Source organism: Anomalospiza imberbis, chromosome 17 (genome assembly GCF_031753505.1).
Source record: "Anomalospiza imberbis isolate Cuckoo-Finch-1a 21T00152 chromosome 17, ASM3175350v1, whole genome shotgun sequence".
NCBI lineage: Eukaryota > Metazoa > Chordata > Aves > Passeriformes > Viduidae > Anomalospiza > Anomalospiza imberbis.
This window is the reverse complement of record NC_089697.1, coordinates 2,176,879-2,237,826: the sequence shown is the minus strand read 5'-3', so window position 1 is coordinate 2,237,826 and position 60,948 is coordinate 2,176,879. Positions and strand designations below refer to the sequence as shown.

Here is a 60,948-nt window from a genome sequence, read left to right as displayed (position 1 = left end):
ACCAAAATAAAAGTGCTTGGGAAATGTTGCTCCCTTGGACACACCAAGTCCCCAGCATGAGATCTGAGGCCTGGTCATAGAGGAGCTCAAGTTGTGTAACTGTTTTTGGTATTTAGTTCAAGCAGCTTTTAAAAGCTTTACAAACAAGTTTAAAATAATTACAGGGTATTCATTAGTGCACTTTGCAGAGGCTCAGATTCAGACCAAGAGCAGGAAAGAAACCAAGCAAAAATAGTCTTTCCAAGCCTGATTTACCAGGCTCGTACAAGAAAATCCTAACAGTTCTATTCTCACACATTTTATTGTCTCCCTGAGGGAAAACTGCAGAGGAACTCTCTCAAGGAGCATACAACTGTCTCTGTAATAGTTTAAACAGGATTCCCAGCCCTCCACAGCAATGGAGAAATGCTGGCCCTGCTTTCAGAGCTCAGCAGGTCCCCCACTCCCTTCACCCTCGATCACACCACAAGGGAGCACAGCAGCACAGAAAAAAAACTACTTGTAAACATTCAGGTGAGCCCTAGAACATGCTTTCATACTCTCCACTTAGTGTCAGGCTGTCACTTTATAAATATATTTAGTTTTTAAAGAACAAACCCCAATGCCACACTTGCAGGGAAAATAAGGCCTCTTAAAAAAGACTGCAACAAGTTTCTCTGGGGTGTGTGCTTCCTCTAAAAGGAGCCAAAAGCCTGATCAGAACATTCTGGCCTGGAGACAAGAGCCAACTCTGCTTGACAGATATTAATTTTAAAAAATCACAGGTCAAGAGCAACAGAATAACCTTTTCCCTCAGCTGCTGGGAGGCCCCATTCCATTCCAAGGTGTTTTAGAGTGAAGCACCTACTTGCTGTCTGTCCTTCTGTTGTAAATGAGGAAGTCAGACATGTCGTGCCACACCTCACTGTCCTCGTACAGGTAGGTCATGGAGGACTGCAGGGAGGGCTGCAGAGTCTCCCTGTGGTATTCAAAGAGCCACAGGACTGTGCCCCACACCAGGGCAGCCAGGAGAGGGAAGGGATCCTGCTTGGGCTGTGGGACGTAGCCCTTTTCCACAGCCAGGCGGGACAAACCGAACAGGATCCGGGACAGCAGGTACATGATGATCTGCAGGAGGAGAAACCAGAGAGCAGGCTGAGAACTGAGCCCAGCCAGCTCCGGGGGCTCACGAGCGACCGGGAACAAGTCCCCCACCTGAAAGCAAACAGGCTGCCATTTCCCTTATCAGCACTCTGCCAAACCACGGGTATTTGTGTCTCCTCCCAGGCCTGCTGCTCTGATTTGGCAATCACCAGGCTGCATTTCATGCAACACTGCTGTGCACTTGCACAACTTGTGTCTTTGGCCAGCTCACGACACCTCAGATGGTGCTGATGGAGCAGACCCAGAGCAGTCCTGCCACGCAGGTGTGAGCTCAGGAGGCTGGACTCAGCCTAACACCAGGCCTGGCTTAAGGGGAGCACTTTGGATTAACCTGAATCTCTGTGTTTTACTCCTTGGCTTGTGACTGTGTGTTAACAACCAGCTTTAAATCAAACACCCCCTGGGCACCTTTCATCAGTTTAGCCAGTTTAGTTCAGTGCAGCTCTGACTGATCAAGATCTACACTCACCACACTTCAGGGGAAGAGTTTAACCCTGCGATGGCCAGGCCAGGAACACACAGGTAGTGACCACAGCTCAGGTGACACGTGGGACAACCCCACAGCTTTGGGTTACCTGGCTGCCTTCCTACAAACTCAGTGCAGCCCTGGAGGCAAAGCAGGGCTCTGCCTTCCTACAAACTCAGTGCAGCCCTGGAGGCAAAGCAGGGCTCTGCCTTCCTACAAACTCAGTGCAGCCCTGGAGGCAAACCTGGCCTTGCAGCACTCCACCTGCCCACAATGCTCATGGAGACACACAGCCACGCCTGGGACTTGAGTGCAGGGCAGTCAAAACTGCAACTTGTGCAGAGAACATGATACAAGAGCAATGCTCTGTGGTCAGAACCACCAGAAACAGGCGCCACCAACCAGTTCCTGGCACACCTGTTTTGCTTCCTGGCCAGAGAAACTTTCAGCAAGTGCCTTTACCTGGCTGTTGACAGGATTGTTGTCACCAAACACCAGCCAGCCCCCAATGCAGGCTGCAAGGAAAGAATGAAATGGGATTTTTCCCCCCTGCAGCCAGGACTGTGCTGCCTGGAGTCCCTTGTAGGTGAACACAAAATAGGCCAGGTTCCGGGAGTGAGTGTACGTGGCCTGGGCAATGGATTTCAGCTTCTCCCTTAAACTGAGGGAAAGAAACAGACAATTACCAGAGTGAAAAGGCAAGATCCTGCACTCACTCAGCCTGGGCACTGCACCCCCGACCTCCACCATGGCTTGGGCATCCCAGGAGTGTCTTGGGAGTGAGGAGAAATTCCCTCGGCTCTGGCTCACTCATCAGAGCACAGCCCTACCCAGACTGTGGACCGTGTTTAATTTTCTCACTACTCAAACAGCCCTTTTACAACTTTTTTATTGCTAAATGCAAACCTCTGGCACTCAGGGAAAGGCACAATGTGCACTGCTATAGCCTGGGTTCCTGTATTTCAACACGGGACAGATCAGCGCCGTTGGCATCTGCAAATTCCCCCTCTGTCCTCATCAACCATTCCATCAGTGATTAAACCCCTCAATTACATATATTTGTGTGTGTTTCACTATCAGGACAAGGCCCACACATCTTTCTGCTCTTTAAACTCCCTCAAAACACAGAAAACGGGCAGCTGTGATGAAAACATTCTAAGCAGCAGCACAAAACCACAGATTTAGCGTTTGTACCTTCCACTCCTGAACAGGAAAGTCATCACCAGGGCATGCGGGGCACGGATTTTGGCTCCATAACTGTAAAGGCGGACAGATATTTAACAGAGATCGTTTTACACCATGAAATGATTGTACTTCTATTCTACTAACAGCCGGAAAAGACCATTTAGCCAAATATCTATTTCTTTTAAGCCAGCCCAGCAGCAGCACACCAAACCGGCTGGAGCCCAGCTGGAGAAGGAAGAGCACACGCACCTCAGCGAGCCAGACACGAAGGGGACCCTAAACCCAGCTCAGACCACCCCAACTGCAGGTGAGGGAGCGGAATCGCCTCCCCCGCACCCCGGCCACAGCACCCCAGGCCTCCCCAGCGGCCAGGAGCGATCGAGACCCCGCCGCCCGCGGCCGGCACTCACACGGCGCCGTTGCGGAAGCCCTTGATGACGGCGAGCACGGCGTGGTAGCGGCGCTGCTGCAGGAGCGCGTTGGCGGCGCGGAGCAGAGCGCGAAGCGAGCCCGCGCCGCCCGCCATGGCTGCCCGCCGGCCATGGCACCCGCCGCACGCCGCTTCCGGGGGCGCGCCCCGCCCGCCGCTCCCATAGGCCCTCGCTGCTGTCAATCACGGCTCTCGGCCAATAAGCGGCAGCACCTCACCGTCTCATTGGTGCGGAGAGTCTGTCCTGCAGCCAATGGGCGCCGAGCGAGGCGTCCCGCCCACTCGCTCCGTGAGGGCGGCGGGCGCCGCGGAGAGCCCGGCCCGGCACAGCCCGGTCATGGGCCGGGGGTCGGGGCCGCCGCGGCCGCGCCGGAAACCCGAACAGGGCAGGGGCGGCCAGCGGGCGGTCCCTGCCCGGCTTGCGCGGGCTGTCGCAGTGCCGCTCCGCCGCGCCCCGAGTTGAACACGACCCCCCCGCCCCCGGGGCTTCCCCCACCTCTCCCGCGCTGTGGGCCCGTAGCGGGCGGCGGGCGCCCCCTGGCGGCGCCGCTGCCGCCGCCGCTCCAAGATGGCGCAGGCGATCTTCGAGGCGCTGGAAGGTAACGGGGCCAGACCGGGGCCGCGCCGGGACCTCCCGGGCCGCGGCGACAGCCGGGGTGCGCGACCCTCGCTCCTCCGAGCTCCCCCTGTCCAGCGCCGCCGCCGCGCGGGTCGAGGGCTCGCCGCGGGGCCGTCCCGGGAGGCCCGGCCCGGCGCGGCGTGTGGCGCTCCCGGTAGCCCCGGGCTGTCTCCCGCGCTGCTCCTCCGGTGCTCGCACCGCAGGCGCAGCTGCCGTCCCCGCCGCAGCCCGCGGCTCGCCACGCCGTCCGCGGCTCCCTGCGGCGCCACTGTCACCGCCGGTCCCCCGGCCCTGTGCCACCTCCTGCCTGTGCGCCGCGGCATCCCCGCACCGCCCGGCGCAGTGCCCTGTGCACCGGGCAGCCCTCGGTAACCACGGGCCCTGCGCTCGGTGCACTGCATCCCTACCCTGCGCCAGTGCCTGACGGCCCAAGGCATCCTATGCCTTCCCTGCCCGGTGCCTGCTGTTCTGGGGCACCTCATCCCTTCCCTGCCCCTGTTGCCTGCTGCTCTGGACACTCCATCCCTATCCTGCCCCTGCTGCTCTGGACACTCCATCCCCATCCTGCCCCTGCTGCTCTGGACACTCCATCCCCATCCTGCCCCTGCTGCTCTGGACACTGCATCCCCATCCTGCCCCTGCTGCTCTGGACACTGCATCCCCATCCTGCCCCTGCTGCTCTGGACACTCCATCCCCATCCTGCCCCTGCTGCTCTGGACACTCCATCCCCATCCTGCCCCTGCTGCTCCTGGACACTGCATCCCCATCCTGCCCCTGCTGCTCTGGACACTCCATCCCCATCCTGCCCCTGCTGCTCTGGACACTGCATCCCCATCCTGCTCCTGCTGCTCTGGACACTGCATCCCCATCCTGCCCCTGCTGCTCTGGACACTCCATCCCCATCCTGCCCCTGCTGCTCTGGACACTCCATCCCCATCCTGCCCCTGCTGCTCTGGACACTGCATCCCCATCCTGCCCCTGCTGCTCTGGACACTGCATCCCCATCCTGCTCCTGCTGCTCCTGGACACTCCATCCCCATCCTGCCCCTGCTGCTCCTGGACACTGCATCCCCATCCTGCCCTTCTGCTCCTGGACACTGCATCCCCATCCTGCCCCTGCTGCTCCTGGACACTGCATCCCCATCCTGCCCCTGCTGCTCTGGACACTCCATCCCCATCCTGCCCCTGCTGCTCCTGGACACTGCATCCCCATCCTGCCCCTGCTGCTCTGGACACTGCATCCCCATCCTGCCCCTGCTGCTCTGGACACTGCATCCCCATCCTGCCCTTCTGCTCCTGGACACTGCATCCCCATCCTGCCCCTGCTGCTCTGGACACTGCATCCCCATCCTGCCCCTGCTGCTCTGGACACTGCATCCCCATCCTGCCCCTGCTGCTCCAGGCCCTCTCATCCCCTCCCTGCTCCTGTGCCCTGCCCATCGGGGCATTCCCATCACCTCTGTCTCTGTGCCCAGGAAGCACCACCAATGGCCAGGGCACTCTCAGCACTCCTGCACCTCCCGTGTCCCTGCATGGTGGGGTTCCCCCTTCTCTCCATGTCCAGGGCTCACACTGCCTGTCCCACGGCTGTGCCATGCTCTGTGCCAGCCCCAGGGATGGTGCCTGGGTGGGTGCTGGCCCCTGCATGTGTATTCTGAAGGGTGACTGTGCTCTTTGGCACAGCCCGGGCAGTGCTTGTTGTGTGGGTGAACAGGTTGTGCTCAAACACGTCTCACTTTAGTGTTGGGGCACTGTTACAGCCAGGTGCCATCCGAGGATGATGTGCCAATCTGTGGCAGTCTGACATTGGGCTAGGGGTCAGCTTCTTTGGAGAGAAATTACTTCATGGGCATTGATTTCCTAAATTGGATTACAGATGTGTTTTCGTTTACATGACACCACTGCCTGGAAGGTGTGACATTGGGATTGCTACCTGTGCTTTTGAGTATCACCTGTGACCACAGCAGCAGAGAGAGGAGCAGAGAATAAATACTTTTCTCTATTTTGTCAGGTGTCTTGGTGTATTTGCCAACACCCTGTGTAGAATCAGGTGCCTGTTTCCTCTCTGCAATCAGCTCCTCATTGTGTTAGTTTCCCCCTGCAGCATTCAGGACAGCAAAGCTTTTTAGCAAATTGAAAAGGTGTGTGGGGGGGTGGGGGGTTAAGCCCGCAGCAATTGGCAGCTTTTAGTGCCTGAGCTTGTTTGTTTTGTCTTGTTGATTGGATTACAAGTCGATGGTGACTTGGCATTCTTAGAGCAGCCTGGTCTCAGGGTGCTGCAGGGCACAGGTGCATCTTCACCTGTCACTAAAGCACCTGGTGCTCCTGTCAGAAAAAAAGGCTTTATCACGAGGGCAAATTAGCACCTGGGTGACGTGGGCAGTCTTGCTTCATCTCCAGCTGAGAGAAATTTGAAAGGGAAGGAAAAAAGCACAGATCAGTAGTCCTGTGCTTTTATCTTGGCTTCCCCAAATCACTTTGGTTTTGTCAGGCTCTGGGCACCTCAGCTGCTGCCGCTGCTGCCAGGAGAGAGGGAGCTGGGTTTTTTAAGTTCCGTGGCTGAAGAGCATCCTGCAGGCTGGTGCTGGCTGTAGGCAGGGCAGGATTGATCCAGAGCTTTCTCCTGGAGTCTGTGGATGGCTGTGACTGGCATCCATGTAACCAAGTACCTGCCAGCTTGCCTTCATGGTTTGCTAGCCATGTCCTCAGGGGTTTCCCTCTGGGAAGTGTGGTAGTGTGCAGTTACTCAGTGAAGTGCAGGGGCTCTGAATTGCAAATACATATTTCTGTTGTCCTGGGCCATTTTTCTCCATCAAGGGGCTGAGTGCAACACTGACAATGTTGCTGCATCATTGTGTTCATATCTTGGCCTCTCCTGAAGCTTCTTCCTCCTCGTGGGATCAAGGCAATTGTTTGGCTTTTTTCCTTGGAAGATCTGACTGTGTGCCAGAAGGAAACCCATTTGTCCAGTGCCAGGCATATCACGAGTGTCACAGTTTGTGCAGTTGCAATAATCCCCATACCAGACTTCACCTGAATTTTTGATCCTTCTTTTCCTCCTAGCTTGTTTTTGCTGGAGAAGCGCTGCTCCATGGCACTCTGTGCTTTGGCTGCGCCATCAGAAGCCTGCAGTGCTCCCCTTGCAGTTGACCAGAGGTTCTTTGTGCAGGGGGAGGTGTATTTTAGAGCAGGGCTTTGGCTGGAGTGAGGAGATCCTCCCAGCACTGTTCCAGCTGTGTTCTGCCCGTGGGGCTGAGCTGCAGGGCTGGCTCCAGCTCTCCCTGCAAGCCAAGGCTTGCTGAACTGGACCTGCAGCTTTGCTGTGCCTCTGTGATCTGTGTGAAAGGCTTCCTGTAGGCATGGTGGGAATTTGATGGGAGTGTGTGATGTAGTGGGATCTGCTGCCTTCCAGCAGCTGCTTGTGCCCTTGGAGGAGGATGCTCTGCTCTCTCCCAAGGACACAAGCAGGGGTTGCAGCATCTCCTCAGTGAAAGGATGAAAAAGGTAAAAAGGTGTTCACAGAGTCTTAATATGACATAATTCACACTGGGAATGTATGAGAAATGAGTATTTAGGGTATCTTTAAAAGGCTGTAGATTATATGGGTATTCCCCATCAAGAAGGTAACATTCTAGTTGTTCAGGAGAATTTTTGAGAGGAACTTGGGGTGATCTACTGTGGTGCTTCACTATCTTTCCTGATGCTGTCTGCTGAGCAACCTCCCCTCACCTCAGCACAGTCCTCACCTCACTGCTTAGGAGTGATCAGACCGATTGATTTTCCTTTCCTGTGGCACATAATTCTGAGTTCAGAGCTTTGCAGTTTTGTTTTGCAAGGATCTGGAAGTGAAAAACCACCTTAGAACCCCCCAGCTTTCTTTTCTCCCTTAATCCACAAGATATAATATACAACCTTGCTGTGCCATTTGCTTCCTTTGTGAGTTCTGTGTCATAAAAAGTGATAGGAAGGAGTGGTAAAAATCACCCCTTTTTGCTCTTTTTCTTCCAAAATCAGATTGTCCTTTGTGTCTTTACATTCAGTTTCTAAATAAAGTGTGTCATGCTTAATCCATAGTCCTGTGCTGCTGGCCAGGTTGTCTCCCTAGATGAGCAGTCCCAATCTTCTGTATTTATCTGGAATATTTTAAAACATTTTAGCTGTATTGTAAAATGTTTGTGCCAAAGCAAGTAAGCTGATTCTAAAACAAATCTGACTGGGTGTTTGTGCCCTGTGTCTGATCAGATCTGGGAATGCTGGCCTTGGAACAGGGAGGCATTTGTGACACTGCTGCTGGGAGGGCTGCTGCACACAAGGATTTTGTCTGCCTCGAGCTCAGTGTCTGTGCTGCATCCCTGGGCAGTTCCACCCAGGCTTCTGCCCCATACTCCCTGTGACATTCTCAGCTCTTTTCATACCCAGTGTTATAAGCATCCTTCCTCTCTGCAGCAAGTGCCTGAAACCAAACCCTCTTTTGGCTTTCCTTGCCCTCCTTCTCTTCTCTTTTTGCACCAAAGGAGTTCTGAAGACAGGTGGGAGTGTTGCTGTTGTGTGGTAGTTGGTGCTGTGGAGTAGAGGGTGAGAAGGTGAGAGTGGCTCAGGGAGGAGAGAGCAGCAGCTGGAGAGTGTTTCAGGAATGAGCTCCCAGTGCCCAAACACCCCTGTCTGGCTGGGTTCAGTTCACCATCCATGCTTGTGTCTCCTTTCAGGGATGGATAACCAGACAGTGCTGGCTGTGCAGTCCTTACTGGATGGGCAAGGAGGTGTCACGGATCCGTCTGCTCCCAATGTCAACTCCTCCGCCGCCATCCAGCCCATGGGTGAGTCCTGGTGGCACTGGGACAGAGGACAGGGCAGGAGGGCTGCACATCTCCCCTGCAGCATGCACAGCTGGCAGAACAGCTGGGTGTGTGGGGTACTGCTGTGAGTGTTGTGAGCCCTCAGCAGGACCAGACAGAGCAGGAGGAAGGGACAAGTGCCCAAGCGAGCAGTGATGTTTTTGGAGACAGTCATGACAACAGACTTGACCATGAGCTTCCAATAAATACACAGAGGGAGAGAGAAGCCACTGTCCCCACATCTAGTGCCTATTACTGTTCACGTTTTTTATTTAATATCAATTCCTTCTCCTCTAGAGATGCTCAAGTGCTCCAGTCCTGGAACATCTTTGTGTGAATGAATATGGGAACTGGTCATTTATGTGCGTGTGGACCCTCACGGTGCTGGAGTAGAATTTGCCGGGTGGATGAGGAGTTATCCCCCAAGGAGTTACAGTCTGTGTCCCCAAAAATGGTCAACTTCAGGCTGTGACTCAGACAGGGGAACAGCCTTGTGAGTCTGCCTGGATGGAGTGCAAATGGTGTGTGGTTTGCTAACGCTGCAGATTTCAGCTGAGACACGTAACTGGGCTGTCTTCTTTCTGCTTCTAACGTCAGGCATAGGTGCCAAAAACCAGCAGTGTTGTGGTGGGGTGTTAGGACACAAGCTGACAGTGACTCTGTGTCCTTGTCCAAGGTACTTCTTGTGCTTTGTGCAACCTAAGTAATAAAATCTGCCTCAGCCAGCATCATGCTGATGCTTTGGAAGGAGCTGCTTTGACTAAAAGCAGAGGGTGCTACAGGAGCAAGATTGGTTGTTCCTGTATTTGAGATGAGAAGACAGACAATGGGATTAGCGTGTCCCAGGGAGACAGTGGGGTTTGTGTATGGGAACAGGGCTAAGATGGGCTCTGTCACATCACTTGCTTTTAGAAGGAGCTTGGGCTTGGGGAGGAGGGACAGCTTGGCCCTTGCAGCTGCTCTCTCCTGACAAGGATGTCCTGGAGGTGCTGAGATCCAAAGGTGCCTGTTACCCTACACTGTGGTTGCTGGGTAGAGCACTGTAGAATTCAGGACAAGGCCTGAAGCTCTGCTCTTCTTCATTGCAGATGACGAAGACGTGTTCCTGTGTGGGAAGTGTAAGAAGCAGTTCAACTCCCTGCCTGCCTTCATGACCCACAAGAGAGAGCAGTGCCAGGGCAGTGCCCCGTCCCTCTCCTCAGTATCTCTGGCCACCAACAGCGTGTACACCCCGTCCATCACCTCGGTGCAGCAGGCTCCCAGTGCTGGCCGGCAGGTACCGTGCTGCTGGCACAGGCTCTGCTGCTGCGATGTGGGGCTGGGGGGCATCGGGGTGATGCTTTTAGATCCGGTGGTGTCTCATGACTGAGCTCTTTTCTAGGAAGCTCAGCTGTTGTCCCTTTGTTGGCTTTTCACCTCGTGGTTGAAGTGGGGCCCTCTGCAGTGAGGTATCCTCCAGCAGGAGTGTCTGACAGCCTTTTTTCAGGACAGGACAGAAGGGGTTTCATGTTCTGTCTGTGCTGCAGCCAGACTTTGGCTCTACTGAACAGCCCCAGTGTCAGAGCCTGGCCACAAGCCTGGGTGCACTCTCACAGTGCTCAGGGGGCTGTGGCTCTTGGTGTCCCCTGGGCAGAAGTGGAGCAGCTTCATCCCTGCATCCCTTTTCTCTCACTCTTGCAAATAAGCCCACATAATGTGATGTGATGACTGTTGGGGGAATATCCCCTCTGGAGTAATCTCATTCCCTAGAGAATCCTCCAGTGGGAGTCCCTGGTGCATGACATGTAATGTGCCTGCAGTTGTGGCTTCCAAAGTACTTTCAAACCAACTGCTTTTTGCAAGTTAATGTAGTCCCAGTGGATGGTGCTTCTTCCCAGGGCTGCAAACATGGGTTATTTACTGCCAAAACATTCAACAGCCTCCCTCCCCTGCTATAACCTGAGTCCAGTCTGAAGAGATGAGCCTGACATTCACTGTCTGAGCCAGAGCAGCCTCTGTGAGTTTTCCACCTTCCCTTGCCGGGGCAAGCACCCCGGAGAGGCCTGAACTTGTCCGTGACCAGTTTGTCCTGCAGATCTTGTTTAATAACCCCTGATTTGACTTGCAGCCAATGGCCACTTTCTGACCCACTGTGATATTTTTTTCCTCCTTTCTGAAGAATGTTTGTAGAGCTAAGAACCCCCATGAACTCAGCAGGAAGCTGCAGATAATACTGTGGCTCACTGCTGACCAGAGGCTGTGAAAGCAGAGACCCTGAGGCTCAGGAAAAAGCAGAGTCATTGTTTTTTGGGTATTGTTTTGTCCTGTTGCTGGTTAACAGTGTATCTCTTATCTTTCAGCAAATCTCTACGTACATCACAGTTCCCCCATCACCTTTGATCCAGACCCTGGTGCAGGGGAACATCTTGGTCAGTGATGAGGTGCTGATGTCAGCCATGTCTGCTTTCACCTCCTTGGACCAGCCCATGCCAGCGGTGCAGCCCCCGGTGCAGGTAAGGGGCACATGTGGATCCAGGGAGTCATGGGTAAAGCTCACCCAATTCCAGCCCCTTGGCCATGGGAGTAACACCTTCCTCTAGACCAGATTGCTCCAAGCCCTGTCCAGCCTGGCCTTGAACACTTCCAGGGATACTGCCCACACTGCTGAGGATGTCTCCCAGGACATGCTTGGCTTTCAGGGCTGCCAATGCCCACAGCTGGGTCATGTTGGGCTTCTCATGCACCAGCACTCCCAAGTCCTTCCCCTCAGGGCTGCCCTCAATCCATCCACTGCCCTGTCTGTGCTTGGGATCATCCTAACCCAGCTGCAGCACTTTGCATTTGGTCTTGTTGGACTCCTAAGGTTCCCACAGACACACCTCTCAAGCCTGGCCAGATCCTCTGGATGCTCATTCCTTCCCTCCAGTGTTTTGACTGCACCACACATCTTGGTGTTGCTCACAAACCTTTTTGTTGCTGGATGCTCAGATATTTGTAAAGTGGTCTCTCCAGCTTTTTTTTTTGAGCTCCCATATCATGATTGGCTTCCAGGGCCCTTGTCAGCTTACTCCATGGATTCCTCTCCTCCTGGGAGCATCTTTGGGTTCTCCCTGGGCTGGCTGGGCTGTACATGCTCTCCATGCTCTGAAAATATTCCTTGTAACCAGAGGGATTAAAACTTTAAAAACAAAGCAATAAAAGCAGTGGGGCTTGAGGGCTTGGGTTTTGGAGGAGGCAGTGTGTACCCACAGGTCATGCCAGGCCTCCAGCACAGTGTGCTCCAACCTGCCAGTTGGAGGTGGTGTGTTGTGCCAAGGCATCCCTGCTGTTCCTGCAGGCGAATTGGGATGGGGAACGTGTGTGAGGGAGCAGCCCCTCCAGCTCCTGGCTGCTGCATTTCCAACGTGTCGTGTCTCTCTGGTTGCAGAGCAGCATGAGTATGCACGCTGGGGCTGGCTACCTGTCCCAGCCCCCTCCCCCGCCGCCGCCCCCGCCGCCGCCCCCGCCGCAGCCTCCGCCTCCCCCGCCGAGCCTGGCGGCTCCCGGGCAGCCCGGCAGCGGCAGCGGGGTGGTGGAGGTGTACAGTGCCCCTGCTCCCATGGCAGCATCCAGCACCGTGGAGATCCAGGCCCTGGGCATGCAGCCCTACCCGCCCATGGAGGTAAGGCCAGGGCTGCTCCTAAGGATGTGTTCTCAGAGAATCACAGAATGGGTTGGGTTGGAAGGGACTTCAAAACTCATCCCCTGCCTTTGGGATGGACACCTCCCACTGGACCAGATTGCTCCAAGCCCCATCCAATCTGGCCTCGAGGAAGGTGGAATTACAGTGTGGGAAGATGGGCTAGGTTATTTGACAACAATTAATTTCTCTGGGAGAAGGCAGCAAACAGAAGGAGATCAGTAAGATGATGAGGATTCTGAGAACAGGAGAAACAGCTAAGAGAGACAGAGGACTGACACAGGCTTAGGAGACCTGAACATTTGTTTCTGGCTGAGGGATACCTCCCAGCATATGCTGGGAGTGAGAGGGAGTAGAGGTGAGTGGCTCACCTTCTGTAGAAGCACAGAGCATCACACTGCACACTTCAGGCTTATGTGGAGAGAAGAATCCAGTCTAAATCTCAATGAGCTTGTCAGGGTGGCTTTTGCTAAAGAATAGCACAGGCAAGGTGTGGATTTACTGGTGGATCAGCTGTTTGCAGTCTCTATATTTGCACTGCCCTTCATAACAGGAGCTGCTGGGTGTGGCTGAGGTTTGGCATCCTTACCTGTGTAACTGGAATCTGATCTGGAAGTGCCAGTGGACAGGATTGGATGGGGATGTTGGATAAATAGTGCTCTGTGTTAATTTATCAGAGTGGGCAGCAAAAATGCCTTTAAACTATCACCCCAGACTGATCACTCTATCTCTTAGGGGTTCTTTCCTAATCTTGATGCTGACATAAACAGCTGTGCTTTGGCATCTGGAGTTTCCTTCTGCCTTCCTTCCCTTCTGCAGTCCTGCCAGGACAGGCAGCAAGACTTGGAGATCCCTGCTTCAGGACTGGTGTGAACCCACAGGATCAGCAGTGATCCTTTTGGTAACCTGCCCCAGTGGGATAAGAAACTTTTCCAGGCATGAGACATAGATGGGGGACAAGACAGCTCCCTCAGAGTGTTTCTTTGCTGCCTTGTTCCTGCTGTAATAATTTCTGCATGCTTTTTGATGTTCAGCAGGAGAGTTTCACACTGTGCAGAGTGTCAGTTTTGGTTAGAGAGACATTGTTGGACTGGTGAACCAGAAATTTGATCCAGTTTGGCAGAAGAAAAGTCAACCCAACTGCAGCCTGGTGTGGGTGGAGATGGAAGTGAGGGCATGGTATGATTCTGTGTAGCAAACCTGTTCCACTGATGATCTGCCCTCTCACAGGTACCGAGCCAGTGTGTGGAAAGCCCCGTGTACCCCTCTCCCCCTGTGTACAGCCCTGGGAAGCAGGGATTCAAGGCCAAGAGCACCAGTGCTCCCAGCCCCCTGAGCAGTGCAGGAGGAGGCTCTGTGGTTGGCTTTGACTCCCCTGCTGCTGCCAAAACTCGCCGCTGCAAGAACGAGAGTGGGCTGCAGGAAGGTGAGTCCCTTCCAGCACCTGCCCTGAGGGTCACTGGGCTTGTCCTGAGTGGGCTGCTGAGCCATGGGCTCCCTGAGGGGTGGCATTGGCTGTGCAGCTCTGGAGGGGGAACACGATGGCCCTGCATGAAACTGGTGGATGACCTGGGGGGTTCACAGCAGAGACAGAGCTGAGGCTCTTCCTCTCACTCATGCTATGTTTTTTCCCAATGCCCAAAGCACCTTTAAGGTTGGTGCTTTTTAGCTGGAAAGGTCCTTGGAAGTCAGTGATTGTTGCGTGGGGGGAATGCCCTGCTCCACCAGACTACACTGCTCAGGATTTGTAGAGTTGTCTCAGGCTGTGTTAATAAATCTTTGTGCCCATAACCACTCCCCAGTCTGGCCAGGCAGATCTTATCTTTCTATAAACTCTTTATTCTTGGTCCTGAACAGTCATGTCTTGGGGTGAGGGCCCTGTGATGCTGTGGGGACAGGGCTGTGCCACGTGATCTCATTCTTGTGTGTGCTCTTCCTTTCAGGCAAACCCAAGTCCCCCAAGCTGAAATGCACATACTGTGACAAGGCCTTTACCAAGAACTTTGACCTGCAGCAGCACATCAGGAGGTAACAGTGCCCTACCCTGCACACAGCAGAGTGACTGGGCTGGAGCAGGGCACAGCTCTGCTGAGGGAGTCTGTGCAGTCCAGTTTGTTATGTCCCAGAATCTGTGCTGCAATGGGAGGGATTCATTCTTCTCACCCCAGGATACCTTTTCCCCAGTGACTGGAGTGAAGGCTGTATCATGGATGGAATCTTCATGCTGATTATGTGCTGGGACTGGAGGCTCACTTTCCTTGCTGATGAGACCTTGACAGCCAAACCTCTTGTCACCTGATCACTGGAGTAGCAGCATTCCCACTGCTTGCCTCTGCCCTTCCCCTTCCTCTCCCTCCTAGCTTCCTGTTTGCTGCTGTTAGCAAAGTGTAAGCCAAGCTCAGTGCCTATACAGGGAGCTCTAATCAGAGAGCTTTTCCCTGGCAGGAGGAAGCTGAAATCTGCAGAGTTTCCCTCCAGTGGAGTTAGCTGGACTCAGAACAGATGGGAAGGAACAATGGTGGTTTTTGCACCTCTTCCCAGCCTGGACTCTTCACTTTCTCTTGAAGCAGAAGGGCATAGTAGAAAGACCTTTTTGCTATGGACAAAGGAGAGCACATTCAGGCAGATCAGAGGGCTGCAAGCTAGAAAAGATTTGTGCAGGAGAGAGATGGGTGACAGGGAAGGAAAGGCTTGTACCCTTGAAAGAGTGATGAGGTCCCCAGGGTCCGTGCAGGTACCCTGACAGTGAATGCCCTGATGTTGCTGCAGAGCTGTTTTCCTCTCCTGCTTCTTCCTTTGATCCCCTGTCATTCCCAAACCACAAATGTTTTGTCTGTGCACCAGCCTTGTTTCCCCAAGCCTCTCACAATCCACCTCCTCTGGTGAATCAGGTCTCAAAGCCCTTGTTTGGTGTGTCCAGGTATGATCTGCCAAACTGAGTGCCCAGCACTGTCCTTGTGCCCCCACAGGCCCTGCCTGGGGCTGCCTCCTGTCTCCACCAGCTGCTGACCTGGTGCCTTCATTCAGTCACACAGGTGAGAAGCCCTTCCAGTGCATCGTGTGTGGCCGAGCCTTTGCCCAGAAGTCCAACGTGAAGAAGCACATGCAGACCCATAAAGTGTGGCCTCCAGGGCTGGGCTGCACCATCTCCCGCAACTCCATCACTGTGCAGGTCATGGCCCTGAACCCCAGCCAGCCTGAGGACGAGGAGAACGCAGGTGTGGTGCCTGGGGATGGTGTGTGTGTGGGGCAGAGCAGTGGTGTGAGGAGGCTGCAGGTCTCTGCACCTCCACACAGGGAGCGAGGGGAGCTGTATGTGCTGTCTGCATTCCTTGGCAGTGTTTAGCATCTCTCACTAAGAGTGGCATTTGCTCAGCTCCAGCTGGAAGCTGCATAATTTCATACCCCTGTGGTGGGTTCAGGTGCTGCTGGAGACAGTGGCTCCAAGCTCTGTCCCAGTATGTGCATAAACAGGGCCAGGTGTCTTCCCCTTCTCACTCCCTGGCAGTACAGCTTTGGCAGTGCACAAGCCACACCTGACAGCTCTGGCCTAGGGGATGGACAGCTGCTGGTTTAGGATAGCCCAGTGCTCTGGCTTTGCACTGTGCCGGTCGTGCCCAGGCTGGATCTGCCCGCAGTGGCCACCTGTAAATACTTGAGGCAGAGAAGAGCTCCTTGTTGGTGTCTGGATACCCTTTCTGCTGGTGGCCTCAGACCTGGTAGGGGAGAGAATGCAGTGGCAATGTCATGTCTGAGACAGCTGGAGCTGCTCTTTGTATGCATCATGGACTGTGAACCACTGGCTGGATCTTACCTCCTGTCTCCTGCCAGTGGTGGGAGTAAATCTGGCTCTGGTTCACTGGTGGAGGCCTGATCTCTGACTGCTCCACAGAGCACAGTTTTATCCCTGGAAAAAGAGAATGGGCTAGGGAGGGGAAGATGGAGTAGTCAGAGCCCCTAGTAATCTGTCAACAAATTTTAAACAACCTTGTTAATGAGATTCATCTGTCTTTGAAAGGGAAGAAGAGCCTGGCCTGGTGTGTCCTGGCAGCATGGTGCTTGCAGAGCAGCTTTCAGAGCTGTCTTGTGTGACAGCTGGGGTCAGGCTGTGACTTTCCCTCTCTCTAGGTTTGCCACAGCCCTCCAGGAACGCGGTGCCCCCACCCCAGGAGCTGAGCCCCTTGGAGGAGAGCGAGGCGGCCAAGCTGGAGGCCAAGCAGGTTGTCCTGATCGACAGCTCTTACCAGTGCCAGTTCTGCCCCAGCAAGTTCAACACCTACTTCCAGCTCAAATCACACATGACACAGCACAAGAATGAGCAGGTAGGGACAGAGGGTGCCTGTGTGGGTGGCAATATTGGGATTGGCTCTGTATAATGCACCTGGTTATCGGGGTCTGACCCGAGCCTTTTGGTCTGTAGAGCTGCCAGTTCTTCATGTGCAGCTCAGCTCTCAGGGTTGTAGCTGTGTGGTCTGGGTGGCTTTGAAAACTCCTTTGAAAACTGAGTGAGAAATTCAGCCAAGCAGGTTTGGGTGGCTAAAGAGGAAGCAAAGAAGTGAATTGTGTCCAGTTCTGGGCCGTTCAGTTCCAGAAAGGCATGGAGGTGCTGAAGCCTGTCCACAGAAGGGCGTGGAGCTGGGGAAGGTGTCTAGAGAGTAAGGCAGGGGAGGAGGGGCTGAGGGAGCTGGGAAAGGGGCTCAGCCTGGAGAAAAGGAGGCTCAGGGGAAACCTTCTCATTCTCCACAACTCCCTGACGGGAGGGTACAGCCAGGAGGGAGTCAGGCTTTGTTCCCACAAGGGACAGGAAAAGAGGAAATGGCCTCAAGGTATGCCAGGGAAGGTTCAGGTTGGACATCAGGAGGAATTGCTTTACGGAGAGGACTGTCAGGCATTGGACTGGGCTGTCCAGGGAAGCGGTGCAGTCATCCTCCCTGGAAGTGTTCAGTAACTGACTGCACTTGGCACTTGGTGTGGTGGTTTAGTTAACAAGGTGGTGTTCCGTCAAAGATTGGACTCGCTGACCTTGGAGGTCTTTTCCAACATGTATGATTCTGTGAAGTCCAAAATTTTCAGTGTAAGTGGCAGCTCTTGGGTCCTGGGACAATCACTTCTGGGGTGTTGTGGTCCTACCCACTCGAGTGGTTTCAGGCCCTCACATCAACACCCCTTTGTCCCACCTTGCTTTCTCAGGGGTGTGCCCTGACAGTTTGTGCTTCCTTCCAGAAAGGAAGGCAGTTCTGCCTGTTGACAGAGGGCTTTCCCTGCTTGTTTCCATGGTGAGCCTCTCCAGTTGCTCTCCCTTCCCCCAGGTGTACAAATGTGTGGTGAAGACCTGCGCCCAGACCTTCCAGAAGCTGGAGTCCTTCCTTGAGCACATCAAGAGCCACCAGGAGGAGCTGAGTTACCGCTGCCACCTCTGCAGCAAGGACTTCCCCTCGCTGTACGAGCTGGGCGTGCACCAGTACTCGCACAGCCTGCTGCCCCAGCACAGCCCCAAGAAGGACATGGCCGTGTACAAGTACAGTACAATCGCTGCTCACAAGGCTTGTAGGAGTGAGTGGGTGCAGAGCATGCTTGGTGGGACCTTAGAGGGGACAGGGGGCCCTGTGTCCAGTGGCTGTGGTGCTTTTGGACACCCAGGTGGCCCATGGGGGGTTCCCTCCACCCGCCAGACTGCAAAGGCCAAGCACTTGGAATGCAGGGAGCCTCTTTGAATGACAGTGAAAAGATGGGATTGGTTATGTGGGAAGATCCCATCACTGCAATTCCTCTTATCACCAGTCAAGAGTGAGATGGTGTCCTGGGGTGACTTCATGATGCTGAACTGGATCCCCATTCATCTGTTTAGCCCAGAAATAAGTTTTGCACCTTTAAGACTGGTTCTGAGAGCCAAGGAGGGGGGACAGAAGTAGTGCACAGTTTGTTTTCAGAAGCTGCACTCACTCCTCCACAATCCTTCTCCTGGACTGTGTTGTCTGTGGAACGGACAGTGAGAGAAAGAGCTCTCCTTTGCTTTTAGTTAGTTTTTGCTAGCTGAGGCAGTGAAGTTCCCTGGGAACCAGGACCCTAAACCAGGACAAATATGCACAGCTGAACCTGCCCTGGGCTGAGTCAGAGAGCCAGGGAAGCCCTTCCCAGCCTGTTTTCTATGATTCTCCACCTGCAGCAGAGGGATTGTGTGTTGCAGAAGCTGTGCCCAGAAAAAAGTTCCCTATCCCTTTGCTGCAAAAAGGTCTGTTCCTTGGATAGCTTTTCTGTTAGTGTGGAGGGAAGGTGTGAGGATTTCCACAAAGAGCTCCACATAGCTTTTGGAATGCCCATAGAAATGTTCAGGGAGAGTAGGTAGCCCAGGAGATACTGGAGTCACTTAGGAACTTAATGGAATAAATATCTTACTAATTCTTGCCTAGACCATGGTTTCTAGTTATCCTTGCACTACAGAGCTTTGTTCTACAGCTTGGTAGTGGGGATCCCTGAGATCAGAGCCCTGCTTGAGCTTGAGGAGGTTTTAGTGTGACCTGGGGAGAAGGGATTTCACAGCAGGAGCAGGGTGTGAGTGCCTCTGTCCTCTCTGCTGATGGTGCCTGTCCCCAGTGCCTGCTGTCAGTCAGCTTTGGCAGAGCCCTCTGGCAGAAACACTGCCTGGATGTGACCCCTGCCATGCTGTGTCCCCACTCTCAGCTCCTTCTCTGGGGGCTGATGTCTTCAAGCAATGAAGATGGAAGGAGGTGTTTGAAGTAAAGTGAAATCCTTACCTAAGTCTTGTCTCTACAAGGAAGCAATGTGGAATATGTGCTCAAGTCTGGGTGCTCCCATGGTAGCCTGTGGCAAGTGCACTAGTATTTAAAGGCTTCTCCACCCAGTTTTCCAGCATCTCCCTCTCTGAAGGATGCTAAGTGTGAGTGTGAACTGGCATGTGGGTTGCTGAGGTTTTAGAGCACCTGAGTGGTTATTTTCTGTATCAATCCTTTCAAAGATCACCCTGGAAGGTGGCTGGGCTGGGCAGGTGTGCCTGTGGTGTGGGGTTTGCTGCAGTAGCCTTGCTCACAGGCTCTGTCCTTTCCACATCCAGGTGTGTGAAGTGTGTCAATAAATACTCCACCCCAGAAGCCCTGGAGCACCATCTGCAGACAGCAACTCACAATTTCCCCTGCCCTCACTGCCAGAAGGTGAGTGCTGACCACAGCCTGAGCCAGGCCTGGATGCCTGGCAAGGGCTCTGAGGGGGGCAGGAACCCTCAGCCCCATGAGTAGGAGCCTTGGATAACAGATTATGAGGAAGCAGAAAGTGAAGTTAACTGTGGGGAAGGTAGGAATTGCTGGGGATCCTTGCTCAGCCCATCCTGCTGTTGGCTTTGGTGGGAGACTGGGCATCCTTTGGAGCTGCTGGTCCTCAGCACTGTGGTGTTACACAATTGGCAGCAAAGTTTCAGCTTATGTGTTTCTTAAAAAAGTTTTGGTGCTTTTTCTGTTTTGAATTTTTGTTGGCTTGTTTTAAAAACCCTGTCTGTACTTTCTTTATAAAGTCCTGAAAGTTTTCATAGTGCATCCTTCCTGGGAAAGCAGTGACTGAGCTTCTTGTTGCCCAGAGAAGCTGTGGCTGCCCCATCCCTGGCAGTGTCCAAGGCCAGGTTGAACAGGACTTGGAGCAGCCTGGGATAGTGGCAGGTGTCCCTGCTCACAGCAGGGATGTTGGGACTGGTTGATCTTTAAGGTCCCTTCCAACCCAAACCATTCCATGGTTCTTATGTTTTCTATCCCGGCTACACCCCCTGTGCCAGCTCCGTGATGTCCTGGGTGTGATGCCAGCTCTGAGCTGTGTGTTTGTGGTACAGGTGTTCCCTCTGAGCTGTGTGTTTGTGTGCTGCAGGTGTTCCCTCTGAGCTGTGTGTTTGTGTGCTGCAGGTGTTCCCTCTGAGCTGTGTGTTTGTGTGCTGCAGGTGTTCCCTCTGAGCTGTTTATGTGCTGCAGGTGTTCCCTCTGAGCTGTGTGTTTGTGTATTGCAGGTGTGTGTTTGTGTGCTGCAGGTGTCCCCTCAGCTGTGTGTTTGTGTGCTGCAGGTGTCCCCTCAGCTGTCTGTTGTGTTTGTGTGCTGCAGGTGTTCCCCTGCGAGCGGTACCTGCGCCGCCACATCCCCACGCACGGCGGAGGCAGCAAGTTCAAGTGCCAGATCTGCAAGAAGTTCTTCCGGCGGGAGCACTACCTCAAGCTGCACGCCCACATCCACTCGGGTAGGGCTCCCCTGCTCCCAGTGCTCCCCACCTCTGTGCCACAGCCCCAGCTACCCCGTGCCCTGGGAGCAGGAGTGACAGAGTTATTGCAGTAACGTGGTTTCACATGGATGGGTTTGGTTCAGCCTCGTGCCCAGCACTGCACTCGTTAGAAATGGGGGACACAGGTGGCTTCCCCACTTGCTGTGGTGGCAGAGCTAAGGAGTCTGGCCCTGGAGAGCAGGTGCAGTGTGCAGCATGGGTTGTGCCCATCCATTTATTATTTTATTGAGAAGTGGCTGAGGGAGTGGGGGTTGTTTGGCCTGGAGAAAAGGACGTTCAGGGGAGACCTTATCCCTGTCTACAACTCCCTGACAGGAGGCTGTAGCCAGGTAGGGGTCGGTCTCTTCTCCCAGGCAACCACCAACAGGACAAGAGGGTAAACACAGCATAAAGCTGTGCCAACTTGACCAGGGGAAGTTTAGGCTGGACATCAGGAAGAATTTCACAGAAAGGGTGATTGGGCACTGGAATGGGCTGCTCAGGGAAGTGGTGGAGTCACCATCCCTGGAGGTGTTTGAGAAAAGCCTGGATGTGGCACTCAGTGCCATGGTCTAGTGGACGAGGTGGTGTTAGATTATAGGTTGGACTCAATGGTTTCAAAGGTCTTTTCCAACCAAATTCTGTGTGATTTATCCAGAGGGCAGGGTAGTTTATAGTGTGGCAAGTGTGGCACAGCTGGCCTGGTGGCCTGCCCATGGCCAGAGCTGCTGTGTGGCTGGAGTGTCCCTGAGCCTTGGTGTCTCTCCTCCCCAGGTGAGAAGCCCTTCAAGTGCTCGGTGTGTGACGCAGCGTTCAATCGCAAGGACAAGCTCAAGCGCCACATGCTCATCCACGAGCCCTTCAAGAAATACAAATGTCCCTTCTCGTATGTAGTGTGTCTGCACGTGACAGCATACCCGAACGGGGTTGGGATGGGGGGAATGTGTCCTGCAGGTGTCCTAGGGGACACTGTGGCACCTACCAGGCTGCCTGGGGAGGTTGGAATGCTGTGTGCTGTTGAACTGGGAACCCAAGAGTCCCAATTCTTTGTTACTGACTTCCTGTAGGGCCACATTTCATTGCTTCATCAGCCCTGTAAAATAACTCCTGCTTTCATGGAGGGCTTGGGGGAGCACTAGAGAGAGAAGGAGCATTATTTGACCACAGAAGGTCCCTGGATGATGGGCTCTCACTCACTGCCATGTCTCCAAAAGCATGTGACAACACAGGACCTAACGTACAAGCCAGAGGAACCGAGTTTTGGAAGGTCCCAAATCCATGACATAGCCATGGACTTTCTGAGATAGCCCAGGCTGACTGGCTTATCCCTGCTCCAGCCAACCTCATACTTCCTTCCTTGCTTCTGTCTCCATCTGGGATCTTGAGCCTGCTGCACTTAAGAGCATCCATAGTGAGACACAGACCCTGTGTAGTTTAGGAAAAGCCACATGTGCCTGTTTAGTCCTTGCCCCTTCCCAGAAAGGCTGAAATAGTGGAACTCCTGCTGAGGCTGCACCAAGAGAAACATCTAGGTGCTGCTAAGGAGAAGGGTCATGGATGTCCTTATGATCTGGGATCTGTCTATGCATTGCTCCTCAGCTGGTTCCCACATCTCACCAGCATTTGTTGTTGTTGCAGAAGCCACACAGGCTGCAATAAAGAGTTCAACAGGCCTGACAAGCTGAAGGCTCACATTCTGTCCCATTCAGGTGAGTGGTTGGGAATGCAGTCACTGGGATTCCCTGTGGTACTGTAAGAGCATGTGACAGAAGGACTAAGCCTGAGAAATAAGAATAATTTACTAGCTTTAGATTTTTACTCTCTGTTTTGCTGCAGGCCTGTTTAAGTGAGTGTCTATTCAGGATTATGTCTAAGCTTTGGGCTGGTTTCTAAGACAATATACTCTGTAGGCAGGGCTTGCAGATGAGACTCAGGAGCTGAGCTGGATTATTTGGTCTGTTTGGTATCAAGTGAATATCTAGAGGGCTCTGTCCACTCCCCCTCAGTCCCATCTCACATGCAAAAGAAGATCTCATGGGATTTGATTCCCTTCTTGTGTTCTAAAAATGATGCTCCCAATACTAATAAAGACAAATAATTTATTCCCATGATTTATTCCCATGTCCCAGGGGGAACAATCAAACTTTTATCTCTTGGGGTAAAACTGAACATCTTTCCTTGTGCCCAAAGCCCTGCAGAGTGGGGTCAGATGGGATGGGCTGACAGTGCAGTCATGGGTTCTTTCAGACTGTACATTCCCATATTTTGGAGGGGGGAAAAAAGTGAATTTTTTTTTTTTTACTAAATACACTTGAAAAAAAAAAAAACTTCAGGATTGTTTTGCATTTTCATCACAATTAACCTGACATGTTTTTCTGGTGATATTTTAATGTTCTTACTTGAGGCAAGAATATTTATTTACAGTCTGCAGCTTCCTCCTGAGGGAGAGTGAAGGGACAGGCACTGCTCTCTGTGACAGGGACAGGACCCAGGGAACGGCTGGAGCTGTGCCAGGGGAGGCTCAGGCTGGAGAGCAGGGAAAGGCTCTTCCCCAGAGGGTGCTGGCACTGCCCAGGCTCCCCAGGGGATGGGCACGACCCCGAGGCTGCCAGAGCTCCAGGAGCGTTGGGACAGCGCTGCCAGGGGTGCCCAGGGTGGGGCTGTTGGGGTGTCTGTGCAGGGATGGGTGATCCTGTGGGTCCCTCCCAGGGGACATTTCGTGACTTTGCAAAGTCATAAGTGGTTATGGTAAAACACAGACATTGAAGCTGTAGCCACCCACCCTTTACTGTGTGTGGCACAATGTCTCCTCCCTGTGATCAGGAAGCACAGGCAAAGCTATCCCGCTCTCCCTGGGGGCTGGCTGGGTCTAACTCAACTCCCTCTGTGCGCAGGGATGAAGATCCACAAGTGCCAGTACTGTAACAAGTCCTTCAGCCGCCGCGCCCACATGGTGGAGCACCAGCGCTCGCACACCGGCAACTACAAATACCGCTGCCCCACGTGCAGCAAGGGCTTCACTCGCCACAAGTACATGAGGGACCACAAGTGCCGCCTGGGCTCGCCCAAGGACAAGGAGCTGCAGCTCAGGAAGGCCCAGAAGAAGCGGGTGGCGCGGGGGCGCAAGGCCGGGCTGGCACTGCCCGGCGTGCTGGGGCTGCCGGAGCTCAAGGACGGCGCTGCCGGGGAGAGCTCCCCTGAGGGGGGCCCCAACAAAGAGCCCTTCCAGGAGTCGGACGCCGTCCTGTCCATCGTGGTTGGTGGGTCAGGAGCTGCAGACCCAGAGCTGGTCCCTGGGCAGCCCAACAGCATGGCCTCCAACCTGGCCCTGGCAGAGCTGCAGACGGCCTCGGACGGGCCCTGCACCATGCTGGCTGTCCCTGTGTACATCCAGACCTCCGAGTGACAATGCCCTGAGCCACTGTGTGGCTGGGGGCTGCTGCTGGCGCTGTCCGACTTGGTGCTCAAATTTATCCCTGTGGAAAAGACCAAAGCTCTTCTGGGGAGGTAGATGGATATGGGAGGGAATGGCTTCCATCTCCACTGGTTCTTCCCATCCTTGGGCAGAGGACTGCTTGGAGGCCACTGATGCCTACAAGGCACTGAAGAGGGTGGCTCCATTATTTCTTGTCCCTCTGTACCACGGGTCAGCTTAGGGCAAGAAAGACAAAGATCCCTGAATCAGGGAAGAAGAAGGACCATGCAAACTTGCAACAAACAGAGCTGCTGAAATCACAGCCTGTCCCATCTGTGGTTTTTCTGGCCTAAAAACTGTATTGCCCAGTATTTGGGTGGCCCTTCTGAGAGCAAACATCCTTCCTAGTGGAAGCAAGTTCATCGTGAGATCCTTTGGGAACACTGTTCAGAAATACCCTGATAGACTTCTGCTGGTATCTTCTCTCTGTCTGTCTCAGTAGAAAGATCACCGTGTCTGTACTACACATTATAAACACCCTGGACCTCACGTGTGGAGTCAGTGTGTGGGAACCTGTGTGTGTGTGGAGGGGGGCTCTTCTGTTTGGGTGCTGTTCTCTCCACGGTGTTTGTTCATTGTTTTTTCCAAGATGTAGGGATTTCTGAGTGCCTTTGACATCAGTGAGTCAATCCCTGGGAACAGTTAAATGGGACCCCTCTGTTCAGCAAGGGCACTAAGGGCTGGGTGAGGTGACCTGGCCAGGATCCCACAGGAAACCTGTGATGCATCCAGGAACCATTGTTCCAGTGTCAGCTCTGGGCCAGGTGCTGCAGAGAAGCTCTGGCAGCTGCTTCCCAGCCTCTACGTTCCCTCAGCTCAGTTCTAGTCAGTAGTTTCAGTGGGATGTTTGTGTGGTTGAGCAGCAAGGAAGTCTGGTGTGACTGGGACATTTGTTGTCCTCTTGGCTTCCTTGATTTCCTAAGCAGGAGTCCCAAAGTCAGCATGGGAGCACTAAACCCAGAAACTGAAAATTCCTATTGTGCAGGGCCAGGTCTGGAGCCCAGGCAGGTCAGGGAGCAGCCAGGGCTGCTGCTGCCTGCTCCAGTGCCCTGCCAGGCTTCTTCTCCCTGTACTGCCCTCAGCCTCTGCTTCTCCACTGCCACAGGATGCAGTGGCTTTAGGGGAAGGAGCTGCACCCAGTCCTGCACATCCCTGCTGCCTCCTGGGATGTGTGTCCCCATGCTCTTCTCTCCCATGCTTTCTCCCTGCTCCAAGGGTAGGGCAAGCCAAGCTGAGCTTTCCCAGGTGAGTTTGTGTGATGAGCTGCTGAGGTGTCTGTGGGTGCAAAGTGCTGCATTTCCAGCCTGTTTATCCAGAGGTGGTGCAGGGTTCAGTCAGTCCTGGGTATGGAAATCCTGGCTCTGTCTGGGACTCTGTGGCTATTCTGGCCACTGCAGCGGTCAGCCCAGCTTTACTGGTCTGACTGGTCTGATCCAACCCATTTTCTGACCTCAAGGTGTTCTTCTTGTCTCCTTCCTTAATTATTAAAATCTTGAAACTAGCAGCTTGCAGAGGGCTGTACACTGTGCTCCCTGACTGCTCTGTGTAATGATGGCTTACACTGTCACTCCTGGGACACGGTCACACAGTTCCAGTCTGCGTGGGTCTGCCACCAGTTCACTTTGCTCACTCACTTCCTAACTTTCTGCTCATTTCACTTTTTTTGATGATGTGTGTGCACCTCCAGCTGTAGGTGGGTGGGAGGAAATGGAGCTCAGGGCTTCCAGGGGAGGCTGGGAGAAGGGGTTGTTGAGGATTTCCATGATGTTGAGGAGAAGTCTTGCCCCTGCCTCATAGAAGGAGGTGGAGAGGGTGGAGCCAGGCTCCAGAGGTGCACAGGGATGGGAAGAGAGATGACAGGGACATGTTGAAATGTGGCAACTTCCAGTACTTAAAGGGGCTTACGAGAAGGCTGGAGAGGGACTTTTACAAGGGCCTGGAGCGACAGGACAAGGGGGAATGACCTCAAGCTGATGGAAGATTTAAATATGATATTAGGAAGAAATTCTTCCCTGTGAGGGTGCTGAGGCCCTGGCACAGGGTGCCCAGAGCAGCTGTGGCTCCCCCTGGGTCCCTGGAAGTGTCCAAGGCCAGGTTGGACAGGGCTTGGAGCAAACTGGGCTAATGGAAGGTGTCCCTACCCATGGCAGGGGATGAAATGAGATGGTTTATGGGGTCTCTTCCAACCCAAACCACTCTGATTCCATGACCTGACTCAGTATAAGGAAGGAGGCTGCAGAAAGATTCTGAGACCTCATTACCAATTTGCCCAGAGCATCCTGCCCTGGGTGGATGTGCTTGGCATGAGCTGACTGGGCTGGGGACATCCAGGTGGTCCTTCCTCCTTAGGTGTGCCTGTTCTTCTGTGAAAGCTCCTGTCTGCTTTGAAGGGCAGTTTATTTATCCACAGTGTTTGTTTTACTCTGCTCTCCCAGGAGGGAAACAGGATCAGGAAATAGTTGCTAAATACACTTTTCCTATGTCCCTCCCCTCTGTCCCACGCTGTAGGTGTCATTCTGTGGTCTGTGCACTCAGGTCTGTTTTGGGGTGGTGATGTGTGGGTGCAGCTCCTTCAGCTCAGAAGCCCTGTCTGGAGACCTGGCCTGCCCTTCCCAAATCCTGCTTTCCCCCAGCTCAGTGGGATGCTGGAACACTGCTGGCTACACTGGGAACGGGAGCAGAGCCACCCAGCTGCCTTGTGTGGGACTGTTGAGGGATACAAGGCTGGGGACTTCCCCTGACACAACTGCGGGACACGAGGGCTCAGAGATGCCACCCTGGATCCTTGATGGGTGTTTGCATATGGGGTGGTGTTGAACCAGAACAACTTTTATCCTGAGCAAAACGATTGTCCTCTTGGAGTAAACCTTGGAGTGATTGTCCTCCCTGTCCAGCTGCCTCAGCTCCTGCAAACTCAGATGTCTACAAGCGCTTCCATTTGCTGCAGGGAAGATTTCTGCCCGAATTGCCTCCGTTTCTGTTTCCCTGGCAAAGCCCTGCCCACTGGCTGGGGTGGATCAGAGGTGCTCAGGGTGCTGTTTTTCTCCCTGTGTCCTGGGCACTGCTGTTTTCTTTACAAACCCAACTCCAGAAGCATCTTGGCATTTTCTGGAAGTTCCCAGGAGAGCCCCAGAACCAGAGCCATGCCCGGGGAGAACTGCATCAGAACAAAGGTCTGCGGTGCTCAGTGACAGCAGGCACTTGTGTGGGAGGAAGCAAAGAGCACGTAAAGCCCTCCCTGCCCTGATCTCCTCAGCCTCCTGTGCTGTCAGCTGGAGCTCTCCTGCCCTGGCAGTTTCCAGCAGCCTCAGAGATTTTATTCTGTCTATTTGCCTTTCCCACCCAGCTGCAGTGTTAGGGAGATGGAACAGGGCAGGAGCCCTTACAGGGCTCTGTTGCTGAACTCCCACCTGCTACGCAGGACGTTCTTTGTGTTTCCCAGAGCAGTGCTTTTCCCTCTTATTCAGGGCACAAAAAAAGCTCTCTAACCCAACAAGCATTTGTTTGGGTCATTTTTTCTCTTTTCCATGTGGTGTGTGATATCCCAGCCCTGCTCCAAAGCAGTGATTCATTTTCGTGGGTGATTTCCAGTGACAAATATTATTACTGTTCTTAATTAACTGTTGTCACAACCCTGCTGTGGCTGGAGATGGGCGTTTATCACTTGTACAGTTGGTTGAGGCCAAGCATAAAGAAAGAGAAGTCGAAAGTATCCAGTTGGCACCAGGCTGAGGTACTCAGGACTCGATTTCCTCATGGGATTTTGTATGTAGGTAGTGTGAAATTATGGGTTACATGATGGACTGAAGTCCATGCTGCCCCCACAGCTCAGAGCATGTGACTCAAGTGTCCAGGAAATGAGCTCACAGCGAGTCAGCACCCATTAAATATCCCTGCTTGTGGATTTCAAGGCTTGCTTCTCTACAGCTACGTCAGAAAAGGAAGCTTGAAAGAATAAATAACTCCACACCAGAGCAGGCTTGAGGGGGACATGAAGGGGAGTCGCCCCAGCCGTGGGGAGGGGGGCTGCAGGAGGAGGAGATTGGCGCTGACACGAGGCTCTGCCCCAGCTCTGCTCTGGGCAGGTGCCGTGGTCACTTCAGGCGTGTCCAGGGAAGGGGATGGAGCTGGGGACGGGGCTGGGAAAGGGGCTCAGCTGGAGAAAAGGGGGATCGGGGGGCCCGTGTGGCTCTGCACAGCTCCTGCCAGGAGGGGACAGCCGGGGGCGTCGGGCTGCGCTCCGGGGAACAGGGACAGGAGGAGAGGGAACGGCCTCGGGCTGGGCCAGCGGCGGTCAGCGTGGATAGTACAAAGAATTTATTGATGGAAAAAGTTGTCAGGGCTTGGCAGGGGCTGCCCAGGGAGGTTTGGAGTCCCCGTCCCTGGAGGTGTCCAAGGAAGGAGTGGACGTGGCGCTGGGGACACGGTGTGCGTCGAGCACAGCTTAACCCCTCAATGACCTTGCCGGGCTTTTCCAGCTCCGGTGACTCTGTGACGCTCCACGCGCGGCTCCCCGGGCCGTGTCCCCCGGCCCGGCCCGAGCCCTGCCCGCCGGGGCCGCTCCTCGGCCGGGGCCGCTCCTCGGCCGGGCCCGGGCAGCAGCCGCGCCCGCTCCACAGCCCGGCCGCGCCCGCTCCACAGCCCGGCCCCGCCTTGCCGGCCCGGCCCCGCCCCCGTGACGTCACGCCACCAATGACGTCACGCCGCCCCAGCGCCGCTGCCGGGTTCCGCTCGGGAGACACCGCCTTCCCGGCGTGCCCCGCGCCTCGCTGCGGCCGCGCCTCCATCTCCCAGCAGCCCCCGCGCGCGGAGCCCGCCGGCGCGCGCGGGACTACGGCGCAAGGCACGCCGGGAGTTGTAGGCGGCGCGGGGGCGGAGGGGCGAGGCGGGCGGGCGGAGTCGACGGCGGCGGCGGCGGCCTCGGGCTTCGGGTCGGTGTGTGCGGGGAGCGGAGCGAGGGGAGCGGGCACCGCAGCTGCACGGCCTCGGCCCGGCCCCGCGCAGCCATGTCGGGGCTCCTGGGGAAGCTGTTCGGGACGGGCGCCGGCGGGAAGGGCGGCGGGAAGGGCCCGTCCCCGCAGGAGGCGATCCAGCGGCTCCGCGACACGGAGGAGATGCTCAGCAAGAAGCAGGAGTTCCTGGAAAAGAAGATCGAGCAGGAGCTGGCGGCCGCCCGCAAGCACGGCACCAAAAACAAGCGCGGTGAGCGGGGGGGGCCGGGCCGGGCCGCGCCGAACGCGGGCAACAGGTCGGGAGGGCCCTTGGGCAGCGCAGACGCCTGTGCTGCTGCACTTGGTACCGCAGCCTCTCTTTTTAGAGCGTAGTGCCTTTATTTTGGAGCTGCTGCGTTATCCTAGCTCTCCGCGGGCCGTGCCGCCCTTCCCGGCGCGGGTCCCGCCCCGGCCGTGCTCCCTCAGTCTGAGGGAAGGACACCTTCCCTTCCCTTCGTCATTCCCATGTCGCGATAGTGCTCGGCTCCTCCGTGGCCTTCCCGTCCCCTGTCACCGGGGAGAGCCCAGGGAAACGTCCCAGCGCTGGAGCACAGGGCAGCACCGTGCCATCCATCAGGCCGGGGTTTGCCCTGCTGGTGGCTTTCATTCCAGCCAACAAAAGTCTTTACCGTAATCTGTGTTTATTTTCGCCAGCTCTTACCAAAAGTTCTGAGCACGTTGGGGAGAGCAGGAGTTACAGCTTGAATGTGTGCGCTGATTGTTATTTGTGGGATATTAACTTGCCTGTTTTCCTGAAACCCTTTTAATGCTGGCAAATTTTCTCCCGGGAAGCTCTTCATCCCAACAAGAAACAACAACCAACACACACATTCAAGCTGTAACTCCTGCTCTCCCCATCGTGCTCAGAACTTTGGTGAGAGCCGGCAAAAATAAACACAGATTTAATAGTTAACATTCCCTCTGCTGGGAATAACTTGTGTTGTGCTTGTGCTTTGTTTTGTGTTCTCATGGCAATATTAATTCTTTTGGAAGCAGTTTGTTCTGGGGTTTATTCTCACTCCTCAGCCCCCTCCAAGAGGCTCTTCCACACACACTCCTAAAGCTAATAAATGGAATTTATGTTTCCCAGCTGGAATTGGCTTCTACAGTAGGAAAGGCTGTGTTTTCCGGGCAGTGCTTGATATGTCTAGAGATAAGGCAGTTGTCACATTACATATTCCAGTGCTCTGAAAACAAACTTCTTCCTTGTTTTAGCTTGGTCAGTAAAAGTTTCCAGGAAATCACATCCTGATTTCTGTGTGGATGTTGCCCTCTCTGTACAGGAGCAGGAGTGGCTCTGCCTGTGGCACAGGGAGCTGCAAACACACGTCTGGCAAGGGTTAATTGGCAGTAATTACCCTTAGGAGTTTCATGCCACTCCTTCAGTCAGCACTTTCAGCTCCTTCCAGACTCCAGAACTTCCCTGTGTGTGGGTGACGTGGATGGAGCCGGCGCACCAGAGCTCAGTGATTATCAGAGGACCTCAGCAGAGCCTGAATTCAGGCTTAACCAAGTCAGTTCTAAATCAAATACTTTGCACAAGTCTAAGAAGTGAGCCTGTGCTGTGGTTTTTGGCCTAGTTTGGTAACAAGCTCAAAACAAGAACTAAAATGTGTTTCTGTCTGCAGTTTTTCATCTTCTGGGTCACACTGGGCCTCTTGTACTTCTAAACTTTCTCTTCTGCTTTGTCTCTGCTGTAAAGTCATCTCTCTCTGCTGCCCTTCAGAACGTGGGCAGGGGAGGGATTGAATTTCCTTGGGGGTGGAGGAAGGAGGAAAACCTGCCCATTCACCAGCGGGGTTCTGGCTCACACTAATTGAGGGCTTGCAGCAGCACAGGAGCCTGAGGAGTAATTAAGGAGCTGAGAATAGGAGAAGGGTAGGGATGGGTTTCTGCTGGAAAACGAAACCACTCTTGTTCCATTTCTGGAACTGAGAGGCCCAACTGTTCTTACTGGGCTGGGAGTTAAGGCAGCTGATTGTCTGTGGCTTGCTGGGAAGTGAATTCCCCTCAGGACACACTTAGTTTTTCTGAGTTCAAGTTTTCAGTCATCAGCTGAGCTCCTGCAAATTGCATTTTTTGATATCTGCATATTGGATTTTTCTCTGTCTTCGGGCTGGTTTATAATCCGTAATCTGTGCGGTTTTGATGCAAAGTCACTTAAATCCGTATTTTAACTAAAAGCAAAAATATATCGGTTTTATATGTGAAAGCCTGTAATTTTAGTGGAAATACTTTGATACAGTTAAAATGCTTTCAAGTAAAACTGAACAAAAGATAATTAGCCAGAGATTATTTTAAGTGTTGGATCAACTTTTAAAAAATTAAATTTGGGGAATCCTTAGGCGTAGTTCTCCAAGATGTGATCACTTCGTTCTGGAGTCCCTGCTGTTCCTGGAGGGTCTCCTGTGGATGGTGCACATTTGTGATCTCAGCTGGCAGTCCTGCTGATGGTCCTGGAAGCTGCTGTGGGACAGCCGAAAGGAGGTGATAGGGAGGGGCAGGGAGTTTACCTGGAAGCTTAAAGCCACCCTGGGAAAACCTGGAATGGCGTTTTTGTTGTCCCAGAGAAAAGCTGGGTGTCTGGCACACTTGAGGAAACAAAAGGAAACATTCTCTGCTCCCCAGCACACTGGGTGATTGTTCAGGTGCCAAGTGAGCCGCTTTCCAAAGGCTCATTCACTCACTCCTGCAGCACTTCTGCAGTCTAAGGAAAGCTTACTCGAAGAAACTTAAGAGGCTTCTGGTTGCTGTGCCTGCCCCAAGCACATGCAGGGTTTTGTTAATTTATGAATTTATTGGACGTGTGTATTTTTTGTAATCCGTCTTTAGGGTATCCAGGCTGTGTAACCAGACAGCTCAGGAAATTCTGAGGTTATAATAAGGAACTTTGTAGTATAAATTTCCTCACTCGGTGGTGTTCCTTGGCATGGGAGGCTTTCAACTTGTGTGAAAAGTTCTGAGTGTGCTGGGGAGAGCAGCAGTGATGGCTTTAATGTGCTTGCCGTGTTTTGTCCATGGGATGAAAATTATCAAGATTAATCATCATTAGAAGGGTTGTTTGAAAACAGGCAAGTTACTCTTCCCTCTTCTGGGAGGAACATGGATTTGCTTGTGCTTTGTGTTCTCATGGAAACGTTCAGCCTTTTGAAAACAATGTTCTGGGTTTGTCCCCACCCCTCTGAGAAGCCCTCCCACACTTTAGCTCTACCTCACGAGTAGTGATCTACTCCTCTCAATGAACTTCTCCAAGCAGCAGCAGTGCTGACCGATTTGAACGCTGCTCAGCCAGTATCTCACTCATTTTACATCTGCCCTGAAAATCAACTTTGCTCTGACAAAAGCAGAGTGCAGCTGTGAGCCTGCTGCTCTGGGAGCCCCATGCTGCTGCTGCCTCCTTTTATTCCGCTCCAGTTTGTCCGTGCCGTTGTTTCATCTGGGATGTTTTCTCAGCACTCAAACCTCCTGATACAAACTAAGCTGCTCCATCTACTCCAAAGGTTCTGGAGCTCTGGGCTTCAGGGTTCAGTTTCAGGGGAGTTGAAGCTGATCCTAATCTCTGCTGTTTTGGTGTTTCTGTTCCTGTGGTTGATCAAGCAAAGCCGAGCTGCCAGAGGAATAGCACAGTCACACAGAGAACAAGGGGTTAATTCCTTGTGCTCTGACTACCTTGGGTATAACAATTCCACGGTCTGTTTCTCCTGGAACCCAAAGCTCAGGTTATGTCTCCATGTGAAGATTACAGGAGGGAGAGAAACTCAGTGCTGCTTTAGAGTGCCAGTGTTAAAGCAGCTCAGTCAGCCTCAGATCTGGGCTGAGTGGGTGCCGTTTTGTGCCTGCCTGCCACTGATCTTACCTTTCTGTTATTTAACACTAGGGCTGCAAACAGTGGAATTTATGAAAAGCCAATTTTGTGCCAAAATATATTCAGGCTTTAGCAGGAGAGTGACATTTCTTGGATTTTCCTTCCGCCCTGGTTTCTGTTAGGGAGCATTTTTTCTTTCCTGATGTCAGAGTTTTTCTTTTCATGGTACATAAATAGAGTGTAGGGTTTTTCCCCAGCACTAAGTACACAAAATAGATGCAAACCCACTGCTAGATTCCTGCTGTATAATTCAGGCTTTTCCTGGAAAGAGAACACTCCTGTTCTCCACCCAGCACCAAAACCAAACAAACCAAGAGCCTGAAGTCCTGACTTTGGGCCCACCTGGGGCTCTCAGTGCTGCCTCAGGTGATGGTTTGTGATGGAAATTAACTGCTTACATCCCTTTACGTTTCTTAAGCTGTCCCATCAGTCTGTTGACGTGATTTCCCTGCAGCTGGAGGGCTCTGGTGTCAGAGCTGCCCCTGTCTGGGAACCTGCCTGGAATGTCCAGCTGGGCTGCTCCAGGAGTGGCCCTGCCGGTTCCTCTGTGCTGCTCTTGGTGTTGGTGTTGGTGTGGGCAGGCCATGACTTGGATTAACTTGCTGACCCAGACAAAACCCACCTCTTACCAAAAAAAAAAAAGAGATGTTTTCCACACTTAACCACACAAATGCTGGAGCTGGCTGGGAGAGGGAGGCAGGACTTCGATGGGAAGGAGGAGGGAGGGCAGTTCTGCCTCTCCTGGCAGCAGTCCCTGCTCAGAGGCACTACCTGTGATAGCCCCTGAGGGTGACCTGGGATCCCAGGAGGGACACAGGGCTCATTAATGAGTTCATGGCAGCAGTGCCTGCAGCAGGGAAAGCGGCAGCCTCAGCTCTGGGCACGGGCAGGGATTCGGAGCGCCTGTGAGTGTGTGTGCGAGGCCTCAGACTGGTTTGTGAGCGTGGCTTAAAGCTCCTGCTTGCCAAGAGAAGTGATTCTCCTCTCAGAATGTGGCCCTGGTTTTGTTTCCATCAACCTTCAGGTGCTATGCAGGGAGTCCTGCAGCACTTCCAGCCCATCCTCAGGCCCTCAGCCTGCCCTCTCTTTGTTTTAAGTCACAGTCTAATGGAAAATTGATGTTTGAGTTCCAGGTGCTTCTCCATAACCCAGGGCTTCAGTGCAGGAATATTGATGGCAGTGCAGGCCTGAGTCCTTCACCTTCCCCGAGGTTAATGAGATGGGCATTCACCACCTGGCCTGGGAAAAGTGATAATTGCTCTTTTTAATTAGATCCTAAAAAACAAGAGGAAACTTCTCCTTTGGATTCTTCCCTACCTACGTTTAGCAGAGGTTTTTGGAGACAAGACTCTCTGGGATAAAACAGTTTGGGAGCAGTGGCAGGATTCACAAACACCTTTTTAAAAATGGTTTTAAAAAGTGGAATAAAAAAACCTCAGAACATTGTGATTGTGCCAGATATGATTTGGTAACTGTATTTGATGCAATACATCCTTCCTCTGTTCCTGTACCCTGCTAGGAGGGAAAGCTGGCATGTTTGCAGCTACTAACACTGTGTTTATTACTTTTTCTCTCAAAATATATTAGATATTGGATTTTAGTATCTCATTAGACTCCAGGCCTAATTACTGAATCCTGCTCCTAGGCTAATTCAAAAACTATAATATGCAGATGATGCAAATTGTCAATTTGGTTTAACCCTCTTTTACTTAAACTTGTGCTGAGTTGTGGAGAGTTTATCTGGACTGGGATATGTTTGGCTTTGCTTTGTATCATTCAGGTCTCTCTGTCGATCCCTTACTCTGCTCCTAAAACTACATTGCTATTGCTGTTTTTTGGGTATGTGATGTTTGTCCCAGAGACTTCGGGTTGTGGTGTGAGCAGCAGGCCTGACTTTTGTAGCCAGCAAGGTATGGACGTGAGTGGGGTTTAAAGTAAAATTTTGTCATTTACTCACATCACTTAAAAATAGGTGATTTGTGCAAAACTAAAAACTGGAGCAGCTCTCATCCTTGACTTCCCATCAAGTTTGCAGCCAGGTGTCCAGCAAATTGGAACTCCTGGCTCAAAGTGCCTGAAACAAACAGGATGCAGTTGGAGAACCCAGAACAGGGCAGGCATCAATGTTGTGAGGCTTTTGCCTTTCCCTGAGACAGCCCAAGGCTGCGGCAGAGCTGGTCATAAGGAGGTTGGTTCTGCTCTGAATCATGCCCCTGAGTCTTGGAGCAGGGATCCAGTTCCTGAAGGATGGGCTGGAGCTGGGGATGCTCACCTGGAGAGGTGAAGGCTCTGAGGAGACCTCAGAGCCCCTTCCAGGGCCTAAAGGAGGTCCAGGAGAGCTGGAGAGGGGCTTAGGACAAGGGTCTGGATGGCAGGATAAGGGGGAATGGTTTCACACTGGCAGAGTGGGATATTGGGAAGGAATTCCTCCCTTTGAGGGTGCTGAGGCCCTGGCACAGGGTGCCCAGAGCAGCTGTGGCTGCCCCTGGATCCCTGGCAGTGCCCAAGGCCAGGCTGGAAGGAGCTTGGAGCAGCCTGGGACAGTGGAAGGTGTCCCTGCCATGGCAGGGGGTGGAACTTGGCTGGTTTTTAAGGTCCCTCTCAACCCAAACCACTGTGATTCCATGGAACCTCCTTTTGGCCAGTACCAAGGGCAGTGGAGTGGCCACAGTGGCCCAGCTGGTGGGACAGAGAAGAGCAGAGTGTGAAACTCAGTTTCAGGCTGTGGCAAAGGCAGTAACAGTTCTGTCCATGATGTCTTTCCAGTTGGAGAAGCTGTGCTGTGGCTTCCCCTGGGTTCACTGTAGAGATGAAGCTTTGCCAATTACCAGTTTCTAGGAGCTAACACACTTGCAGGATAATTATGTGGGCAGCTGTTGTCTTGCAGCTCTTGACTGGTGGCAGTGAATGATGGAAGTTTGGTGATAGTACAGTGTTTTAGATGCTAATAATAATTTATTTTTACATGTGTTACTTATTCTAGCCTATTCTAACCTTCTTATTTCACTGTAAAAATTGTCTTATTTCAATATTGGGAAACAAAAGAAGGAAATTAGCCCCTCAAAACACTTAAAAAAAGGCATTGTATGTTTTTAATTTTTTAATAAACTCTAATAAACTCTAATTTTCTAACTGTTAAACATGTTAGTAGTAATTTGCATCTACAGCTCAAACAGAAAGCCCTCTGAAGTTTAGTGGTGTCCAAATAACCAGAATCACATCTCTCCTGCATTTCCTGGGATTTGCAGCAAGCCAGGGCTCAGTTGCTCCTGTGGTGGGGTGTAAGTCTCACCAAACATCCACACTGTGTGTGCTCCTCATGGCCTGGCAGGATTTTATCCAGATTTACGGACTCTGTGTTTGCTTCAGGTGAGTGCACAGAGGTTGCTCGGATGTAGTGGAACTGAGAAGAGAAATGGCAGAGTGACAGGAACAGCAGTGGAATTCAAACATTTGGAGGTGGTTTTGGTTGGTTATGAAATAAAACCAATTAACAGAAGCAAACTCCATCGTGGGCTCCCTGGGAACTGCATCCCCAGTGAAGGTGGTACCTCCTGAAAGTGCCTTGGCAGCCTCTCCATGGTGGGCTCTGCACGTGCCCTGTCCTGGGAGGACAGTGAGAGGCAGAAAGGCTTTTTTGTGACTGCTTCCCTGGCAGCCTCATCAGCAGGAGCAGAGTTTATTGCTGAACCTGGCTCTGCAGCTGATCCCAGCCTCAGAGCATGGGGTTGCCGTTCAAAACTGCAGTTCAGCCTCAAAAAAGTACTGCAGTGCTGCCACAGGAGTGTTTGGAGGTTGAGTCAAGAAGTACAAACTTTTTAAAAATAATTATGGTTTGTCTTGCTTGCTTTATAACTTTTGGCTTCCTAAAGGTTTATGTTCTCAGCTTTTCCCCCGTAGTTGTCAGTGTTGGAACCTCAGCATTCACAAAAAAGTACTTTTTCACATCCCAGAATAGCTCTTCTGAGGAAGTTAGGCTGCTAAGAGAAATGCTAAATATTATGACAGCATCAATGAAATTTTTAGACTTGGCAATGATCTAATAATAATGGTCCAAGGCTGGAAAATGCCTGATGGATTCCCAGGCAGCCACTCTGAATTCCCCAGCAAGAAAAGTTCTTGAAGTGTGCCACTTCAGGGTTGGATCTTCTGAGTTTTGTGAATTAATTACAAAAACACTATTCAGCTTAGGGAACTGGGTTGTTTGGTTTTTTTCCCTGTGAGAAAACAGCATTTTGAGATACTTCAGAGCTATTCCTGCAAAGCTGAACCTGATGCATTTCTGGCAGGGATTCAAAGGAAGATTCTGAGTTTTCACTGGAATTCTCTTTAACAAGGTACCTTCAGCAACTACAAAATAAAATAGAAATCCCATAAAGAGTATTTACAGGTGGTGAGAATCTCAGGGACACCTTAGGGAACATACATTTCTCATCCTAAAATTTAAACTTCGGTTGAATACTGAATAATTATCTCATTTCACATCAGAGTTTTATGTGTGTATCAAAGAAGGTGCAGATTTTTAACCAGCAAAGTTAGTGCCAGTTGGAAAGAATAAGAGAGGATCATTTACCCAGGCAGCCTTAGAAAATACATGATTTAATTTGGAAAGAAGAACTGTGTTTTGGGCAGATCAGCTTTGCAGATGCCTTGCAATCCCCTGCCATCATCCAAAGACATGCAGGACCCTGAGGATTGAGACACTGAACATTGGGAAAGGCAGTGCTTCCAGAGCCTGGAGCAGATTTCAGGGAATGCTTTGGAGCTTCAGGCCTGGATGGTTTTGGCTGAACCAGCATTTCTTAGACTCCTTCCAGCTCCTGGGTAGAACAAAGCTGTCTCTGTAACTGGGATTTCTCATTCCTGGTTTTCTCATTTGAACTTCCAGGCTCACTGTAGATGACATTTTTTTCCTTTTTTTTTGGACAAAACTGATGGGGGTTTTTTTTTTTGATGACCATTTTTTTTGATGATAATTTTTTAAAATTACCTTTTTTTTTTATTACTTTTTTTTTTTTTTTTTTTTTTTTTTTTGGCTAAAACTGACTTTTTTTGGTGACCATTTTTTCCGGTGACCATTTTTTTGATGACTGACCAGAGGAGTGTTGCCTTGACATTCAAGGGACAGAGGAATCACCTTCCAAGGCTGCAGGAACGCCCCTGAGCTGTGGATGTAGGACAACATCAGCAGTCCAGGGGCTGAGCTGCTGCTCTGCCAGAGCCAGGGTGGTGTCAAGGTGCTGCTTCCCCTTGTGTTTGGGTGCTGCTGTATCACAGCCCTGATTGCTGCTCTACAGATGCTTTATTCTTTATCTCTTTGGTTTTTTTCTTTTGTACCTTTATAGATTTTTAGAGCAGGAGTGTTTTATTGTTTTGTTTCATCTCTTGCACATTAGACTAAATGTTCTGGCACTGCTTTGCTCAAAAGGAAGTTGTAATCTTGTATTTTAAAAGGCAGAAACCTTGTATTCTCTGCCTGGGATTGGGTGCTTTATTGAAGTAATTTTAATCAGTCCCAATCTCTAAGCTGGGAATAGTTGCCTTCCTTTGAGGGCAGGGTTTGGAAACTTTATTAGACATCTAATAAACAGGCAGAGAAAGGAAGGAACAAGCCTTTTAACTGCCCATGATTCCCTGCTAAAAGTGCATGTTTCCCAAAAGAAATGCACAGGAGACTCCTGCAGACAGGCCCTGGCATCTGGGACAAATGTGGATCATGGCTTTTCGACCTGAACATATCCCTGAGACAGCAGAGCTCTCAGGAGGTGATCCTCACAGGAAAGCAGCTGCTGCACAGGATCATAAATATATCTATTTATAACCATCCTTTGGTACCTCTGTGTCCCAACACCACAGTGCTTAAAATCACACCTGGCTGTTTGGACCTCTGAGATTTGGTGTTCTGAGGCTCACCTGGGATGAGCCATCCTTGCTATGGCCTGGATGTATTGAACCAGCACGGGCAGTCCTGGGTTACAGCTCCTGGAGCCATCAAACCTCTGCAGAAAGGTTCTTATTCAAGGCAGAACTCCCAGTGTGCTCAGTCTGTAGTCACCAGTCTTTTTAGCTGCTCGTAGCATTGGGGGATAACCTGTCAGTGGCTTGCAGTTCCCTTTTTAGGGTTTTTTTGGAGATCTGTAGGCAGTGTGCTGGATCTCAGCAGAGAGATGAGCAGTTGCTGCCCAGGATAAAGCTCCTCACTGCAGGCAAGGCAGGCAACTCCTGCTTCCACCTCCCAGAGCCCCTTGTTTATCCCGTTCCAAGGACAGCCAGGATGTTGTTCCAGATGAAATTGGCTGCCGAGGCGAGTGCCAGGAGGATGGAATGGTATTTTCAGAAGCAGCAAAAATAAAACTGCTGCTTTCTGTGGAGCAAATTACAGATGGATGCACCGGGTAACGTGCAAAATGCTCTTCCACTATTAAGTTGATTATCTCAATCCTATTTAGTGCCTGGGCTTGCAGCTCCCCCCAGTTTGGGCAGCTCCTCTGCAGCTCTTGCCCTCTTTATTATTTTGGGGTGGCTGACATTTGGTGCACGTTATTTTCTGAGGCTGCTGTGGAACTTTCTCGTGCCATATTAATATTGCTGCTGTCCCTGTGCCCTGGCATCCTTGCTGCTGCCATTTCTGCCAGAGAGAATGCAAGAATTAGCTGTGAGCTGAAGTTATTTTTCCCCTCAATTGGAGGAATCAGAGCTATTAACTGCAGTGTCTTCCCCTGGAGGAGATGCCTCTCTATTTTAGACAAAAATTTAAACCCCTATTTTAGGTGCCAGTGTGAGTTTTGGGAGGGTTTTGCAGAGGCAGGAGACACCTGCACTGTGTGGGGACAAATCCTGTGGCATCATCAACACTTCCACCTTGGTCTGGTGTATTTTTGTATTCAGTGAAATTCCTGAGTTTTATTCCCAATGCTCTTTGCTCCTCTCAAACTGAAATGTGTTTTTGCCAGCAAAACTTGAAGTTCCATTTATGTAAGAAAGCCTTGTTCTTCCAGGTTTTTATCTGCTGATCTACTCTTTTCTGCTAATGATACTTAAAAGCATTCATTCCACAGCATTGCTGCATACATAAATATCCCAGGAACACTGCCTGTCCTGCCAGTAAGGAATATTTATTTGTAAGGAATATTTATTTGCAGGAGGGCTGTTGATTTTTAACAAAACCACTGACATTCATAGTCAGTTTTCCCTCTCTGAATGCAATACCATGTAGCAAAATTATATTTTTATTATTGTGCCAGCTGTTTATCACAGTGAACATTTGTCTCATTTGACTAAGAAACTGCTGTAAATATTGCAAAGAAGATCATTAGACTTACAACAGTTCATTTAATAATAACAATTAGCCTATACACGGGTTAAAATCATTCCAAATACATCAAATTCATACAGATAGCATTTCTGGAGGGCAAAGTGAAATTATCTGGGTGAGCAGTCATGTTTTTCTGACTGATGTGCTGACAGAGGAGGAGAGTCTGGCTGAGTGACTCTGCTCTTTTCCTTTCTGGTGTTCTTTAGTCAGGAGGAGTGACTGCAAACAGTGACACGAGTTCCTGCTTCTCACTTGTGTTGGAGGGCTGGGACCTGTCGTGGTGACATCCCAGTGAAGCCCTGGATTCTTGGGAATCACCATGGTCAAACAGGAGGTGTAGAACTTCTGCTGGAATTTCTAGCAGTGGGGGTTACCACAGAAATTCAAATAAATAGACAATTAAAACAGTATTTACCACAGAAATTCAAATAAATAGACAATTAAAACAGCATTTTGTACTTCAATCAAAGACTGGAAATAAAAAACCCAACCAACCAATAATCAATGACAAACCATCCCCCAAAAAACCCCAAACTAAACCAAAAAGCAGAGGAAGGAATAGGTTTTAAATTTTGAAAAGCTTGAAAATCTTTCTTTGAATGTAGTTTTAGGCAGGTTTTACATTGAAGAAATTGAAGCAGCCGGCCCAGATCTCAGTGGACTCAGCTGCAGTTTTATTCCTCTCTTGAATGTGGTGTTTGTGAGAATTTCTCTGTAAAAAGGAACTGCAGAGATCACAGTCTGATGCTCATTACCACAGAGAAATTTTACATTCCTTTGCCAGTGGAAAAGAGGTAGTAAACTATTGATAACCATTTTAACTGGTCAGGGCTCTGTGGGGCAATCATTTTAATCTTTATGAATAAAAATTGGTTCCAACATCCCTGTCACAGCTGATAATAAAGACAATTAATATATCTAAATGTCATATGGAAATGGGCATTTTGAGCCTACTCACTCTCTCCTGATGCATGGCAGAAGTCACCCAGGTAGTATTAAATATATTACCTTTAATTTAATTATAATAATAATTATATACAAATATATCTAACTACTTTCCCCCCAGTCATATGTATTCTCTGAAAGCTTTATTACAGTTCGGATCAAGTACAGCTAAGGTTTGTTATCTGCTGTTTGTTTTTTTTAGAGGATCTTTTCAGTGCTTGCAATTCATGCAATTGGACTTACAAGTTAAAACAGCAGTGTGCCTGGCAAGGGGAAGGTGTGGGTTGTAAAGGTTGTTTAAAACTCTCTTTATTGTCAGGTTCTTGCTCTTGTCTTGTGAAAACTGCTCATGGAGTGATCAGATATTTTTGCTGGCATTGAGGGTTGTTAAATCCCCTCTTACAGCAGCTGGTTTTTATGTCACGGGGATATTCCAGAGTGAGTTCAGCCATTAAGTCGTGGCAGGAGAAGAGCTGTTGGGAGTCTTTTTGGGGAACCCAAGGTATAAAATTACCATTACAGTCTGCTTTATGCTGATGAACAAACCTTTTACTTCTATGTTTTGTAAAAGCAAGCATTCCTGGGTGTTGGCAGAGTAAGTTTTTGTATGCTCCGTGCTCATGCTCCTGGTTTTTATGTCCCAGGGATATTCCAGAGGGAGCTCAGCCAGTTCTCCTGCTGGACCTCTGCATATCAGGCCCTGTGCAGGAGCTGCTGGGAGAGGCTGGCCCAGCCCCCTGGAAATCCTGCATGGCTTTTGGGTCCAAGATCAGGAGTTTGTCCCACTGCTGGAAAGCTGAGATCAGCTGTCTCTGGAGAACTCCGCTGGGTGATCTCTACAACACCTTGTGGGCACCAGTGAACTCTGGCTGGCCAGGGATAAATGCTTTTAACCTGGTGAATGGTCACAGGTCCTGCTGAAGCAGCTGCACAGCAATTAAAGCTGGCTATAAATTGCATTTCTGCCTCTGGAATTACTGCCTTGGAAGCAGTAAAGGCATCATGTGGGCTGTGGGTGCTGAGGAGAGCCTCTGCCATGACTGTTAGATGTGATAGCAGCCTTTGAGAAGGGCAGAGAGGCCCTGGCCCACGCTGATTTCAAACACACCCAATTCTTGCATGTGCACAGTGCCACGGGACATTTGTACCCCGCTGTCTCTGGTTCTTATTTCATAGATTTTTTTTTTTTTTTGGTTTTTTTTTTTTTTTGTTGAGGTTGGGAATAAATGTGTGAGAAGGTATTTTTGGTTTGGACCTAGATGTGTATTAGTTCTTATTTATATTATAGTCTTGTAAGTTGTGAGTTTTTGTAGTACTGAATTCTAATAAGTTAAAAATGGAGCTGTATCTCTCTGTCTATAAGGTCTTTTAAGGATAAACTGTTTAATTAAGAAATGACACTTAAACAATTTTTACTTTTAACTTAATAACTAATTATTTGTGGCTTTCAATGTGGATTTTTTATTTAATTATATAATACTACTCAAATTTATGAAGAAGAAGGTAAAGAAGGACTAGTCTCTGCCCTAAAACTTCTATCTTGTTTTTTATATATTACTATATTCTAAAACTGTAAACTTTAAGTTTTCTACTGTGTGATACTACACACTTCTATTCAAACTACACACTCATAATCTTAATTCTATTATTTAATTTTGTAAGTTTTCTCTACAGTTTCACATCAAATGCAGTGTTCTCTTGGGGGCTAGTGCCTGTCAGCACAGAAAGTCTAAAATTCTCAGCAGCTAGGGTTCCAACACTTATTTATTTCTGATTTTGGAAAAAGATTTTTTTTGAGAAAAAGAGCCCATGTAATTCCCTTCAGATTAAGTTTTTACAGCTTTGACTTTAAGAAAAATTTAACAAAACCGTGTTATTCTGACTGTTCATGAGATTTCAGTAGGTTCCTTTGGCCTTAGGAAGGAGAGGAGAAACTAAGTATCTTCCTTGGTCTGAAGGGGTGGGAAACAGAAAATACCACAAATCCGTGTGAAGTTTAAAGGCAGTGCAGCTCTGTGCACAGGAGGTGTGGGTGGGAGTGGCAGGGACAGGGTTACACACCAATCCTGCTAAGAACTTGTGATCCCTCACGATGATTCCTGCAGTGTTTGGTGTCTGAGCAGCTTATTTTATACACGAGCATGAAATGACAAACTGTAATTGTTCTCAGATAAAGCTGGAGTGGGGAGCTGTACAGAAATTGTGGCACTTTACTTGGCTTTGTATGATGTTATATAATGCTGTAAAATCTCTGGTTTTGCCAGTAATTCTCCATGAGGCACAAAATTCTCAATAAAGAATGTCCCCTTGTTGTCGGGCATTTCCCCAGCATCTGTCACTATATAAACACAGCTATTAACAGTTTTTATCTTTCTGAGTAAGAAAACTTCCTATATCCTTAATTAAACCATTAGTGCAGAATGAACCAGCCTAAATATCCCAGCAATGTGTTACTCATCACTTTGTGGTCTGGCATAAAGCTGGAATGTTTGGGATATTTGTGCTGTGCCTCATTCTGCAGATCAAACATTGTCCTTTGAAAACCCTTTGTTCTTAGTCCTGTCAAACACGTGGCTGTTGGACTGACCCCAAAATTGGGCAGATTTACTGGCCACTGGAGAGAAAGTCAGTGCAGAGCCTTGGTTTGGGTCCTTGGCTGCTCTTGGAACAGTTGAGGTATTTTTACTGACTTGTAAATAATCCTGAGCTACTTTGTGTGCTTGGCATCCTTAGCTGGGCCTTCCCATTAAAAAGTTCTTTTTTTGCTTCTCTAACACATTAGTTAATTTGAAGTGAACCAAATGCAGCATATTCATAACCAGTTGCAGAGCTGAAGCTCTGTTGAAGACTTGATCTTGCAGGACTGTCAGCATCTCAGGATGGCATCTGCCAGAACAGCCGGGGTGCCTGTGGGCTCCATCAGCTTTTAGGAGAGCAGCCACTTTGTGTGTGCTGCACAGATACTCATCACATCCCTGAGTTACCAGCCCTCTGCAAGGGGAGATGGGGAAGCTGTCTCTTGGCAGGATTTCCTACTCCTTGTTTCCTGCTCTGGAAATAGCATCTCTCAGAGATTTAAAGATTTAAAGCTTTTATTTGCCGCTGTTCCTGGTGTGTGTGACTGAGCTTTTGGGAGGACCAAGCCTGATTTTTAGCAGAGCTGATCCTGTGTCACATTAAGTGGTTTCTGCTGTGAGACTCTCAGAGATCAGAGCCCTGAAGAAATATTTGAAGAGTGAGGATGAGTGAGGGTGAGGCTCTGGAGCAGCAGCCTGGGGCCCAGGTGAGGTTTCGGGCTGTCATGGAGAGGACAGGTCAGTCAGAGCAGGGAGGGAAGTGGCAGTGCCATGCTGTACTCGTGTCTTACTCCATCTGCCACCAGGTGTTTGTTGCTCCAAGCCCTGTCCAGCCTGGTCCTGGGCATTGCCAGGGCTGTGGCATCGAGCACGTCTGGTACAGCTTTGTGTAAAGGTGCTTGGTGTTCCCTGGGTTATAGGTACACATTATAATAGTGGCTTTTTGCAAATATTAACATGTATTCTAATGTGTAGTGTTAAAGTAACTTTGCTGTAAGGATGGAGTTTTTATTTCTGTTGATAACTAAGCTTAGACATAGTAGTGAAATAGCTGATATAGGTATGCTTATGTTAAAATACCTACTTAGATAAGATAACAGCCAATAAACATATGAACACACCTACTACTGATGCACCAACTCTCAACACTCAGTGTCTAAAGACAATATAGACCAAAGCCTGAAACTAAGTTATAATAAAAATAGACTAAAACCACAGCCAAAGGATACATGTGCTCTAAAAAACAAATCTGAAGAGCCATACTAAACACTCCTTAGAATATGTAAACTAATTCAAAGAAAAACGTTTACTATTCATAATTGTTAATAAATATATAACAAACTTATGCAATAAAAATAGTATATAAAGAGTGTTTCCAAAATAGCAAATGTGCTCTTAGCTGAGTGCCAATACACACCTGGCTGTAATAATCTTTGCTTTATAATCTTTATCTCCTATTAAACTTCTTTAAACTTTTTTAAAGTCCTTTATTAAACTTCTTAAATTTTAACAAGAGAGTGAAGGTGTTTTTCACACCTGTCTGTCTGAGGAACGGCCATGCCCTCCATTTCTGTCCAGGTGTCTTGGGAAGAGCTGGCTGTGGGTGTTGTCACCTGCTGGGTGCTCCCCTGGGTGGCTGGGGTGGGTGGAGCAGGTTGGACCAGTCCTCCCACACTGATCCCCAGGGCTGGGAGCTGTCCTGGGTGGGCTCCTCCTGCACAGCCCACGTTGTACCAGTGCTCACAGGCAGCAAAGTGCTCAAACCACCTTCTCAGCTCAGGCTGTTGTGTAAACACCTTCTAGGAGGAGTAACAGAAAACATCTGTAAATACCAACATTTTTTAGAACGTGTATTTCACATGTAAGTGCAAAACTCAGGGAATTTCTCCTTGGATTTGAACAAGCTGCTTCTCCCAGGGGTTCAGCAGGAGAGGGGGATCTGCAGCAGCACAAAGACCTCATCTGGCAGGAGCTGCACCAGCAGTGCTGCCTTCCTGTGATGGGGTGAGGGTGAACAAGGCTGGTTTTGGTGGATGAGCTTGGATATTGAAGCTTTGTTTGTTGTTGTGTGGTCTCTGTGGTGTGTCAGGAGTGAGTCTGGGCTGGCATCCTGCTGTGGCAGGTGATGGCAGCAGCCACCTCTGAACACCTTTGTTGAAGGAGGCAAATCAAGGCTTGGGCAGCACAGTTTATCTGGGAAGAAAGGACCACAAACACTAGAACGTGCTAAATATTTCCCTGTGCTGAGTGGCACTTGTTGCAGTGTGAGTGGCTGTTCTGGGCACAAAGCTCATCAGTGCCACCCTGTCCTTTGCTGTGCAGCTGCCCTGCAGGCCCTGAAGCGCAAGAAGAGGTATGAGAAGCAGCTGGCACAGATAGATGGCACGTTATCAACAATTGAATTCCAGAGGGAAGCCCTGGAGAATGCCAACACCAACACTGAAGTGCTCAAGAACATGGGTTTTGCTGCTAAGGCTATGAAAGCTGCTCATGACAACATGTAAGTTACTCCCTCCTGCATCTTTCCACGGGATCTGTAGTTTGGCATTTGTCAGATCTGCTGAATGCCAGGTGTTTCAAACCAAGGGTGGAGCTGGAGCAGCAAAACCTTCTTTTGAAAGGCTCTCACTTAAACTAAAATTGAACAAAACACACAAATATCAATGCTTCCTCAGTTTACTACTGTTTTATTTTCTACATTTATCCAAAAGCTGGGTAGCACCAGTGTGGTCTAAAGAAAATGGGAGCCTGCAGCAGTTACAGATCCATCTTGTAGCAGCAAGAATTTTGAGCCTCAAGGTGGGGGGGGTGTCTTAAAACTTATTTTTCTGCAGTGGAGTTGGTGTATGTAGCAATAATTAAAGGTAAAACTGCATTATGGGAATGTTGTGCTTGCTCCACAAGCAAATATCGTGGATGTAATAGTGCCGAATTAGGGAAGAGAGCAAATTATTTTTAGTATCAGTGGTGCAGAACAAAAGCTCTCTCTGGTGTCTGTATAACTGCTGGGAGCTAAGCTTGCAGGGAAGAGTAAAAACTACATCTATAATTGTGTTGAGACCAGGGGGATAAAACCCAGACTTGCATGCAAAGTGTATTTTGGGAAAGGCCTTGGAAGTGTCACTGTGGTGGGGCATTTCTACAGAAGCCAGGAAATGCAGTGTGCATTGGGAAGGTGCCTGCTGAATTCTTTCCTTCCTTTTGCAGGGACATTGATAAAGTAGATGAATTAATGCAGGACATTGCAGAACAGCAAGAGCTGGCAGATGAGATCTCTACAGCCATCTCCAAGCCAGTAGGATTTGGGGAGGAATTTGATGAGGTATGGCTTTCAATTTGCTTCTGTTTGTACCAGTGAGTCATGGAATCCTCTGGGCTGGGAAGATCAGGGAGTCCAACACTGGCCCAGCACTGCCAGCCCCATCACTAACCCTGGGCCCCACATCTGCATGGCTTTGAAATCCCTCCAGGAACTGTGTCCCCCAGGAGATCTTTCTCTGGAGATCTGCACTTCGTGTGTGCCTGGCTGCAGGACGGGGCAGTGAAATCCCTCCTGCAATTGTTGGTGGCTGTGACCTGGACTTTATGCTCAGAATGGTCTGGATGGCCTGACCTGAGAATATTTGGACTTGGATTTCTCCTTCCCTCCTCTGCTTTCCCTCCAAGAGATCAAGTACAGGAATCACATCAGAATCTCCTCACCTTGCTCTAATCCTGTGCATCTGAGCTCTTTTCTTTAATAATATGATCGACTGTATCTGATTGGTAATAAATATGACTTAAAGTTCCTTCTTTTTTCTTCTTTCTCCTTGAAATCCTAGGATGAACTCATGGCAGAACTAGAGGAACTAGAACAAGAAGAACTAGACAAAAACTTGCTGGAAATCAGTGGTCCGGAGACAGTACCACTACCAAATGTGCCCTCAATATCAATACCCTCCAAGCCAGGTATGGATCAACCTTTACTGCAACATCCTGGATCATTAAAAGTGTGCTCATTAATCTGCCAGCTCCTTGGATTTGGGAGATCTGGCTGCAGGCAGCACAGACATTTTGCTTGCAATTGTTTCCTGAATCCCAGATCACTCCCAGTGCCATTTCTCTGTGAGGGGCACCTGCCTTTGAGAAGAAGCACAAAAATCACCACTCCCTGTCACAGGAGCAGCTGTTTTCTGCTCCAGCTCATCCAGGTACTCTGCAGCCTGGATGATGCTCAGGGTGCAGTGGAGGTGTGGGAGAAAAGAGCCTTTTCCCAGCTGTTGCTGGGCCAACAAGGAAGAAATCTTGACAAGACACCCTGAGGTGGTAAAAGGGAGGGCAGAGTAAATTAACTCATAAAATCATTGCAGTTGGAAAAGACCTCCAGGGTCATCCAGTCCCAGGCAGGTTCAGATTCCCCCATGGATCCATGCTTCCTTGCTGCTGCTTTGGGTTTTAATTTGATCCCTGCTTTTCTGGCCTTTGGGAGGATCTTCCCTTGGGGTCCCCTCTTTGGGAAGGCTGTGGGGTCCTCTGCAGTCCCCAAGCCAGGCAGCCCAAAGTCAGGATCATCCCAGTGCTAGAGCACACATACCCAGGGAATTCTAGGTGATGTGAGGATTTTACCTGGAGGATGGACAAGAAATGTTTGTGTTTACACAGAGAGTTTCCAAAGCTGCTCTTAAATCTGATCTGGTCCCTCTTGAATGAACATTCCCCATGGAATTCAGCTGAGCTGGGACACCTCTGGCAGCACTAATGGGATATGAAGCTTTACAAGCCCTTTTTGCTGAATCTGCCTGACTATGATGAATAACTTACAGACTTTGCAGCTCTATTCCATGTCCTTACTTGGAACAGGAAAAAAAAAAACCTCCAAAAAAGCAGTGGATGAAAATAATCCCAGTTGGTCAGTGTATCTGTAATTATCCTGCTGCCTTTCCAGGCTTGGATGGGCGTGGGAAGCAGCAGCACTGCCTGAGCAGGTTCTGCTCTGTGCCACTGCTCCTTGTGTGTTACTCTGCTTTTGTTCTGACACCACTGATCTGTGTGTTCCTCGTTGTGTTTTGCCAGGCAGAACTGCTGCCAGAGTTGGTGAGAGGGGAGGGAGTTCTATCAGAATATCTGAAATCTGAGACTTTGTCAGATTCAGGAGAAATAGATTAAATGAACCAGTGCATTGCCTTTTTTTTGCTTGGATGGTTTAATGAGGTTTGTTCTCTAAATAATCTTAAAACACGATGTCTTGGACCCAAATCTACTCTTTGTATTTTGTCACTGCACACAAGTAAGAGATGTTGTAATTGTGGATATATTTAAGGAGCTACACAGCCTAACACTTAAGGAAAGTCCCTAAAATAATATAAATTTTGTACAAGTTTGGTAGTAAAAGCTGCAAGCATAAAGCTCAGTGTTTCACAGGATTTATGCTAAGCTGCTTTTGGATGGAAATGAGAATTCCATGAATTCCATTAATGTATTTAAGTGGCACTTTTTTCTTCAATAAAGCTACCTCCAAGGCTGGCACTTGGGAAAATTTGGGATTCTGGGGTGTTATTGGGTAGGGATTTTTTGTGGGTTTAATTTTTGAACCTAAATTGATTTTCACTTAAAACTGACTTAACACTGGGATTAAAAGTTTTTAATTGTGGTCAGACTTCAAAAGGGAAAACTGTCCCTTAATGGTTCAGGTTCATGTGTAATTGTCTTTTTGGGAATGTGTCTTTTGAGGTAGAGCTGACTCTGTTACCTCCTTTTTATCCATTGAAGGGAAGATTACCATGAGCTTTCCTGCTTTTCCACTTCTCAGGAGCAGTCTGGACTTTGGCTATAATCAGTGTGATTGAGGAATTTTGTTACTGGGGGTGTCAGGAGAAGTTCAGGCAGAAGCTGTTTTTGTTTACTGGAGGCTGGAGGAGCTTAATATAGAAAACCAAATCCAGCCCTGTACAAATGAGGGGTCTGGAGCTTGGAGCTGACTCAGTTTTCCTGATGTAAACGTTTCTTTTGGAATGACACAAACCACTTGGACCAGGAATTGTTTCACTCTTTGGGTTTTTTGACATTTTCCAAAATTATTGCAGCTATTTGTGGGTTCAAACCTTTTTTGCTGAGTTAATGGAAACTGAATTTGTCAGATTATAACAAAGAGCAGCATTTTCTGCCCTGGAACAACCAGGAAGGAGGAGAGGGCAGTGTCCAGGCTTCTCCCTCACATCCACATCCACATCCGCATCCGCATCCACATCCACATCCACATCCACCCAGCTGCCAGGGAGCACAGGAGAAGGGGAGTGGGATATTCCCAGGGCTCTCCAGCCCCTCCACATTCTGTACCTGACCCAAACACCTCATTTCTTGCATTCACAGTACTCAGTGATGGAATAAGGAATTTAATTTGGATGGGGAAGAGATTAATACTGGAGACATCAGATGAGTTTTTGTAAGAAGCTGCATTCCTCTGAAAGAGGCTTGGAAATTATGGGAAAATATCACACTTGAACTTTCATGCCCACTGCCTTCTTCCTGGGGGAGCTGTTGTTTTTTTCCACTCAGGAATTTTAGCCCATGCTGGCTCATTCAGCAAAGCACCTTTTACTTCAGTTCAAAAAGGTTTTGTGGGTTTTTTTTTTGTCCACAGCTGGCCTTAGGTGCTTGATTTACTGGTTTGTCAGTGACACAGAGGGTTCTGTCAGGATTCCCACTCACTTGTTCTCTTTTGTGATTCTGCAGCCAAGAAGAAAGAGGAAGAAGAGGATGATGACATGAAAGAGCTGGAAGCTTGGGCAGGAACCATGTAACCACAGCAGCCCCTGGCTGGAAAAAAGACTTTGGTTACCTATTCTGGGTGCAAATGTGTTTTGTTGAGGAGAAAGCATAAGCAAAATGTCTTTATCTTTAATTTTAACCCAGAGCAGTGGGAACTGCATTGCTGTTTTCTGCGTAGCATGGAAAAAAGTCTGCCCAGAGGAGAGAAGGGGGAGCAGGGGAATTGCCTGCTGTTGATACGGTTGAATTTCTGTAGAAAAGGTATTTGCAAAATCAAACACTCAGCTTTGGGACTGTGCTCCTGCCACTGCTGGATCTTCATCTTCAATTTGGGCCATATATTGAATTGAAATAAGCTGAAAAACACTCTGTAATTTTAAGTCAGTTTAAGTGTGTCTAGGAGTCTTGTAAGGCATTTAAAAACCAGGAAAAGTCGTAAGCCCCCATTGGCTTCTTTATTGTGTTTTAGGTGCAAGAATGCTTTAGGTTTTTAGTTCTTTGCCAGTTCTATTTATATCCCTTGACTGCTGTGTGGCCAGCCCTGTGTCTGTCACTGCAACGACGTAGTCACTGTGCCCGTTTTAATTGCTGAGAATGATCTGCAGTTGATCCACGCTCTCTTTGGAAGTCGGGGAGGTTTCAAGTTCAGTTGTACATTTTTCTACACAGCACTACAATGTTTATTGCTTTTTTGTGATAATTGATAACCCATTCAGATACATGCACACAATTATTTTAATTAAGAAACTACTATGGATTGCACTGTATTAAATATCTCGATTAATTTTCACCTGTGGCTGCTGTGGTCAATTCGGTGTCCTGTTTAAATGATCTGGCGTTGGTTTAGGTGGAGTTTGGTCTCCTATTCTACATGAGGGACATCCACTCTAAAGCCTACTGAGCTATGGTTGGGCTCTGCTCCCAGGGAACAAGGGAGAGGACAAGAGGAGAGAACCTCAAGCTGTGCCAAGGGAGGTTCAGGTTGGACATCAGGAGGAATTTCTTCATGGAAGGGTTTGTCTGGCTTTGGAAGGGGCTGCCCAGGAAAGTGGTGGAGTCCGCATCCCTGGAGATACTCAGGGAACAACTGGATGTGGCACTCAGTGCTGTGGGCTGGTGACAAGGTGGGGATCAGTCACAGGTTGGACTCAGTAAGCTTGGAGATCTTTTCCAACCTTAGGGATCCTGGGATTCTGTTCTGTGTGAAAATCCCCACACCAAGGAGAAATCGGCTGAATTAAGTTCAAAGCAAGAGGTTTAGGGACAGAGCTGGGACCCTTGGCTTTGTTTTTCATCATGGAAATTACCTCTGCTGTGCACTGTGCTAAGAGATGTTGTTAAAGCAGCTCTGTTTTATTCTGGGAATTACAGGGAGCATCTCAAAGGCAGTGAAATGTCCCAACAGGAGCATTCAGGTGGAGCTGGGAGGGGAAAACGCAGCCCCATCAGCACCATTAGTGCTGAGCAGTGTCCTGATGTGGGAGCTGAGAGCTGGGGGTGGCAGAGGCAGCCCCTGGCAGCCCAGTGACAGGGGCCAGTGATGCCCTGGCATTGGTTATGGGATTTGTCTCATTGGCAGCTTTATCCTAATAATTGTTACAACTGAGTATTGGCCACTCCTTGGTTGGCACTGGTACTGGCTAAATACGTGGTAAAGAGTTTGTCTGGGTTTGGATTGGTTAAACATATGGTGTCTGAGTTTGCTGACTTGGTTAAAGTAACTTAAACATTCATTTTTGGTTGATTTATAGGTATATCTGTATTGTAAAAGTAAGTAAGTAAAATTACCATGCGTTATATTATTTGATTAAACACGATATTTTTCTTTAGTTACGTTTTAGTTACGTAAAAGCTTTCTTATATATTTTAATTCTTAAGTAAATTTTTTAGTACTTGTTCAGGGACTGGTCAACTATAAGGCACTAAGCTGTCCCTCTAACATTTAATTTTTAAGCTTAGCTGTTCACTCAGCTGTACCCAAGCCCAGAGCTTGCTCTGCTCAGCAGGGGAGATGCAGCAGGGAGTGTGTCTTGGGCTTCCTGCTTACTCTGAGTGATGACAACCCCTACAACCTCTTCTTTCTCCATCCTTTTAATCAGTGATGGGGTGGTTCTTACTCCTCCAGTTTAACAGTATGTCTGAGGACTGAGCACCTTTCTGCTTTGGGCAGCCCTGAATTCCTTCTCCCTGCCTTAGTGAACAGCTGGAATGTTTGCAGGGAGCGTTCTGCTGCCGTGCTCAGAGGTACTGAGGGCAGAACTTCCCTGTGCAGTGCAGGAGGGAGCAGCTGTGCCTGCCAGCAGTTTCTGGAGCTGCCACTCAGTTCCACTCAGTCCCTTTTCCTGGCAAAGCCACTCCAGTTCCTGCTGGGAAACTCAGCTCAATTCACTTGCCCTCAACAACTCAAGCTGCAGCTGTGCCAGCGTTTTCTTATGGAGCTCTTAAAGGAGGCAAGCAGAAATCTGGGATCCAGGTGTTTTCAGTTTAGGGAAAATGCTTTATTTTTCCCCTCTGGGGAAGGTGGAAAGCACTGTCACTGTTGTATGTGTGTGTGAGAATGATTCATTTGAAGCAGGGTGAAAAGCTGTGGCTGCCCCTGGGTCCCTGGAAGTGTCCAAGGCCAAGCTGGACAGGGCCTGGAGCAACCTGGGACAGTGGAAGGTTCCCTGCCCATGGCAGGGGGTGGCACTGGATGGGCTTTAGGGTCCCTTCCAACCCAAACCATCCTGGGATTCTGAGAAAATACAGACTGGGCTGAAGGGTCTCATCATCCCTGCTTTTCCCTTGGAATGCTTTCAGTACTGAAAGAATGGCTGCTGTGCAGGCGGAGAAGCCAGGACATGGCATTTGTGCTGGGATCCAAGGTAAGCACAACACTGGGAGGGACAGGGAAGTGTTTTGTATTTGTGTTGCACATCTGGGTCAGGGAAATAGGAAGGAGATCCCTCCTTGGTGGCTGCTCAAGGCTCAGAGTCCACTGACACCGAGGATTTGTGTTTGTACCTCTGGAACAGGGTGAACACTCACAGAGCACTTGGAAAAGCCGGGCCAGAGAGGCCGTGGTGAGGTGGATAAACCAGGATAAATAAACCTGAGGATAAAGAAAGCTGAGCAGACATCACCCCTGGGGCTGCAGAGCCCTCGTGCTGTGCAGCAGCTGGGGATCTCTTCCCTCCAGGAATAATGGGAATCCATAGCTCTGCCCAGTACTGCCCTCTCTCAGATCCAGATGGATCTTTGCCTTCCCAGGTGGATAAATGGCTCTCCTGTGGGCCTCTCCTGCTCTTCTGGGACTGTTCTAAGGCCCAGACATTTCACTTCAGTGCAGTGTTAAAGAGGCAGGGAATGTGGGGCTCCATCAGCCACTGGGGAGGCAAATTGCTGTTCAGTTGCTTCACTGGTGAGTTGTTAATGTGTGTGTGGGTTAGTAATGGGTTAGTAGCGGGTTAGAACTGGGTTCTGAGGAGGTGCTTGGTGCTGAGAGCTCTCTGGAGAGCCTTTGGCCTCACAGGGAAGCGGGTGGGTACAGGAGCATGCACTGAGGGGAATGTCCTCACTGAAATCTATCATCTACAATTTGGCACTTGAAGCATTTGAGGGAAAGCACAGCTTCTGCAGAAAATGCCGTCAGATCCCTGTGTGCTCTGCCTGCAGGGAAGTGTCCCCCAGAGTGCCACAGGACATGGCATTTCCTTAGGAGTGAGAGCTGTGGCTGCCAGTGCCATAAATCAGGTGCCTTCCCCTGTGTCACATTCCTGTGACATCTCACCCTTGGGTCCTGCTCCTGCTCGGGGGCCAGCTGACCTTGTTTCACTGCCGCAGCTCTCACAGCAGCACATCCCGGCTCCCTGGCTCTGCTCCACCCTGTCTCACCCAAGTTACTGTCTGGTTCCATCTGCTCCCCCTTTTCCCAGCCCTACCTGGACTCTCAGGCTTGGGAGTCCTGCAGGTGTCCCAGTGCTGGGCTGTCCTGCAGGGCTGATGGTGCCAGGGTGCTGCTGTGGGATGTGCCGTGCCCCAGCTGCAGCTGGGAGCCCCTGCTTTGCTTGCTCTGGAGGGAGGCTGAGGGACAGAACTGGTGGCCTGGAGCTCACAGCCTGGGCTAAGCTGTTTGTGCTTCTCTCTTCCTGCTCTCCCTACCTCACACCTGCCTCCTCTGTTAAACCCCACCCCAAAATCCCACAGGGCACTCCAGTGATGCTGCAGCTCCTCCACCCCGGGCACGGCCCCAGGGCCACATCCCGGGGTGCTGGGGACACCTCTGTCACTGTGGGTTACTGCTGCCAGGTGAGGGTTTGACAGCTCAGGCTACCCAAACAGCAGAGAGGGCTGGGGACCCCCTTGGCTGCACTGGCTGTGGGTTCTCCAGGGGGCTCCATCCCTCCACAGCTCCCCTGGGATGCACTCCCCACTCTGGGGTGCCCCCGTTGTATCCCAGCCTTTTGGGTTATTATGGCAACGTGGCTCCAGCCCACAGATGCCAACAGCAGTGGCCACTGTCTCTAATCCCTTTGCAGACAGAAGTGTGCTTAAATCTCATTCCTTTCATTAAAAGCACTCGGCTCACTGAAGGCCCTGAATGCAGTGTTTATGGAATTGTCTGTAGGGATGAGTTCATTCCCACTCGAGAGGTGCAACACCACTAACTGATAGAACAGGTTAATCCCTTTATTAGGGTGCTGCTGAGAAGACCCTCAGGTTAACATTTGTATGTGAGCCCAGCGCTCCCTCCCTCCCTTGCTCATTATTTTTATCATTATTTTGGTTCTTATGACAAAATTGCACGGCTCATCTGGAAAGCTCTTGCCCTTCTAAATCCTGCTGGCTGCTCAGCCCTGTGGCAAAGAGAAGAGCTCTCAACTTTCAAACATCAAGGTCCATTAAATCAAAGTGACGCTTTCCAAATCTTGTGGCTCCCGGTGGCCCAGCCCCATCCCTCCCTCCCTTCTCTTCCTGCCCTCCCTCCCCTGGCTCCAGGCCTTTAGCTCAGCTGGACATCTCCCATTCTGTTCAGCTGGCAGGATTTTGAGGCCACGTTTTAGGGCATTATCAAAGGTTTCCCTTTCCTTGTCTGTGCTATGGGAACCTGGTGACCTCCTCTGTGTCATCTCAGAGCTGTGGCCAGAGCTGGCTGTCCCTTGGGAGCGAAGGAGGGGTGGATCCAGCTGGGGCTGTGGCTGGCTCATGTCACCCTCCTGCTGTCCTTGGGGTTCTCCTGCTGTCCTTGGGGTTCTCCTGCCATCCTTGGGGTTCTCCTGCAGTCCTTGTGCGGTGTGGAGGATCAGTAACGGGACATCACGCTATGATCAATGTGATCAAGTGAAGCTGACTTTACTATACAGAAACCTATATTTATAATATAATGTCCACGTCCCTCTAGCTAATACATAATTGACCAATCCTGACTGTCCACGAGTCTAAGACTAAATGCTAATTGGATCACCTAATTCTACACGCCTATTGCTGTGGTTGTCTGGCCCACCCTTAGTCCTCTTCTTTTCACTCTCCCGAACTTTGCTGACAACTTGCTGATTCTCGCTGACTCTTCTGTCTTCAAGGATTCACTGTCCCCGGTCCTTGAACTGGTTACTTTGTTACCAGAAGGCTGGATTGTGCATCTCCTGAATGTGTCCATTGTCCTGCAAAAATTCCTCAACATCCTTGGGGTTCTCCTTCTGTCCTTGGGGTTCTCCTTCTGTCCTTGGGGTTCTCCTGTCCTTGGGGCTCTCCTGCTGCCCTTGGGATTCTCCTGCCGCCCTTGGGGTTCTCCTTCTATCCTTGGGGTTCTCCTGGCGTCCTTGGGGTTCTCCTGGCGTCCTTGGGGTTCTCCTGCTGCCCTTGGGGTTCTCCTGCTATCCTTGGGGTTCTCCTGCTGCCCTTGGGGTTCTCCTGCTATCTTTGGGGTTCTCCTGCTATCCTTGAGGTTCTCCTGCTGCCCTTGGGGTTCTCCTGCCGTCCTTGGGGTTCTCCTGCTGTCCTTGGGGTTCTCCTGCCGTCCTTGGGGTTCTCCTGCTATCCTTGGGGTTCTCCTGCCATCCTTGGGGTTCTCCTGCTGCCCTTGGGGTTCTCCTGCCCTTTGCTAACCTGTTCCCCTGCTCTGGCCCCATCCTCCTCCGTAGCCGGCTCCCCATGTGTGATGGGAGGAGGTTTCAGAGGGATTTGGTCAGCAGGAAATGGGGACATGATGTGCAGGGCTTGGGCAGATCTTCCCCATCCACAATGAGTTTTCCAAAACCTCTGCAGCTCCTGGGACTCCCCTGTGGGCATTAGGGAGGAGATGGCTTTGGGATGAGGTAGAACTGAGGTTTCTGGGGGAAATTCTAGGGTGCTGGGTTGGAAGCACCCTGGCTTTGGGATCCCAAATGTCCCAGGCACCAGTGGGGTTTAGGCTTGGCTGTCCAGCAGACACACAACCTAAGAGCTTGTCCTGCTGCCCTGCCTTGGCCCCTCATCTCTGCTGTGCTTGCAGAATCCTCAGATTTCTTTGGGAAGGGACCTTAAATCCCATTCCATTCCACCATCCCAGGTTGCTCCAAGCCCTGTCCACCCTGGCCTTGGACGCTTCCAGGGATCCAGGGGCAGCCACAGCTTCTCTGGGCACCTTGTGCCAGGGCCTGCCCACCCTCCCAGCAAGGATTCCTGCCCAGTATCCCCCTCCCCACCCGCTGCAGTGACACAAAACCCCTCTCCAAGGCATGCCGGAGCGCGGGACGGTCCCTGCAATTTTTTACTCGAACACTTGGAGGCAAAGCTGCCTTTCTGGACAGACAGACAGACGTGGGACAGCCGGATGCCTCCCTGCTGTGGGGGTGCTGGCACAGCAGAGGCTCCTGCCCACCCTTCCTGGCTCTTCCCCTGAGATTCGGGGGCCACTAACCCCAGTTCCTGGGCACAAGCCACTTGTCCTGAATACAGGGCCTGACTGGGGGTGCTCTGCCAGCCCCGACCTTCACCCGGGGGGCTGAAGGTGATGGGGCACAGGTGACCCTGCTGAGGCCACCCTGAGGTCACCCACCCTAAATAACAGCGGCTCATCACCCAGCATCCCACTTCTCTGGAAAACCATCTCCCAGCCAACCACTTTCTGTGTCTCTCACCTGAGCACCATGAAACTTCTTTAAATTCGAGGCCAATATTTCCCTGCTGTGATGGGGTGTCTGGCTGCTGGCTTTTAATAAAAACAGTTTCCCCCACTTTAATTTCAGGCTGCCTTTTCCCCAAGGGAAGGCCCAGCCCTGAAGGGCTCCAGTCCCTGTTTCTGGTCACCCAGCTGCTTTCCTGGGCACCCAGACCCTGCACCAAACCCTAGGAAAGGTCCTTCCTCGCCCAATCCCTCCAGCCGAGGCCGCTGGTGCCTCCAGCCGGGATTTGGGGATGCTGTGGGTGCCCAGATGCACATCCAGAGCCAGCGCAGTTGCTCCCCAGGATATTTTGGGAGAACACAGCGGAGGAAAAGCTCATCCGAGAGGGATTTGCCAGCAGAGGGCAATGCCGGGATGGGTTTCCCTCCCTGCGCAGCTCGGGGTGGTGAACCAGCTCCAGCGTGGGAGGAGAAGGTGACAGATGCTGGGGTCCCGAAGTGCCTCAGCCCCGGACGAGGGGACAGCCCAGCACGCCCCTGTCGCTGCGGGCAGGGCTGGAGGTGACACCGGGAGCTGCCACCCTCCCGTCACGGGCAGCGGGGTTGGCGTGTCCCAAACCAGGGTGGGGCAGATGCTGGCTGATGCTGTGGAGATGTAAGGGTGATTTTAGGCTGGGACAGCAGGGAGAGAAAAGCCACAAAGACTCTCGGAGGAAGGCGGCTTCTGGGAAAGGAGTGCCAGCAAAGGCGAGGTGAGGGAGCCTGGAGACCTCACAGCAGCTGAGCAGGACTTGGAGGGGCCCAAAGGAGAGATGGGACAGAGTGCTCAGCAGGACCTGTGGAGAGAGGAGAAGGGGGCACGGCTGAAAACTGAGGGAGGGCGATTTAGGTTCGATCAGAGGAAGATTTTTTTCCCACTGTGGCTGGTGACACATTGGCACAAACTGTGGATGCCCCATCCCTGGGACATACATCAGGCTGGATGGGGCCCTGAGCAATCTGGTCTGCAGAGACATTGCTCAGCATGGAATGGGATGATCTTTAAGGTCTCATCCAAGCCAAACCATTCAAGGATTGGATCATTCTATGATCCCTGTCTCCCACAGTGGACTGACCCAGGAATTCTGTGGAGGGGCCAGCGCTGTCTGTGCTGGGCTGGGGCCGGGGCCTTTGGGCCCCGCGGCTGCCGGAGCCCGCAGCGGCTGCAGGGTCGGTGTGGGAGCGCTGGGTGCTGGCACCGAGCCCCGGCGGGGTGCGATGTGGCAGGGCAGGGCTGCGGGATCCCCCGGGAGCCGAGGCCCCTCCGCAGGGAGCCCGTGGCCCAGCAGGTGCCCGAACTCGGCCCCGTCCCAGGCAGCTTCCCCCAGGCCCCGCGCCCCCCGAGCACCCCGGGGCAGGCAGCAGCTCCCCGGCAGCCCCTGCCCGGAGCAGCCGCGCAGCGGGGCCGGCAGCACCGGGGCAGCCCCGGGGCTGGGCTCGGCCGGCGCTGGAGGCTCCGGGGCAGCCCCGGGACTGGGCTCGGCCGGCGCCGGAGGCTCCGGGGCAGCCCCGGGACTGGGCTCGGCCGGCGCCGGAGGCTCCGGGGCAGCCCCGGGACTGGGCTCGGCCGGCGCTGGAGGCTCCGGGGCAGCCCCGGGGCTGGGCTCGGCCGGCGCTGGAGGCTCCGGGGCAACCCCGGGGCTGGGCTCGGCCGGCGCTGGAGGCTCCGGGGCTGCGGCAGCGCCGGCCCTGCCCTCCCTGCAGCCCCGCACAGCCTTCGCTGCCGGGAGAAGAGCCCGGTGGGCCCCTCGCTCTCCTGCCTTGGCTGCTCCGCTCCACGGCCTCTGCCCAGCCTGTGCTGTCGGCTCCGCCTGCGGATCCACAGCGGGACAGCCCCGCACCTCCCTCCGGCTGCTCCAGCCCCAAACCCCTCCAGCTCCCGCCGCTCCGCTCCCAGCCCCCGGGGCACTCGGCCCGCAGCTTCCACAGCGGGTCTGCAGTTTCCTTAGTAAGACTTTACAAACACCCTGTGTCCCACCGTGAGAGAGAAAGCAGGACCCTCATTGACTCCGCTACGCTCCTTGTGGTCTCATCTAAGCAACAAAGTCCCCAGGGAATTAGCCCTGCAGAGTAGAGGCTTTGACAGCTGCTGGCATTTGCAGCCAGGAGCTGCTGAGAAGCTTTGGGAGGGTGGGGAGCAGCCCAGGGTGGGTGCTGAGGACAGGCAGGAGGCCACTGAAGGGACACTATAGCCATTGTGTGCCAGAGCCCAGAGACTAGTCCCAGGGAAAGGCTGCTCTGTCCACACCAAGACAGGACCTCTCCCAGCCCCAGAAAACATCAAGTCTTTTGACTTTACCCTTGAGTAGGCAACAAAGTCAAAAGCCAAGGGGTTCAGCTGACCTCCCTCTTTGCCTGGCGGGCTGCTGTGCTCCCAGCACCACGCCCTGCCTGCTGCAGAGCCTGGATGCTCCCCACAAGCTGCCCACAGGGAAATCCATGGTCTGGCAGCAGTTTGCTCGGCTTCCCTTTCCCAAACCGGAACCATCTCCTGCCTTTCCCATCCCATCTCCTGCCTCTTCCAAAGTTAATTTCCTGCAAATCACTGATCAAAATTGTGCACTCGTGTCCCAGTGAAGATACAGTGCCAGTCCAGGGAGGGGGGCACCCCCTGACTGCCCAGGCAGGCTGGAGCAAAGTGATGCTGGTGTGGAACAGAGACTCCCTCTGAGGCATCTTCCTGATACAGCCTGGCAGAGACAGCAAGAGGACACGGAAGTGGATATGAATAGTGAAGAGAGTGTGGAAATAGAGGAGCTGGAGGAGATGGTGGAAGTTGATATGGAGGAAGAGATGGAGGACGTGGAGGTCGATGAGGAAGATGAGGAGGAGCCCATGGAGGAAGTTGACATGGAGGACATGGAGGTCAATGAAGAAGATGAGGAGGAGCCCATGATCCTAGGAGGAGGATGGAGCCCCAGCAGCAGGACAGGCAGGTGCTGGCCATGCCCTGCCCACAGGCAGGGTGGGTCCCCTGCTGCCGGGCTGGGGCTGGGCTGGGTGGCCCTGCTCGGGGACACGGTGCCCAGGGGGCTCTGGACTGTGGTGGCACAAACACCACCCCGGCCTGCCCCGTGCTTGCTTTGGGCCACGCCGGCCCCGTCCCAGCGCCTGGGGCCCGGCTCCCAGCCCAGCTGGGCTCAGTGCTGGCAGCAGAGTCCCACTGTTGCCAGCGTGTGCCAGCCTGGGGGCACAGGGAACAGCCCTCAGGGCTGGGCTGGAGCGGCCCCGTGCTGCTTCCCTCTCTTCCAGAACTGACAGAGATGATGGACTCAGTCCCTTCTGTATATATGTTCTATAAGCTGTAGTCAGGTTCTTCTGTGAAT

At 51.3% G+C, this 60,948-nt stretch overlaps 3 protein-coding genes across 3 annotated transcripts; 2 read left to right on the top strand and 1 right to left on the bottom strand.

Moving 5' to 3' along the window:
• Positions 1-487: 487 nt before the first annotated feature.
• PXMP4 (peroxisomal membrane protein 4) lies at positions 488-3,364 on the bottom strand. Its single transcript, XM_068207472.1, has 4 exons — positions 3,205-3,364; positions 2,804-2,866; positions 2,072-2,270; positions 488-1,107 (listed from the first exon to the last, which is right to left on the bottom strand). The coding sequence occupies exons 1-4, from the start codon at positions 3,318-3,320 to the stop codon at positions 844-846; spliced, it is 642 nt and encodes a 213-aa protein (XP_068063573.1). The 5' UTR covers positions 3,321-3,364; the 3' UTR covers positions 488-843.
• A 119-nt stretch (positions 3,365-3,483) lies between these two features.
• ZNF341 (zinc finger protein 341) lies at positions 3,484-24,552 on the top strand. Its single transcript, XM_068207453.1, has 15 exons — positions 3,484-3,823; positions 8,551-8,661; positions 9,768-9,955; positions 11,019-11,171; positions 12,086-12,319; positions 13,568-13,763; positions 14,281-14,365; positions 15,365-15,555; positions 16,466-16,659; positions 17,647-17,855; positions 19,410-19,506; positions 20,435-20,567; positions 21,363-21,474; positions 22,227-22,297; positions 23,483-24,552. The coding sequence occupies exons 1-15, from the start codon at positions 3,793-3,795 to the stop codon at positions 23,992-23,994; spliced, it is 2,517 nt and encodes an 838-aa protein (XP_068063554.1). The 5' UTR covers positions 3,484-3,792; the 3' UTR covers positions 23,995-24,552.
• Positions 24,553-28,947: 4,395 nt separating this feature from the next.
• On the top strand, positions 28,948-51,292 carry CHMP4B (charged multivesicular body protein 4B). The gene is made up of 5 exons (XM_068207451.1): positions 28,948-29,265; positions 46,078-46,255; positions 46,963-47,077; positions 47,577-47,703; positions 50,467-51,292. Exons 1-5 carry the CDS (start codon positions 29,070-29,072, stop codon positions 50,532-50,534), a joined length of 684 nt encoding a protein of 227 aa, XP_068063552.1. The 5' UTR covers positions 28,948-29,069; the 3' UTR covers positions 50,535-51,292.
• The last annotated feature ends 9,656 nt before the right edge of the window (positions 51,293-60,948 follow it).

What these genes read in the sequence shown, in the direction of transcription:
- PXMP4 (XM_068207472.1), bottom strand. Translation starts at nt 3,320, where the DNA reads ATGGCGGGCGGCGCGGGCTCGCTTCGCGCTCTGCTCCGCGCCGCCAAC. An exon ending in GGCTTCCGCAACGGCGCCGT is followed by an intron (nt 2,867 to 3,204) that starts GTGAGTGCCGGC and finishes CCGCCTTTACAG; the next exon opens with TTATGGAGCCAAAATCCGTG. An exon ending in TTCCTGTTCAGGAGTGGAAG is followed by an intron (nt 2,271 to 2,803) that starts GTACAAACGCTA and finishes TCTTTCCCTCAG; the next exon opens with TTTAAGGGAGAAGCTGAAAT.
- ZNF341 (XM_068207453.1), top strand. Translation starts at nt 3,793, where the DNA reads ATGGCGCAGGCGATCTTCGAGGCGCTGGAAG. An exon ending in AAGGACATGGCCGTGTACAA is followed by an intron (nt 17,856 to 19,409) that starts GTACAGTACAAT and finishes TTCCACATCCAG; the next exon opens with GTGTGTGAAGTGTGTCAATA. An exon ending in AAATACAAATGTCCCTTCTC is followed by an intron (nt 21,475 to 22,226) that starts GTATGTAGTGTG and finishes TTGTTGTTGCAG; the next exon opens with AAGCCACACAGGCTGCAATA.
- CHMP4B (XM_068207451.1), top strand. Translation starts at nt 29,070, where the DNA reads ATGTCGGGGCTCCTGGGGAAGCTGTTCGGGACGGGCGCCGGCGGGAAG. An exon ending in CGGCACCAAAAACAAGCGCG is followed by an intron (nt 29,266 to 46,077) that starts GTGAGCGGGGGG and finishes TTTGCTGTGCAG; the next exon opens with CTGCCCTGCAGGCCCTGAAG. An exon ending in TTGGGGAGGAATTTGATGAG is followed by an intron (nt 47,078 to 47,576) that starts GTATGGCTTTCA and finishes TTGAAATCCTAG; the next exon opens with GATGAACTCATGGCAGAACT.